A 70,578-nucleotide genomic window follows, 5' to 3' on the forward strand; every position below is an offset into this window, starting at 1 on the left:
GAGTCTGGAACTTATGATACTGATTCCAGTTCCGATATTTGAGACACTATTTTTGGTTTGAGTCTAGCACTTAAGGGGTTACTTATGATTATTAAGAAATCGGTTTGAGTCTATTGTTTATGGTATGTGGGAAGCTACGATTATAGTTCTGAGAATTCGTAAGTTTGGGATCATTACTGCTAGTACTTATTTCTTGATTTCATCCATCGGGATAATAAGGGTTGGGTAGATTTATTTACTCTTGTTTGTACCTTTTGAGCTTACGAGGGTCCAGTAACGCTCTATTTAGTTGATTTCCTTTTGATATTATTTACTTGATTACTTATTTTCAGTATTTGGAGTATTATTCCAAGTTTTCCCCTTCCATGACTTTAGTTTACCATCTCGCATATTATGGTAGTTATAAAATGATTTAGCTCAATCGATCGATGATGCCGACTGAGTACCCCTTATTTTGGTACTCATACTACACTTCTACATCATTTTCTTATACAGATTTGAGTACTAGCTATCGTCTCTAATATTTGTACTAGTGGTGGTCGGAGTTCGGAGATAGGGTGAGCTTTTAGAGTTGGAGCTAACTTTCTCTCCTTCTTCTATTTTGGATGATCTTTTTATTTGAGACTATTGTGCATTTGACACTTATAGTACTCTTATTCTTTCGCTAAAGGCTCCTGTACCGACTTTACTAGATGGTCGAATATTTATACTCTTTTCTCTATTTATCTTCAGTTGTGTTATCCCCCTTATATATTATTGTTTTATAATCTAATTACTTGTATAATTTTGGTGTTTACACTGCTTTCCACCAACTAGCCCATTACTTGTCATTTTGGACTATAGCTTGGCTTACCTACTGGCAGGTTAAAGTAGGTGTCATCATGACTCATGAAATTGGATAGTGACATTATTCATGACCTTGTTGCTGAAGGTATGGTGATAAATAAGGCATATCTAGTGGACACAGTAAATACAAAAATTTCCCCCATCATGAAAGGACTTCAAAAACTGCCCAAAGAATAATGCAAGGAAATATCGTTGGAAAATCTTGTTATTCATTCCAAGATACATAAGGATAACAAAACTTCTAAGAAGAAGTTACGTGGGGAATCCACAATTATGGGTGAATATCTTGTTAAAGATGTCACTCCAAATAGTAAAAAATATGAAGCCTTCTAAATAGAAAAAAGACAGAACAAGATGAAGTTTAGAGGCAATTCTTATAATTGTGGGAAAGTGTTGGCCACAAGGCTCCAGATTGGGTCCCAAAGAAGAATAAAAATAAAATCAGGCATGCATAGTAGAAACAACTTATGAGATTTAAAATCTATGTGATATGCTCAATGAATGAAATTTGGTTGAAATTCTAAGAGAGTGGCGGTTTGATCGGGAGCCATTGGACATATTTGTGTTGTCAAAGAAGCTTTTACTTCTTATACTTATGCATAACTCAAAAAAGAGATTTTCATGGGAAATACCACAACAATCAAGGTTGAAGCAAGTGGAAAGATATTCTTTAAGATGAATTCTGACAAGGTGTTAACTCTAAACAACATTCTTCATATTCCTACTATTAGGAAGAATTTATTTTCTACCACATTTCTTATTCATAATGGGTTTTAAGTGTGTGTTTGTTTTCAAATGAGTTGTAATAAGTAAGAATGGGATGTATGTAGGAAAGGATTACCTAAATAAGTGTCTTTTCAAATTTAATGCAATGGTTGTTGACTGTATGAATACGAATCCAACTTCGTCTTACTTATTGGAGTCAAATGATTTATGGCATGAACATTTTGTATCAGTCAATTACAAAATCTGGCAAAACTGATTATTTCAAAAGATCAGCTAAATTTGAATGCAATAAATTATAATATCAAATATGTCTTTAATTTATATTTGTTAAATATCCTTATATATTTGTTGAAAGGAACTTCAAATTTTTAGACTTACTTCACACTGATATTTGTGACACAAAATTAATACCATCGCGTGGTAGTAAAAAGTATTTCATACCTTTTAGTGATGATTGCACTCGAAATTACTATATTTATTTGTTTAATAGTAAGGATGAAGAAATTAAAGAATTTAGGCAATATAAAAGTTAAAATCAAGTGAAGAATAAGATAAATATGATAGAAAGTGATAAGGGTGAAGAGTATGAATCTATTTTTTAAGAGATATATTTGAAAAATTAAAATTGCCCATTAAACTATTGCCCTTTACACATCTCAATTCAACAAAATTACCAAAAAAAAAGGTGAAAATTAAAGAAAATAATGAATGCCTTATTAATAAGCTTCTATTTACCACAAAACATATAAGAAAAGTTATTTCCTACAGCAAATTGAATACTTAGTTCTTACAGCAAAATGCAATTTATTTCATATAAAAAGGGGAAAGAAAAGAAACCCAACTTGAAATGTTTTAAAGTGTGGAAGTGTTTAGTCAAAATTTAAGTTCTTAAATCGAAAAAGGTCAAAATTGGATCAAAGACTATGGACTGTATTTTTATCAGATATGCAACCAACAATAAAGCATGTTCGTTTTTTATTCACAAATTCAAACATTCCGATATTCATGATAATATAATAATTAAATTAGACAACTCTGAATTCTTTGGACATGTGTATCCATAAAAAATTAGATGTGAGTCATCTAATAAAGAATCAAAATGACCTCTAAAGGAAATAAATGATGACCAAGATCCAAGACGTAGTGAATGTTAAATGACATCCACTTCTTTTGAATCAAATTTTGTGATATTTTTTCTTGAAAATAAGCCTCAAAAAATTAAAGAAGTCATGCCTTATGCAGACCCATTATTTAGAAAGAGTCAGTCAATAGTGAATTTGAATCAATCTTAAACATCCATACTTGAAAATTGGTTGATCTCCCTCCTAAAATTAACCTGTAAGTTTGAAATAGATCTTTCAAAGAAATATAAAAGCTTTGCAACTATTGACAATTATAAAGCAAGACTTGTTATTAAAGGTTATAAACAAAAGGAAGTCTTGGATTATTTGAAACACTCTCACCGGTAGAAAGAAGTGAATTAGGGTTGAAGGTTATAGAAAGGAGGTCATTCATATGATTAGGTAGGAGTGAATTGTCTTATTGCAATTACTAGGAATGCATTTATGTTATTTTCTATTATTTTGTATAGTTCAATTATAGCATTATTTTGTTGTAGTATTCTTCTTCTACTATTTGGTATTTTTGTTACTATCTATTGTCTCTTGTACTTCTATTATGTCATTTTCTAGACTTTTGTCTTGAGCCAAGAGTCTACCTAAAACAACCTCTCTACTTCACCTTTGAATTAGTGGTAAGGTTTGCGTACATGCTACCCTCCCCAGATCCTACTTTGGGGGATTAGACTAGGTATGTTGTTGTTGTTGGATTGATTTTTTTTAGTTATTCTTACTTTAAGTCAAAATTAAGTCAAATTTCACCGGGTGTTGATATTAAAAAATTACATCAAACCTTAAAAGTATTGTCTCTGTTCCATTTAACTTGGTCTTCTTTCTAAATTTATTTGTTTCTTAGTTATCCATTTTCACAAATCAAAAGTGTTTTATTACTTCTTTCCCATATTACCCTCAATATTAAATAATTAAAAAAATAATATTTATTAGATTTAGAGTTTCAAACATCACTAATAGGGCTAATTTTGTAAAAAAAAATACTTCTAATTAATATTTTACTAATAAGTGTGTCAAGTCAAAAGAAGTCAAGTAAAATAAAACGGAGAGAGTAACCATTTGCTTCTTCTTTTTTTTTTTTGATTTATTGTTTTGGTGAATGCCCATAATATTTAGAACCAAAACTACACATTTAATTTATTAAAAAAGTTTTCACATTAAGCTAACGTTTGATTATAGATTCCCAAATATTTTTAACAAATTGAATCTGAGTGAAGTTTGATTTAAAATTTCAACATGTGATTTGACATTGTTTTTGACAAACATATTTTACTTCCTTATTAAAATAATATGAAACATGATTTACACCCAGATGTTTTAGAAACTATAAGAACTACCCATAAATTTGAAATAAACTTAATATTTTTATAATAAACTAGATTACACATTATTTAGAAATCATAACATGATATTTTAATAAAATTGCTAATAATACAATTAGCAGTTATTATAATTTTTCCATTACAATTAGTTATGAATATCCATCCACGAAAAAAATAAATTATGAAAAATCTAGTAACTATATATGCTTTACTATAATCTTCTCATACTATACTAACTATTAGAAAATAAAGTCAGCAAATAAAGTCTTGTTTCCAGCTTTGTCCTAGTCTTTAGCAGAGTAGTTTATTGTGAATTTGTTCTTATTTTTTAGGAGTAATATCAGTAAGTGTTCCAGCTTTTTGATTTAATTTTGTTATGTCTTCAACCTATAAAATCAACAGCCACAGACTATGAATAACAGTCAAGAGAGTTCCATTAAATTTTAGTGTATTGAATTTATCTTTAGTCTTTTGCTTTCTACATATTCTTCTTATTTATGCATCTGTTTACAGTGGCATCAGAACAAGCGTGAGATTCTGGAGTGAAGAAAAAAATACTACAGTAGTAGCTAAACCTTTCTTCTCTATTCTGTAATACTCATGACATTAGATAGTAACTCTGTACAAGTAATGATTCCTCACTTTGATGGTCACTATGACCATTGGAGCATATTGATGGAGAATTTCTTAAGGTCAAAAGAGAATTGGTCAATTGCAGAGAATAGAATTGACACCCCGATGGTAGGCAAAATTTTAATGAATGCTCAAAAGGCAGAGTTGGAAGCAAAAAACTAAAAGGCTTGAAAGTAAAGAATTATATCTTTCAGGCTATCGATCGTCCCATCCAAGAAACTATTCTTTGCAAAGAAACATCTAAAGATATTTGGGACTCCATGAAAAAGAAGTATCAAGGAACTTTTAGAGTGAAGCATACACATCTTCAAGACTTGATAAGGGATTTTGAGACTCTACAGATAAAGGAAGGAGAGTCTTTGACAAGTTACTACGCTAGAAAAATGGAGATCAGCAACAAAATGCGATTCCATGGCAAAAAGATGACTAATGTCATAATTGTTGAGAAACTATTATGCTCTTTGATGGGAAGTATGATTATGTTGTTTTCTCCATTGAGGAATCAAAATATATAGATGATTTATCGTTGGATGAATTACAAAGCTCACCATTGGTGCATGAATAGAAGATAAACTGTAGTTCGACTTCTGAGGAGAAGTCCTTAAAGGCTTCTACTGTTATTCTGTCCAATTCTAGAGGAAGGGGTAGAGGTAGAGGTAAAGGTAGAGAAAAAAGGAGAAGAGATAGAGAAAATAGAGATGGAGGCAGAAATTTTAGAGCCAATAATGATGGAAAAGGCAGAGAGAAGAATTTTGACTAATCAAAGGTCGAATACTATCAATGTCATAAATTTGGTCATTATCAGTCTGATTGCTACATTAGGATATCTAGTGACAAGGAAGAGAAGTCAAATTTTATTGAAAGCAACAAAACTGAGACCTTGTTAATGGCAATAGAAACAAAATAAAAACTTGTGCAAGATGTTTGGTATTTGGACACAGGCTACAGTAATCACATGAGTGGGAGTAAGTCTTGCGTTTCTTCTTTAATGAAGGTTGTTGTTCTAAATTTAGTTTTGGTTTGGTGATTTCTATACTGTAGATGTAATAGACAAAGGTGATATTAAAATTAAATCCAAAACTGGTTTTGAAGAAATAATATCAAAATGTTTTATGTTCCAGCTTTAAAAGCAACTTATTGAGTGTTGGACAATTATAAGAAAAAAGATTTTCTATTTTCATCGGGAAAGATGTTTGTGAGATTTATAGTCCTACTAAAGGAGCTATTTCTGTTGTGAAAATGAATTCAAGGAGGTTACTTCCCTTGATATTAAGAGTATTCAGTTTTGTTTAAAGGCAAAAATAAAAGATCCTTCATGGTTGTGGTATTTTAGATATGGTCACCTGGGTATTGGTGGATTAAAAACTCTTCAACAGAAAAATATGGTGATAGGTCTTCCAAAAATCATCATCCCTTCCCAAGTTTGTGAAAAATGTGTTGTTGGCAAACAACCTCATTCTCAATTTTCAAAAAAAAAAAGTCGTGCAGAGCGAAAGGTATTTTGGAGCTGGTGCATTCAGATGTTTATGGCCCAATTACCTTTATGAATGATTATTCCTAGAAAAGTTTGGTGTATTTGTTATAGGAAAAATCATAAGCTTTTGGAGCATTTAAAAGCTTCAAGGCACATGTAGAAAATAGGACTGAAAGGGTCATAAAGACTCTTCAAACTGATCGTGGGGGCGAGTATTGCTTAAAACTCTTTGAAGATTTTTTTGAATCCAGCAGAATTAGAAGAGACCTCACCACTTCTTATACACCAAAAAAAATGGTATATCGAAGAGGAAGAATAGAACCATTCTTAATGTGGTACGGAGCTTCCTGGCCAAAGGAAAAATGGAAAAGATTTTCTGGCCAAAAGCAGTAAATTGGAGCATTCATGTATTAAATAGAAGTCCAACATTTATTGTTCAAAATTGTCATGACCCGAGGCTACCCCCTAGTCGCAACAACGGTGCTTATGATTATAAATGACCACAAGTTAACCCATGAGCTGGTACTTTCTTTGAGCACTGAATAAAATAACAATGGTACACGTGTTTGGAAGATAGTCTGTTGAATGTAATACAAATCTGAATACTGAAAATAAGGTTCAACTACAAGTCTGATGAAAATACTAAAAATTTAACTGTCTATATAAAACACATGCGAACACTAAAAAGACTAATAAGATGAAAACTATTTAATTGGCTGTCTAATTGTCTAAAAAGCCTATAAAACTGACGAAGGAGTAGATGGGAAAAGCCCCCAACTAACTTCAACTGACTGAATGTACTAAGATACTGAAATAACTAAAATAATCAATCCTATCCTCGATAGATGAGTACTCACCACTACTGTTACTGAGTACGCTAAACTATCTAAGTGCAGTCAGGAAACTGAGCATACGAATTTATGATATAAGACATCATAACGCAAAGAAGAGTATGCAATCAGTACTTTGAATGTACTAGTATATGAGATGAGGACATGGCTTAAATACATGAAGTAATTGTGCATGAATGCATGAACAAAAAATTCAAAGAATGCAAGACTAAGTGTATATCTGTTATGTTACTAAGATAATTTGTAATTTGAAAGTTTGTACACTTAGTCAAGAAAACCTAAACTGAAGATACACTGAATACTATACTGACACTGTGGGAGCTAACTACAACCGACATGCCCTAATCTGAGTTATTGGGATCCTACCCGTAACCCCAGTTGCAAAGGTGTTGGTACCTTGCCAAACATACTAACACTGACTGACGATATGGATCTATAAGGCTGATGTCCTGTAGGATGAGGGTGTCATGCCTAACTGACGGAGGACCCTCCAAAATCTAGGGTGGCATCGTAGGTCTGGAACTTAAAGACTACTACTAGTGCCTCACGCCTAACTGACGAGGGAGACACCGTCTCTATGTTCACTCGATACTAAGGGTTACTCCCAACTAAATGACACTGATACTAGACTGGACTGAATTAAACTTAACTGAACATGATTTTATAACTTATAATGCTCATCATGATTACATCAACTAGGTAAATAATAGAATTCATGGTTTAACTGAATCATGACTGAAATAATCAGAGTTTATGTAAAAACACTTAGGTATCGCATATTCATAACCCATCATCACTGAATAAGATAAAAAGCTAAAAAATATAGTAAAGGATCTTGTTTCAAAACCCATAAGAATATACACTTTATTAAACATGTGGGGATCATGAATTTAAACATGTGAATGTTTTAAATAGGGGAAATCAACATAATTACATGACTGAAGTCATAAAGTTGCGGATTTAACATGTAATTTACTTGAACAAACCATGGGAAACTCAAATTCATAGCATAAGGAATTCAAAATCTTGCGGGGAATCATACATGGGATGAATTGAATTTAAATCACCATGAAAACATGAATTTAAACGCATTTTAAGTAATATAAAATATCATAATAACAAAAAAAATTCATTCTTTAATTGAAAAGAGGGTTTTTAGGCTCCATGGGTGAAAGGAATCCATGAATGAACACTCCACATACCTTAAAACTTTAACTTGAAAGATAAACACCAATCTTGATGCTTTCTTGAAGGTTCTTGAACTTGAAGAACTTGAATTCCTAATTTCTTGAGGATAAAGGAATTGAAATTGTGTTCTTGATGAAAGAAAATAGTTTTTGGGAGGATAATTGGAGAAGAACTGCAAAATTATGCCCTAACTAATACCCAAGTCCTAATATGAACGATTGGGTTAAGGAGAAAAGACCCAATTGCCCTCTGACATTTAAATTTGAAACTGGGCATAACAAGTTGATTGCGACGTGGTTTTATCATGGTAGTGCATTTCCTTCACCATGACTCATTCTGTATGACAACGAAAATAACACCACGACTTGGGCTTATTGCGATAACCCTCTGCTTTTGTGATTAAATATGACCCAAAACCCCGTCTAAAAATCTGAGACTTTTCTGAGACATGCTCTTTATATCCCTGAACATGATTTAACTCAAAAACCAACATCTTGGGGTTGGGAAGACCAAGTTAAAAACCCTTCAAGTTTAGAAGTCTTAAAAATGACTAAGTCCACAACACTTAGTGAAATTTTTAGGCCTTAAGGCCTTATGCATGCAACTAGAAGTGGAACTGAGTTAAGAATAGTATGGGGTATTACAAAGACATGACTCCAGAGCAGGCTTGGAGTGGAAGAAAACCAAATGTTGACCACTTTTGAATTTTTGGTTGCATTTTCTATGTGCATATTCTCGATGAGAAGAAGAAGAAGCTTGATGACAAAAGTAAAAGGTGTATCTTTCTTAGTGTTAGTGAAGTATCAAAGGCATAAAAATTGCTTAATCCACTGATGAAGAAGATTATAATCAATAGAGATATTATTTTTGATGAAAAAAACACTTGGGATTGGAGTATGCAGCAGTCTACTCCAATCATATTTTATATAGGAGTTGAAGAAATAGATGTAATACCCAAAAGTGTAGAGAATTCAACTCCCGAAGTTGTTGAAATTCGACCAACTCTTGCTGAAAGTTTACCAACGGCTGAAACTTTACCAATAGCTTTAAAAGAAATTGATGCAGCAGCTCAGCCTCTTCGTCATGCTTGCAAAAATCCAATGTGGATGATGGACTACTAGGTAATAGGAATTAATGCAAATAATAATGTGGTTAACAATTTTACATTATTTGTTGACTATAACCCGACTATTTTTTAGAGTTCTATTAGAGAAGAAAATAGAAAAAGGTGATGGATGATGAAATTGAAGCTATTGAAATGAATGATACTTGGGAGTGTATTGATCGTCCTAAGAAGCATAAAATTATCGGTGTTAAGTGGGTCTATAAGATGAAACTGAAAGAAAATGGTGAAAGTAACAGGTATAAGGTGCGATTGGTAGCTAAGGGATACAAGCAAGAGTATGGCGTGGATTATACTAAAGTTTTTGCTCCAGTTTCTAGGTATGATACTATTAGAATGCTAATTGCCTTGGAAGCATAAAATTTGTGGTCGATCTTCCAATTGGATGTCAAATCTGCTTTTCTATGTGGATATTTGGAGGAAGAGGCATTTACCGAACAACCCCCTGGTTATATTAAGATTGGAAATGATCTTAAGGTTTATCAATTAAAGAAATCTCCTTATGTACTAAAACAAGCCCCATGGCATTGGTATAGTCGCATTGAGGCTTATTTTCAAAAAAAGGGTTTTCAAAAGTGTCCACATGAACCTACACTTTTGTGAAAATTGGGGAGAATGGGAAAATGCTCATTGCATGTTTGTATGTCGATGATCTCATATTCTCGGGGAATAATAGTGACATATTTTCTGATTTTAAAAGTCTATGAAGGATGAATTCGAGATGTCTGATCTTGTTAAGATGCATTATTTTCTTAGTTTAGAAGTAGTGCAATCTGATGATGGAATATTTGTTTCCCAAAAAAGTATGTGTGAGAAATTTTAAATAGATTTAAGATGCAGAGTTGCAATCCAACCAATATTCCAATTGAGTTTGGCTTGAAACTAAACAAAGCTAGGAGCGAAAAAAAGATCGATAACACTTTTTACAAGCAAAGTGTGTGTAGTTTGATGTACCTAATTGCTACAAGACCAGACATCATGTATGATGTTAGTCTTGTAAGTACATATATGGAGTGCCCAACTGAAATACATCTCTTAGCTGCAAAGAGAATTCTTTATTACTTACAAGGAACTAAGGATTTTGGAATTTTCTACATGAAGAAAGAAAAGGCAGATTTGGTTGGCTTTACTAACAGCAATTATGCAGGAGATAAAGATGGTAGAAAGAGCTCTTCAGTTTATGTCTTTATGCTAGGAACAGGGTTGTATCGTGGTCCTCCAAAAAGTAAACAGTTGTCACATTTTAAGTACAGAAGCTGAATCTGTAGTTGCTACAGCTTGTGCTTGTCAAGCTATTTGGCTTAGGAGAATCCTTAAAGAGTTTCAATTCAAGATGGGGAGAGCTACTATTATATTTTATGACAACAATTCTGCAATCAAGTTATCAAAGAATCTTGTGAACCATGAAAGAAGCAAGCACATGGATGTGAAGTATTATTTTCTGCGAAATCTCAACAATGAAGGAAAAATAGAGCTTCAGTATTGTCGAAGTGACGATTAGTTGGAAGATATTTTTACTAAACCTCTCAGGTTTCTCCCTTTCCAAAAGTTGAAGAGGTTGATGGGTATTGGTACGATGGAAGAGTTCAACTAGCTAACATTAACCTGAAGCTTGAGAGTTTTCAATTTAAGGGAGAGTGTTAGAAAATAAAGTTAGCAAATAAAGTCCTATTTTCAGCTTTGTCCTGGTCTTTAGGAAGTAGTTTATCGTGAATTCGTTTTCTATTTTTTAGAAATAATATTAGTTAGTGTTCCAGTTTTTGGTTTAATTTTATTATGTCTTTCTACCTATAAAATCAGCAGCTACAGACTATGAATAACAGTCAAGAGAGTTCTATTGAATTTTAGTGTGTTGACTCTATCTTTAGTCTTTTGGTTTCTGCATATTCTTCTTCTTTGTGCATCTATTTACACTAACTATTTCTTTAATAAGAATGTGTCTAGTGAGGGGTTGGGTATATTAAATTATTAATTGAAATCATAATTGATGGGCAATTTTTATAAAATATAAAATTTGGGATACATTTAAAATTTCAAAAAATCCTAAAAACTAGATTTTAGCCTAAACTCACCTTTTTCTAGTTTTTGAGATCTTCATTTTTTGCTATAGAAAACTTTGCCAAAACTTAACATTTTTAATGATTAAACATTTTTTGCCAAAAATATCTCAAAAATTACTTACAATATCTATGCTCAAACGAATCCTAAATAGCATAGGGATTATAATCGAAATAACTATCATAACTCAAGGACCATTGTTGCTATTTCCTCAAACAAAAATCATGTGGACTCGTGCTCAACGCATGGTCAAGCAAACAATTTGTTTTGTCAAATAAGTGTTAAATTTTGCTTGTCCTAACTCCTAACACTATTTTGTACGTCATCTTGACAACTTTTTAGTCTTGTTTGTATATAGGCACTTATGTAGCTACTCGACTTCTCCATCCCTTATTTTCTTTTTAGTTTTGTTTCCCTTTTGTCTTTTTTTTTTTAAAAGAATCTTGTTCGATTTTGTATGGATTTGATAAAATTTGAATTCACATATTGAAGATAAAGAACTTTTAATAATTATAATTTTATATGAAGGATTCAGATTTAAAAATTTTAATTAAAAATAAATGAATATTTATCACTTTACCTGCTTCCCCTTTTATCGTCATCTACTCTCCCCGTCTCAAATTGATTTATGTATTTATACTTTTTCCTTTTTAACATTCTTTCTTTATTTTCTCTTCTTTGTGGTAAACAACAAAAATAAGATGGTAACTGCCTATATCATGTATATCCCATAAACACATGAAAAATCCTTTGCAATTAAATTAGGGCCTTTAAATGGCAATCAATTAATGCTAGCATTTAATAATTAATAGAAATAAATTTGAGTTACAAGAGTTTATTAACTATTATCATTAATGTATGTTTCTCCGTTATATGTGGAAATTATAATACCATTTAACTTATTTTCCTTTTTTTCTTTTTCTTTTAGTTTATATCCTTTTTAATCTCATTTTGTCAATTTATCCTTTTTAATCTCATTTTGTCTGAATTGAACTTGCCATTTTCTACCCCTCTCAAGTTCTATTTCAGTGTCCACCTTGTTATTTTTTTTAAGCAACTCTATATTTTTATTTTTTTAATAACATTCTATGATTATTCTTTGTCATCATTCTTTCAATAATTTACTTTTGACAAATTCTAGAAAATTTGTAGTTAGAGTGCTAGATACTGAAGGTAGTGAAAAATAGATTTTGAATCTCGTTGTCAATTGTCAACTCTGATCATAAATTTATTCTTATCCTACTCGGTAAATAAAAGTCTCTAAGATTACATAAATCTTCAAATAGTACTTGGCATTATATATATCAAGTTTTATCAGTAGCTCCTTGTTGATTTTGAGTTGAAAAAACAAAGAGTAAAGAAGCATTTTTTCTTATTCAACAAAGATGGAAATGTCATCTTTTTCACTTAACTTCACATCAAAAAAAAGATCAAATCTCGAGAGTTTCCTTCAATCGGTGACGCCCATTGTCCCTTCAAAACCTCTACCAAGGGTAACTATCATTTCTTCCTTTATTTTTGGTGTAAAAAAATTTTTGTGCTTTAGTTTATTGAAGTCCGCCATCGTCAATTTTTTTTTTGTGAAGTTTTGAAGTCATTTTATTCATAGAGATATATGATTTATCTAAAATTTATAATTTTGCTTGTTTTCTTAAAAAAGAGTATATACAGAGTTGTTACCAATTATGGGTTGAATCTTGAATTCTTTATTATTTTCTTTTCCTTCTCTTGTGTCTGGTGAATTTTTCGATGCTACAGTCTCATGTCAACATCTTGTTTCTTATCAAAACATCAACATTATTTATTTTCTAAATTTGTAAAGTTGACTCAGATTTTTTTCTATTATAATTATAATCTCTTTAAATTTTTCAAGAATTTTCTATAAATGAATCATTGTGTCTTTCATTTATCAAGGAGAAGGATAGATTGAGGTGACATAGTTTGAACATGTGACATTTTTTAACGAAAGAAGAAGGTGTTATTAAATTGTGTTATATTCTTTTCAGTTGATTTATAATAGTGTTGTTATAGAGAATTTGAGTTTTTGTCCCATTTTCTTGTACATCATTATTTTTTAAATTTGGCATAGTTTTAGGATTATTTTTTTTTTAATTTCATCATTGTATTTCTAATTTCTTATATTCTTTTTATTATTATTTTGATTGAGTGTGCTAATTGATATTGTAGAGTAACATGGATGACCAAAGTAGTATGTGGATTTCAAATGGTGATAAATATTTCAAACTTGGAGATTTGTGGAATTGTTATGAAGAGTGGAGTTCATATGGTGTTGGTGCACCTATTCGTTTGAAAGATGATGATGATGATGAAAATGTTATTCAATATTATTCTCCATACTTATCTGCAATTCAGATTTATACAATCAGGTCACTTTCCTCCCCAATAAGGTATGAATGGAAATATACTTACTTATCTTCTCCTATTTTTCTTCGACTAAAGCAAACACAGAGGTTCCTTTCATAAAAAGTCTAAACCAAGCCTTATGTTTTGCGCCTTTATCATATTTTTGGCAACTTACATTTTATCCTTTTATTCTTTGCATTTTATTTCCTTCCATCAGTTTCTTCCTTCACTATATTTTGTATTTCTAATTTGATTTGTTAAAAAATTTTATTGAACTTTATGTAGTCTTATTTATTAGGAAAAATAGTCAGAGAGATTCTTCAGTTATTTCGATTTGTCAACCCTATCTCTGTACTCTATGAAGTTTCATCCAAACACTTGAATCTATTCAAAATTAATGTTTTAGACACCTTTGATCGGTTACTTGACTTATATGGCATTTTATTTTGATAAGCAAGATAAAGTGCATGATTACACGCCTAAAAGTAAGTGAATATAGTAAGTACATTTTAAAAAAATACTAAAATCATAAGGGGGAAATCACATTAAAAAGGAAAAAATAATTAAACAGATTCTCCACAACTGCACCCGTTGCTTTTTCTTTCTCTCTCCCCCTCTTATCATCCCTTCATCTTCTATTGTGACTCCTCCTTGCTCCCCAAACCCACCCACCCACCCACCTTCCTTTTTTCTTAATCTTTTATTTTTATTGCATTTCACCATCATTCAACCATTACAAAAGGAGATTGATAGCAAAGTATCCAAATCTTTTCTATAACAAATATTCAAGATTGAACAAACAAAAATATACAATTTTTTCCTAAGGAGCAAAGAACTGATATTGGAAGACCGGATTCATTATCATTTATTTAAATTCTTTTTTAGGTCTTCAACAACATTCAATAGTATAGAATTTTTTCAAGTTTCGTACCATTTGTTCTGATTTTTTACATACGTCTCAAGTCAATAATTTTTCTCAATTCCCAACATTACTCATTCCTTACAAATTTGTGTCTCCTTCTTTTTTACATTCCTCTTTACCCCACCTCCCCCTCCCCCGTGGACACTGCCTCCCTAATCATTCATTTTTAATTTCGATATTTAAAAAAAAAGAATTTTTTAGATTTCAAAATTTAGAAAAACTCAAGCTCTTAAATGATAGGTAGAGAAGATTCTTGAAAGGTTGATCATTATGGTGGTATAACATGATAATATTTGGATGGTTAGATAATAAGATTGATGATATGTGACTTAGATGGATTTTATATATGCTTTATGATATAGAATCATGATTTAGTAGAGTGTATAAGCTTTTGCAATTTTATCTATAAAAATTAGAGTTTCAGACCTGACATGTCACAAGAACAATGTTTTTAGATTGTTCGTCTCTTGTAGTGAGTATCTTAAAAGTAGAATAGCATTGCCAGCTCTTCGGATCACTGTGACTTAAAGAGGCCATATTTTGAAGTAATAAAAGAGTGTTCTTAATTAACTTTTTATATTTCCTTGTTCATGTATCCCTTTTTTGTCTTCAAACTAGGTTCATGTTGTTTCATCTTCTTACTCTGCACTTATATTATAATCAATTTTTTTGTCTTGTTTCTCAAGATATTTATTCTCCACATATATAGTCATTAATAATGAGTAGATCATGTCTAATTTTTTATCCAGCTCTCTTTTTCTTTACTATAGGTCTTTTTCTTATTTTTTGGGTAGTGGGTTTTATTCATTTGCATATACCCAAAATCTCTCTCTCTTTGGGCTTTCAGCAGGAGAAATATTTTTTTGTCATGTGTCAAGTATTTTACGCATATTATTATTTCTTCCTATCATATCCCATTCAACCAGATTAGTGATTTAGATTAGAAACTCAATTATTCTTGGGTCTCTTTTTCTTTTTGAGGGACAGGGGTAGATTGAGAACCTTACACCTATTTCAACTAACCTTTGGGTTTATTGATGAAGCATCAGGTTCTTTTCTTCCTTCGCATATTATTTTGTATATGGTTAAGCAAATATCTTCAAAGAATCTAGTACATTAATAATTACAGGAGGCATATATGTGCAGTTTGTTATGAAGAGCCCTTTTCACTCCAGAGATTGCTCTGTTTAGATCCTCTTGAAGCACCATGTTATTTGTATGCAACTATCTTTGGATTATTTTATGCCTATTCTTTTCATCTATAAGGATTTTCTTAGTCAAATTTCTAACTTTTAGGTGAGTTGTTGCAAGTTTTTCTTTCTCACCTTCTAATATGTAGTCTCTTAACTCAGTGAGAAATTCTATTTATTTAGATATTCAACTTCGTGCACCCTTGATCTTCTCTTTGATTTTTATGGTCTGAATCAAGGGTATCTCTTGTGGAGTATGGAGATCTTCATAAGCATCTTTGGACTCAAAGATGTGTACATGATTTTCACCTTCAAATTCTTCATCTGGATTAGCTATTAATGTCAAAACATCCTTTGCGTCTGATTCTTTGTTGCTAGTAGGGATGATATTTTTCCTCGATATCATCATCACATGAAGAATTTTCCATGCTAGTTAATGCCTTATTATCGATATTCACCTACAATAAAGTCATATATTCATATTTTTCACCCATCATAATATTTCTTATTGGAGCATGCTGGTCTTATTATTGGCTGGCCTTTTTGTACGCTAGGAACTGAAACCATTCTTAGTCTTTCAGGGTTCTAGGCCTTTTAAAAAATTTGACTCTAATATTACTTGTAAATTTGATTACACCCTAGGCACTTAAAGAAATAGATTATTAAAGAAGTTATGTAAGAAGTAAATTGCAAAATGACAAATCAATTCAATATTTCACATTCAAAATTCATTGCTTAAGAGAGTCAAAAAGCAGAACTTACCTTACGTAGGATGTTTTTCAATATTTTCTATTGGAATCTATCTCGACTTCAAAATAGGTTTACAACTGCCTTTGAAACACCTAAACAAACTGTTTCCTATAATTTTCTACTCCCTCTTAATTTTTACAACTCTAGTCAATGAAGTCCCTTAAAATAAATAAAATAACATCTACTATAATCTAAAGGAAAATAATAAAGATCATGTCTTGAAACCACGAAAAGAAACTAGCTATTACAAACTAAATAAGGGTATAAATAAAACTTGATAGGAATAAACTCTTTGTTACAACAAGAGATTTTTATTTTTTTACTCTTCGTGCAAAACTAGGAACACAATAAGACTGTGTTTGGGTGTGGTCAAACTCCAAAGTTTGGTTAATGTGTTGTTTATATAGGAGTAAGTTTCCACCTTATAGTTATCCAATCCAAGTTGAATGTGATTCAGGCCCTGTTAAGAATTTCAATCCTAATTTGACATGTTCTGTCTTTTGTTAATGCACATTGAGATTCTTTGTCTCCTTGTTTAAAACACTAATTTCATGTGCAAATTACGGTAACCTTTCATGTATAGGTTTTTAGTTACTTGTTCAAATTGTAATTCTCTCATATGACAAGTCTAACAAGAAACCTTGTACACATATAAATAACCTCAATCTTTTATCTTTAAGAAATTCTTTCTCTACTAATAGGAACAAGTACTCAAATAAGTTCCTTTGATAGTGATTCTTGTATATTCATTTTTTCTTAGAGATTCATGAGGACCTAATTCTTGATACTTCAGTCTTCACTTTTCAATATATGAATATTACTTGTACATAATTTATCAACCAAAATTTTAATGTAGCTTCTCAAGATCTTGAATGCACATCTAGAGATCATCTGTTTAAACAAAATCTACTGGTAATAACGCTCATTTAAGTTGCAAGTTAATTCTTACATGTACTCCATTAAGAGAATCCCTCAACGATACAAAGATGAATAGAAAAACTTTAATAGTTTCCCCTCTTTCATTGAATAGCCAATTGTTAATGTTATTTTATTTATACAATTATTTCTGTAAGAGATCAACAAAAAATAAACACGAGAGATTGATAAATAAACAAATAATATTTTTGTCATTTTTTTCTATTAAAAGTATGATTATCACACGAGATCATTTAGTTTCCTCCTAGCAAACTATTAAGTAAATGCTTCTTGCTCTCTTTCTTTTCCTCTTTTCTTTTTCCTCGACACCATTTTAATTTTCACTCCTTTACTATGCTTGGTTGACTTTCTTCTTCTTTTTTTCAACGTTGGAAAGTGTATGACTTGATTTTGCCTGGCCTATTGATAATACTCACCGATACCATCGGAATTGGTAGATGACGATCATTGTTAATAGCTCAACCTATATTGTGGTCGAATTCACAAGGAGCAAAATTAGAATTATAGTCCTATGGGTGTTAAATGGTACTAATAAGCTGCCCAAAATGTGAATAAAATAAAATGTATAAATAAAAAATTGGGGGGGAGGGGAGGGGGCTGGTTTGGCAAGTTTTTGTCAACAACAACTCAAGTCAACAAAGTAAACAACAATTGTGATTTAAATTCAATATGAGGAGAATCTTGGGATCATGTCTACCTAAGGGTAAGTTATGCATGGGTGCATGAAGATTTAATGTATATGCTTGCGATCAATAATATGGTAGGCTAGGTCTAAGATCCTTGAGGCTAGTTTATCAACAAAACCTCAAGAATTTCACTCGTTGACCCTTTCGAATACCTAACAAGTGTGTCAATTTTAACCACCTATTACATTAATTGCGCATTCCTATTTCTAGGAAGATTCCCAAGATATAATCAACTTATTAATTACCCTTATATCTAAGATAGTGAAAATTAGCAAACTACCTCTATTAATTGTCTACTATCGCCTTGTCACCCACATCTCTCCTTCAAGGATGATATGGATTCCAAAAGTTCACTCAAACCCCTCTTTCAAGGATGGTTTGAGCTTTCAAGGGTTTGGAATTTTCATCCACAAATTCATTTTGGGTATTTGAGGATTTCACCCACAAATTCTAACTAATTTAATCAAGCAATGGCAAATCCCATCATCAACAAACTAGCATATACATAAATACATCACAACCCATACATAATTGCACCTTAGTTAAACATAATCTCAAGACAATGAAGTTTAGCTACTCATGAAGAAAAGACAGAAAAATCTAGCATAAGAATTGTTCAAAGCATCCATTCTTCAATTATGCTAAATTTAAAGTCTTCAAATCAAAATATAAAATGTTCCTAAATTAGGATTTAAACTTCAAATTCAAAATGTTGCAAGAGTGTAGGATACCCAAAAGAGAAAGGATTTTAGCTTTTAAAAGGAATTGGGTTCGACTGCATGAATTTATAAAACTGCCCCTGGGTACATTTCTCACTTATCCACGATCCTTGTATCTTGTCCGATATCGTGGCACTTTGACCTGCTTGACTGACTGTAATCGTGGTAACTGAGGCTTGTTCCTACTTTAGGTCTTTCAGTTGCACTTCTATCCCCTTTTTGGTCCTTTTTAGCTCAAATCCACATCTTTCATCTCCTAACCTGTATGCCTACAGAATGTGAAAATTAGTGCATTTAATTACCAATTTGTCTCACTTATACATTCATATCATAGTAGTCTGAACGATTATTGAGCGCAGTTGATTGATAAATTCACCACTCATCAACACCCCCAACTTAAAACATTTTTTATCCTCAAGCAACACTACTTCTTACCATGAGACAATCCATATGTATGGACAAATCATATGACCCAATGATCACCATGAATTTAACTTGATTACTACCACAAATAGCTCTTCAAACATGGGTAAAGCTACTTTTACGATAGCCCTCAATATAAAATATGATTTTCAAGGATACAAAATACTTCAAAGAGCAACCATGCAACAATCACTATTACTCTAGAAGTGACTCACCTTTTGACCTCAGCTACATTATACTCTTTTTGCCTCATTTCTTGAGAGATAATAATATCACCCACCTCAACTTGTTTACACGCTTCCTCACAAGAAGGAAAATTTCACACGCTAAGTTATCAAATATGAAATAAAGGATTTAAGTGCAAAACTCTCTCTCCCAAGGACTCTGTATACTAACAAGTACCATACCATAGGCTTTTCTCTTTTTTCAATCGCCACTACAATGAATACACTTGGTTGGAGATCTCAAAGGGATTTTTGAGCTTGTAATGTAGGTTTCGGGTAGGGTAGGATAACATTTAGGAGCAACATGGCTATTCCCTTCTTGAAGATCTACATCACACTATTCTATCCAACTTTTGATCATAGGCCACTTCTTTTATTTTCACTCTTTTCATATGTGCCTACTTTTATTTCCTTGGCTCATCCATTTTCTTTTTATTTCTTTTTCTTGCAGATTTTGTGCTTTTCTTTCCTTTGTTGGATCCTTTCTTTTTCTTATTCATTCGCTCTCAATGCTTAATCTCTTAGGCACTCACTTATAACTTTGTCAACCAAATTTACCTCTTCCAATCTTCAACACCCCTAACTTAGGTTTTTAGCCTCAAGGTGCATTTTAAAGTTCAAGGAGGATAGGGTTCAAAAGAGGGATAAGACTTTAAAGGCTCACAACTTGTAATGTATTTTCCAAAGACAGGTCCAAAGGCTCAAATTGGGTGACTAGGGATAATATCTATGCAAGCGTAGGCTTTTTAGGCTAAAGTGGACTTCCAATGTTACAAAGATGGCCTAGGATCATCTCACCAACCAAGTACAATCAAAATTAGCCTTGAGAGATAAATGGAGCAAGTTCTAGATAGTACAAGTACACATGAGATTTGGACAAACAAGCACACCACACATGGCATGCAAATTCTCCAAGGAGACTAAATTGTCTATCCCACTAAGGACAAAAATAGAGTATCTATCAATTTTCACAGGCCAAAATTTTTGGAGTCACAAAAAGAAAAAAAGTATTCTTACAAGGTCGCTAACGTCCATGCCCTTGATTTTTTTTTTTGAAATATTTTGGACGGGGTGGGAGGGGATGTTTGCTTTGCATTTGCACCACGCATAATTTGTTAATTATGGCACCAACCCAAGCCCTTGTCTCACATTTTGGCTTTCATACGGGCAAACCATATGTCTACTCAGACTTCACCATAGGCATAAATGGTATTCCAAATCCAAAATGCCACAGGTACTTAGACTTCCATTGTATTTGTGACCTCGATGCCACGGGCACTCAGACTTCCCCTGCATCCATGGCTCAAAAACCACCCAATTACGATGTTGTTTCCCTTAAAAATGTCATCACTTAGTCTATCATAGGGAAAATCTTGTCCAATATTGCCATACACAAAACAAAGATAAAGTAAAAAGTCTAAAAAAAAATGACTAATCTATGCAAATATGGGCACCATCAGAGTGTCGAATTATTACAACCCAAATAAAAAATAAAAATCACCTAAAAGGACATAAAATATCCAGAAATATCAATAATACAGGACCAAATAAATAAATGCACAGACAAGCACCCCCAACTAAAAAGCTTGCAGTGTCCTTACTGCATAATAATAAAGCATAAGAAGGGATAAGGGTGCTCCTTGAAATTGCATCAAGAGTTGCTTTCGCCCTCAAACTCCATATCATCATCTGCATCCTCAGACTCTAATACTTTCTCCAAGCATATTTCTCTTTCTGAAAATATATTTGTTCTAAGAAGATCACCATAATATTGAGTGTGGCACTGGGGGGTCATGAATCAGACTTAGTCGTACTCTTCCATGAGGTAATCCTGAAAAACATAAAGACAACACAACTACATTAATCATCAATATTTTCATATATAAACTATGATATATTGTCCAATAAAACTCATGAGATGGGTATTAGGTGTGGCTTGGATAAGAGTTTGGAGTGCAGAATTTATGACCCAGGCAAAAAAGCAGCTTCAGTTAGCACAATCGAGGGCCATAGAGTCGCGATCGCAGTACCTGAGACCAATTTTAAGCCAAAATTCCAAATGTCTAAGAATTCAAATTTCAGGACAAAACATGTTCTACAACAAGAATTTGTGCTAAAAGCATTGAACATGGTTACTAGATACTTGATTATGCCCTTATAATGTAAAAACCACTAGTGAAGACTCATTTGGGCATTTGATTGAGCACTTGATGTGCACCCTTCATTGTACTTAATTTCACACACAACTTGGGTACTCAAGACTTCCCCACGCGTGTGCACACCATATTCTAGTGGCTAACAACCACACAAGTTAATTTCACCATATATTTAGAAATGAAAATCATAGATTTAAGCCCTCCCTATAACATGCATTCCATGGCCTATTTCCAACAATTAAAGCATGGATTCGAAGCACTTACTGGAGGAATGCAAGGATGCTTTTAGAATGAATAAAATTTGGACAGGAATGGGTCCAATTTGATTAAAAAATTGAGAAGAGAGTGTGATGAAAATAGGAGATTCGGATGGTCATATAACTGATTTGACCACGATCGTGGTCAGGGGTTCATAATCGCAGACACGCGGGTGACCGCGATAGCGACCAAGGTCCCACGATTGTGGTAACTAAGGACATTTCTGTACCTCTGTTTTCCCTTGTTCAGCTAATTACTCAATCTTGGCACACTTTCCCCTGTTCAATCCAACATGCAAAAATTTCATATTTTCCCCTTCACAAACTCATTCAACATACTCCATAGTACCACAAATGCATGGATTAATCAAATGACAAAATAAAAATCTACCCTAAGAGATTAAAAATAAAGGATACGGCCACTTTCATGGCATTTTGGTCCATCTCACAATCTAATACCACAAAATCCATTGAAAGTATGAATTTATCCACTTTCACCAATACATGGAACAAAACACCAAATGGTTTCTTTATGGATCGATCCGCCATCAAGAGCTTCATCGATGTCTGAGTAGAGGTAATCAATCCAAGCCTCCGATATATTGAAAAGGGCATGAGATTAATACTTTCACCAAGATCACATAAAGCTTTTTTAAACTTATGTGTCTTGATGGTGCATGGAATGAAAAAGGCCCCGGGGTTCTCTTTCTTTTCCGTCATTTCACTACTCATGATAGCACTACACCCATGGGTGACTTAAATGGCATCACCTTCAACAAGCTTCTTCTTTGACATAAATTTCTTCATAAGCTTCCCCGGAATTTCTTGCATCGCCTTAAGCAACAAAATATTGATAAAGAGGTTACTAAGCTTGGCTATGAATTTCTAAAGCATATCACTCTCCTCTTTATTCTTAAGCCTTTATAAAAGTGGAAGAGGTATTTGAACGGTGGTCAATGCATCACTTTGTGGCTTGTCATTTTCTACTTTCATCGATTCTTTTTCATCCCCTTCTTCTTGAGATTTCAGGATTTCTTCTCGTGGCTCAACCACAACCCTTTTTCATATTCATTTGCTCAACTTTGAGTTCTTTTGCACCAATATTTTCTCCTCCGACTTCCTTCAAATGTTAACTAAGAGTCTTCCCACTCCTAGTGACTGTTACCAACACTTGAGCTTTATTTTTTGGGTTCACAATAGTGTCACTAAGAAGACACCCCTTTAGTCTTGCATTCAATTGAGTGAAGATTTACCCGATTTGCATTTCTAATTATTTGATATAAGCAGAGTGGGACACAACTGTTTGGTTGAATTGCAAAAAATTGCCTTTTAATTCACAGACCATTTTGTCCGTACCCTCCACTTTCATTAAAATTCTTGCCAAGACATCTTTGGTTTTGTATTTATCAGGATCAATGGAGCTACCTTCTTTTTTCTTTCCTTTCGTTCCGATCTTGGTTCTCACCTTGTCTTTGATAGGTGGGCCAGGAAACCCCCAAATAATTGGCCAAATACTAAATCTCCTCATCAAGATTCTTGACATCTTCATCATCATAGGCCTTGGATGCCACGGAATTCACCGCCTTTGTGGGTGTACCCATAACATGTTTCATCAAAAACTCTAATTGAGTCATCATTTTTGCCATATTCTCTATTTTCTCCTCATCTCTCTTTCTTTATTCCTTGTCAACCAAGGAGTTAGTAGGAGATCCTTTTGGTACCTCAGAATCCAAGGTATGCCACCCCCGATTTTGCTTGGTAACTTCCTCAAGAAAATTTGTAGCCACTTGATAAGTCAACCTCACTAGAGAGCCCCATGCCGCATTGTCTACTACAGTTTTGTTAAGAGGATCAAGATCCTGGTTGAATATTTGAAGAAGCATCTTCTCTGGGACCTCGTGGTTGGGATATTGCATGAGTTTTTCGTTGAATCTTTCCCACACTTCGTACAAGGGTTCTCCATTGAATTACCTAAAGTTGATGATCTCATCATGCAATTAGAGCATTTTAGAGGGTGGGAAATACCGGTTAATAAAGGCCACGATAAGTTCATTCTACGAAGTAATCGAGCCAGCCGAAGGAGAGCGAAGCCATAATACCACCTCCCCTATCAGCTCATCCGAAACTAGAGCTAGAAACGCTTTATTTCGTTTCGTTCCCGTTCTTCATTTCCTTCTTCTCGAATCCAAGGGGGACTTCTCATATACCACCTTGGGACTAGATAGCCATAAATGGAAAGCAGATGAAGCGAGAGAAAACGGGAAAAGGCGCAAACGAATGGACTCTTAGGTTATGTTCGCAATATCAAAGGGTGCTCATACTTCCACGAAGTTCTTCAAATAGAAGTTGGGGTCCTCATAAGCTTGCCCACTAAAAAGCCCTTTCATTTGTAGCATAAGCAATATAATGCTCATGACATTAAAGACACAGTTTCTATGAGTAGGACAGATACGGATGGCACTTGAATGTCCAACTTCATTGAGTTGCTCTTCGTTATCAAGAGGACTATTGAAGGATCTGGAAACACTTGCATTGTCAGTCATAATTTCGTGAACACTATGGGAATCACCTAAAACGGGGAAACAAAAACAATAATCAAAATAAATAAAAAAATAACTACAGGTGTACTCAAAGTAACATTAAACACTGCACAAGTAAAAACTAAATTTCACTTCCCGACAATGACGCTAATTTGATAAGTTCACCTATACCATCAAAATTGGTAGAGAACGATCGTTGCCAATAGCTCAACTTATGTTGAGGTCAAATCCACGAGAAGCGAAATTAGAATTCTAGTCCTATAGGTGTTAAATGGTACTAATAAGCTACACGCAATGTGAATAAAATAAAACACATAAATAAAAATTGGGAGGGGGTGCTGGCAAGTATTTGTCAATAAGAACTCAAGTCAACAAAGTGAACAACAACTATGATTTAAATTCGATATGAGGAGAATCTTGGGACTATGTCTACCTAAGGGCAAGTTATGCATGGGTGCATGAAGATTTATTGTATATGCTAGTTATCAATAGTATGGTAGGCTAGGTCTAAGATCCTTGAGGCTACTTTATCAGCAGAACCTCAAGAATTTCACTCGTTGGCCCTTTCGGGTACCTAACAAGTGTGTCAATTTCAATCACTTATTACCTCAATTGGGTATCCCTATTTCTAGGAGATTCCTAAGATATAGTCAACTTCTTAATCACGCTTATATCTAAGATGGTGAAAATTAGAAAACTACATTCATTAATTATCTCTTATCGTCTTGTCACCTATATCCCTCTTTCAAGGATAATATGGGTTCCAAAAGATCACCCAAACCGCTCTTTCAAGGATGGTTTGAGCTTTCAAGAGTTTGGGGTTTTCACCCACAAACCTATTTTGGGTATTTGAGGTTTTCACCCACAAATTCCAACTAATTTAATCAAGCAGTAGCAAAACCCATCATCAACAAACTAGCATATACACAAATGCATCACAACCCATACACAATTGCACCTTAGTTCAACATAATCCCAAGACAATGAAAGTTTAGCTACTAATGAAGAAAAGAGAGAAAAATTTACCATAAGGATTGTTCAAAGAATTCATTCTTCAATTATGCTAAATTCAAAGTCTCCAAATCAAAATACAAAATGTTGCCCAAATTAGGATTTAAACTTCAAATTTCAAATGTTGCAAGAGTGTAGAATGCCCAAAAGAGAAGGGTTTTAGATTTTCAAAGAAATTGGGTTCAATTGCATGAATTTAAAAAACTACCCCTAGGTATATTTCCCGCTCGCGGCTACCGCAACGGCAAGGACATCGCGATCGTGGCACTTTGACCTGCTTGACTGACCGGGTTGCAGCCCACGCACCGCGATCGCGGTAACTGAGGCTTGTTCCTGCTTCAGGTCTTTCAGTTGTACTTTTGTCTCCTTTTTGGTCCTTTTCAACTCAAATCCACATCTTTCATTCTCCTAACCTCTATGCTACAAAATATGAAAATTAGTGCATTTAATCACCAATTTATCTCACTTATACATTCAAATTATAGTAGTGTGCATGATTGTTGAGTGCAATTGAGTGGTGAATTCACCACTGATCTCCTATCACCATACACCATAGTCCATTCCACTTTTTTGTCTATTTTGTTATCGACTGAAAAAATAAACATTTAATTTACCTCTTTTTAAGTTTTAGATGTATCGTGAACTAACATTTAAATAATTAGTTGACTTTGGCCTAAGGTCTATTTTTCTTTTTGATTACAATTTTAAGTAAAACTTATACATGTAAAATTACCATAGACCGTAAATTCTGTTAATGTACATTTGAAATTTCTGAAAATTATAACTAAAGAAAAATTATTGTTTGACTTTTCAACATGATCCATACTGCCCAATAAGTTTTTGTCAAATCTTTAAAAAAATATATATATAACATACACACAAAATTTATTTACGAACCAAAAAGCAAAATAAAATTATGAATTAAAACTTCATAAACTAAAAATTTTGACTCTCACTCGCTTTTTAAATAAATATGGCGGAAAGAGATGTACAATAAAGATATGCCAACACAATTAGTGACTCGGAAAAAACATGCGAACAAAATTAATGTAGGAAGTGTGTAAAAAGAAAACGGATAATTGAAAATGCGGATTTATGCGGAAAGAAGAATGGATTATTTAGGCTTTTTCTATTTTTGGATCGTTGGTCGAAATTAAATGCATGTGCTCGTTCAAAGTATTAGAAAATAGTGACAGAAAAAATGATTGTGTAAGTTTAAGAACAGTGAAACTTTAGCAGAATCACTATTGAAGAAAAACTTCAAGTCGAACTACTTCACTAGGAAACAAAGTCAAATTTCTTATGAACTAGATATCCTACTATTCTGTGTATTTAATATTATTAAAATTCTTGAGAAAAATAATTCTCAGATTGTAGGAAGAATGCACGTTCTGCATCTTTTTGAAGAACAGAAGAAGAGATTATTGTATCCTCATTTTCTCGGTAATAACCATAGAAGTTACAAAGTGTGGGGTAACTTCTTTGTAGGTTCTTTATTTTTTACTAATCTTATCTCTTGTAAACGTTTCAGGTCAGTACACAACCTAGACAGAAAATCTAATAACTCCCACTTCGCTTGTGATGGCTAGACACAAAAACAATATCATATCAATAATACATGTAATACGTATAGACAAATATTTTATGTGACCTGTGAGCACAAATAGTCGTATTGTTAAGGTTTTATAAGATCTCCATGTAGGAATTCAATTAGATAAAGGAAATAATTCACTACTAACATGATAATCTTATAACTCAGCAATACTCCATACGTTATTTACTACTTCTGTAGCTAGTAATCTGATGCCTCATCCTTTAAAGAGGTGAATTTGAGTTTATATTTAACTTTATATTCACAATTATACTTGATACCTTTACGGTGAGTATGAAGGTCAGCATGCGTATACAAATTAAATTATTGATTTTAATTATCCTCCCTTTTTACTAGAATCTATCCATTCTAAATCAACTTCTTTCCTAGATGTTTACTGCATTGTCAAATCACTGATGACTTTAGTGACATGCTAAAATAGCAACATTGATTAAAACTTCAAAAAATAGTTAAAGCTCAAAGGATATTTCAATAAAAAGATAATATAATTTTTTGGCATCTCACATGATGAAGAAGCAGTGATCTATTCTTTCATTAATCCACCGATCTCTAAGCACATGTGGTATGAATCAAGTGTTATGGTGATAAGAATCGTGTTATTTGAATAAATAAGAAAACAATGTGAAAGCGAAAATACTAGGATTAAAGACAAGAACTAAAAGATATATAAAATTCGAGAATAAAATCTCCAAATTTCAAGATAAATGCTAAGAATCCTAATTAATTTTAGTATTCAAAATTAGCGGATTGAGACTAATTCAAGAACTTAGATTAGAAGTGATCTAGAATCCAATTTTAAAGAAACTAAAGACAACAATTAGTATAAGGCTAATCACCTTCTTTAATTAACTTTAACAGAAACCAAAGATATCAAGTTAAAAATTAATCTTACCTCCTAAAAAATCATTCTTATTAGGTTGCAAATAAATTCATAGTCACCACACTCACCTTGTAAAGAAGAGAAACTTCTCAAATAATATTTATCATAATGTTGTCTAATTGAAAATAACAAAATTCATCCCTATATAGAGAGAGAAAAAACCTATCCCAAATATCATGGGATTCTAATTCTACTTTTATGAAAATAAATAAATTTAGAAAACTTTAAACAAGGAAACTTTAAATTAGAAAACCTTTAAACTAGGAAATATTAAACTAGATAACTTTTAAACTAGAAAACTTTAAATTAGGAAAACAAAAGTTTTCGAATTTAATCAAAATTCATATGGGCCCAATCTTCTTCGTTTGGGCTTGGACTTTTGAATCATAAAATATGTGTATCACTTAGCCCATGCTTCTCCATAATTCTTGGATTCATTCTGGGTCTCTTCTTCCATCATAAGCATTTTCTTGATTCACGTAAAAGCTCATTAATCTTAATGCAAGTGGGTTAGCGTGGATACTATCATTTCCTTCTTTTTGAAAATAATTAGTCCTCGAATTAAAATTCCACAAAATCAAGAAGACGTACAATAGTAAATAACGTCCACTACTTGAAAACAACAATTATAGGGAAAAAAATAAGATAGTGACCATGCGTCTACTTAACCCAATTAATCCTTGCATGTATAAATACACCTTAATAAAACATGCGGAAATCATCATCCCAATAGAAAATGTTCTTTCTTGTATGAACACAACAAAATTCATATATAGATGATGTAGAAAATGATATGGGCCTCTCCAATTTAACTCTATCAACAAAGTACTCCAATGGACTTGTCAAAGACGACGTAAGCTCCATGCAATATGTATCAAATTGAACACTTTTATAATATAGCCAACCATCCTCAATTACACTTTTCAAAAAGTTTTCCACATAAAACCTATTTACATCAACATATGAGTTTTTAAAAAGGTTAGAATAATCTTTCAATCAAAATACAATCTCCATTAAATTTTATGTGGTCGCTCAAACTCACTAACAAGGAATCGTGAATAGGTTCAACAAAGGATATTTAATCACTAGTATCATAATAGTCATGTACTTCCTCATTATTAGTAACAAACACCTTTTTAATCGTACAATCATCAAGACATAAAGAATTATGACTCATCATACAAAGCGAATCATATTTCAATAAATCATCACACAAAAACTTATTTGACACAAGAATAAGAAAGAAAGAATTATCAAACTCATTCCAAACTTCTTCCTATAAACACCACCCCTCTTCTCAACAAGTAGGAATTCATATTCAACTTTGTCATATTCATATTCAACTTTGTCATACTCAATTTTAAAAGGCAACAAATTAATCATATGGTTGAACTTGTAGGTTGTAATTAATGACTTATTATAGAGAAAAATATAATCATCATTCTCAAACATAATAAATTCACCAGCATAAGAATTAAGAGTGTAATTCATCAACTTCAAAAAGACCTTAAGTGTTCTAGAAATTCCAAGAATATGGATAAACCAATCATCATACCGTACTTGATCTTATGTAGTAAAAGAATAATATCATCTCATTTTTCTTGTTCATTGGCGTTGGATCTACATTTACCTTGTTGGACTTTTTATCATGAATCTTATCTTATACAAGTTCAAAATACTTCTTTTTACTTATATCCTTCTCGTGAATAGATACTTTCTCAATGATACATGTAGTTTCAACCACCTTGGTATTAAGTTCATCCAATAAAGCATTTTCAATGCAAACTTTTTCATAAGTACCTACAAGAGAGAGTCAAAACAACTAGAAAAAGAAATTGGAATGTTAGAGTAGGTATAAGAAATAACCTTACTCAAACTCACTTGTAGTTCTCTCTCTTCCTCACGATCATCCCTCTTTTTTTTACTCTCATAATCATATCTCTTCTCTTTTTACTTGATCTCACTTGACATCTCATTCTCTCCGCACAATATAACCTCTTCATTTTTCTTTCTTCAGATGTCAACATGCACTCTCTTACTCATCATATTTTTTTCTCTCTAAAAAATTTTCACTGCTTCTTTCATACTTTTCTGATCTTCATAAACTTGAGATAGAGTTAAGGTACAAGTTTATATTTTCTTTTGTTTAGTTCAAGAGAAACTTTATTCTTTCCCCTATCATAAATTGCATTCCTATTAAATTGTCATGAACGTACAAGAATGATATGACAATCTTGCATTGCAATTACATCATACCATTATCTGAGTATCTTTCAATGGAGAAAGAAATCATGAATTGCTTAGTCGCCTTAAGTTCACCAAAATCATTCAACCATTGTCGCTTATAAAGAACAGTATGTTTGATGCATGTAAGTTCCAACTTCTTCATCATGTATGAACTTATCACATTAGCACCACTTTCAAAATCAATAATCATAGAGAAAATATTATCCTTTACTCCATCACCTTGTATGAAAATACTTCTTCTCAAATCAATTATATTAATCGGGTTAGGTGGATTTTGGGTGACCTTTAATATATTGAGTCGGACGAAAATTCTTTCAAGTGTCTTGACTATGTCGTAGTTTTGAGTTCCAGCATCAGAATCCTTTACTACTTGAGTCATCCCCAAAAAGAAAAAATAATTTCTTAATTTGACTTTTTTTTTCTCTATTGATCTTGCCCCTCTTGCCTGTTTTCGCTTAAATTACAATCTTTGGTTGATTCCTTTAGAATTTATATATTAATCCTACTAGTAGCAATCCTTTTAGAAGTAAGATGTAAAGAGAGAAAAAAACTACCAACTCCAAGACTAATTGGGTTTGTGAGACAAGAAAAAGATAAACTTATGCAAAAAAAACTGGAAAAAAAAAACTAAATTTTTCTTATTCTTGGTATTCCTTCTTGATGTTGAAAAAATAAGAAAGACTCTTAATTTGCAAGTGTTTTACCCTTTTTAAATTTGGATATGTATTTTAATAATAAAAAAATTAGCTTTTTTTGAAATTTCAAGTTTAACCAAAAAAATTAAAATAAAAAGAATTAACTTTTTTTAAACTATCAAGATTATCAAGAACAAAACCTTAATAGAATCGCTCTAATTCGACTTACAAGAATCAGGTTGCTTGAATAAACAAGAAAACAGTGTGGAAGCAAAAATACTAAGATTAAAGACAGGAATTGAAAGATTTGTAAAATTCGAGAATAAAATTTTCAATTTCAAAATAAGTGTTAAGAACCCTAATTGATCTTAGTATTCAAAATTAGCAGATTAAAACTAATTATGATACTAATAGAGTCAATTCAAGAACTTAGATCAAAAGTGATTTAGACCTCTATTTTGATTAAACTAAAGACAAAAACTAATATAAGACTAATCACCTTCTTTACCTCCTGAAGAATCATTCTTATAAGGTTGCAAGATAAAATCATAGTCATCACACACAAAGGTGTAAAGAAGAAAAACCTCTCAAATAATATTATTCATCATATTGTCTAATTGAAAATACAAAATTTCATCCTTATATATAGAGAAAAACTTATCTCAAATAGTATGGGATTCGAATTCTACTTTTACGAAAATAAATAAATCTAGGAAACTTTAAACTAGAAAATATTTAAACTAGGAAACATGAAACTATGTAACTTTTAAATTAGGAAAATAAAAATTCTGAATTTAATCAAAGTTCATATGGGCCCAATCTTCTTTGTTTGAGCTTGGACATTTGAATCATGAAATATGTGTAACACTTAGCCAGTGCTTCTCCATAATTCTTGAACTCTTTTTTGGATTCTTCTTCCATTATAAGCATCTTCTTGATTCACATAAAAGTCCATTAATCTTAATGCAAGTGGGCAAACTTGGATGTTATCATATAGTGTTCTCACCTCGCAATGGTACATATATCTCATTTTTTCACTCATTCAACACCGAATAGATCTTAATCCAGACACCTCTAGATATCTAAGTTTCTCTCTTTAATGATCCTCCAACTCACCTTCTTCGGTAAACTCACATTTGGCTTACAAAACAAGTCATAAAATCGTTGTGGAACTCATCTCTTCTTGTTCCTTAGTGTAAAAGGTGATAGCCCGTGTGAGAGAGTCAATCTGATGATTTGTTCGACACACTTTATCAATTAAAATACATCATTATATGCATAAGAGATATGAGCATACATTCAAAAGTCAGATATTGATGTGAATGTTATAACAATCAAGTCATTTTACAATATAAAAATATGATCATATCCTATGAAAAACTTGAGTCATAACATGTTTCTCAAACAAGTCTCTAGATATTGCTTTTGTAAAAGGATCAACAATCATTTCTCGCGTACGAATTTATTATAAATTTATGTCTCCACTTTTTATTATGTCTTTCATAAAGTTATATTTAATGTCAATGTATTTGATCTTGTTGCGGATACTAAGGATCCTTTGTCTATGAGATAACTGCTTGACTGTCACAATATAAAATCACGAGATCCTAAAAATCTTGCAATATTCAAATGCTCAAAAAATCTTGTCAACCAAGGACTAACAGAATTTCATTGAAGACTTGCTTCAAGTCTTATCCAAGTTTCACTAGGAAATAAAGTCAAATTTCTCACAAACTAGATATCCTATTATTGTCTGTTTATGAATTCTTAAAGCTATTGAGAAAAGAAATTGCATATTGTTAGAAGAAAGCGTGTTTTGTATCTTTTTAAAGAAGAGATGTTACTGTATCCCCCACTTTCATGTTAATAACCGCAAAGATTATTAAGTGTAGGGTAATTTTTCTATAGATTTTTTTCTTTTAACCTTCTAAACTCATCTCTCCTAGATAATAGGGTCGGGTAAATCTAAATGGAGCGACCCAAAACCTAGACGGAAAATCCTACACAAATTAACAATACTGATTGTGTACATAATATGCCTATTTACATATATAAGATTTTCATTATTACTTTATTAGGATACCAACTTGAACAAATTTTTGAAGTAAATGATGATCCCTTTATGTGTTGTGTAGAAACTCATCTTCTGGAAGTCATGATGTCGATTTCGAGATGGAATCTTGGAGTGATGCAAGTGAAAGTAGTGGGAAGCTGTCGAGATCTTTAAGTAACAACTCTGTTTCTGCAGATTCATCTTTTGAGTCGGGGGCTTCAAGAGATCGCCTCGGCTGTCTCTATTTTCAGTATTCTGAGACATGCTCTCCTTTCTGGAGAATTCCCTTTTCAGATAAGGTACCACATTTAATCTGATGCTCTAATTATTCTTGCTGTGGAAGATGTGGAGGGAGGGCATAAATGGGTTGAGAGTGTTGATTCATTTCACTGAAATGTCAATGTCATGTGAGATTGGGTGTTCACCTTGGACATCCCTAATCGAGGAGGGGTACATTTGAGCTACTTGAGTAATGAGGGCGCATGGTTGGTATTAAAAGTATAAAAAAGGAGAAAATTGATCCTTTCCGCAGAGTAAAGGATTCAGATTTGACTCCATTTCCCTTTAAGTTATCTAATTTTCAAGGAGAACAAAACTCAGGACTGCCAAATGGCCAACCCTAAAAGAGACATTGCTCTTTTTATATAAAAAAAAAAGCTGCTAGCTAGGTTAATCATTTCGTCCATATACTTAGATTTGGTGAGAAAGTTATCCAATAATTGTGTTGATGAAAGATAATCATATATAATTTAGACACTTATGTTAAACAGGATTTTGATCAACAGTATTATGTCACAACTTTTTATGAAGCTAATATATGTTTGGGCTGCTATAGATCATTGAATTTGCTCAGAACTTTCCTGGACTCGTGACGCTGAAGAGCACTGACTTGTCTGCTGCAAGTTGGATGGCTGTTGCTTGGTACATATATATTGATCTTCTTAGTCTTCATGTTTTCCCTTTGACAACTCTAGTGAAAGATGACAGAAATGTTCTCTCTCTCTCATGTTTAGTCAGTTTATTTACATATCTAAGTTAATTGCTTTACCTCATTATTAGGTATCCAATCTACCATGTTCCAATGAAAGGAATTACTAAAAATGTTTCAACAAGCTTCCTTACTTACCATACATTGTCATCATCTTTCCAAGGTACGTGTCTTAATCAGTTGAAGCGTTCCTTAATTACCGTTTTTCTCTAAGGTTACCAATCAATATTCACTTGAGCCGAGGGTCCTTTGAAAACAGACTCTCTACCTCCACGATGTAGGAATAAGGTCTGCGTACACTATGTGGGACTTCACTGAATATGTTGTTGTACCAATCAACATTCATTCATCATGCATATATTTGCCTTTTCAGCGACCTGATTGTATAAATATCTTTTACATCATCACTATCACTCTTACTTTAACATTTTTCTATAGTTGCCTTTATGTTGATCACCTTACCTTTATCACTGTTGTAATTATAACTAAAGTTCCCAAAGTATCTTTTGTTATTCCAAATTTGTAAGGAATGAACTAGTGAAATCTTCAGTTCCACCTACTTGACTAAGTGAGTAGCCTTTCGTTTTCAGATGCTGTAGAAGAGAAAATTGATGGAGAAAGGAAGGGCGGGAGCGGAATTCGTCTTAGTCCGTTCGGGTTAGCTGCATACAGGATGCAAAATGATCTATGGCTAAACACTAATACACCAAAGGACTATGAAACACTGATTGATCTTCAGAGTGCTGCCGATTCATGGCTGAAGCAGCTTTCCTACAGTCACCATGACTTTAATTTCTTCACCGCACATTCTAACATGGAGCCTGCAGGTTACTCATTGTGAACTCATTCACAACCTCCACCGCCATCGTTCTTGTTATGTTTTTTAGATAGTTTTCTCCAAGAAACTGAAAAATTGGTGTACCCTCTTTCTTAAGTATTATCTAGTTTTCTAGAGGAAACTGAAACTGATATACCCTCTTTCTTATGTATTATCTAGTTTTCTCGAGGAAACTGAAACTGATATACCCTCTTTCAACTCATTTGATGGCGGAAAATTGTTAGATTGTATAAGACATATTTCCTTTGTGAATTAAGGAATTGGGAGAATTTCAGTCTTATACCAAAACAGCTCTAGAGTTGGTAAACATTTCATGCAGCTCGATAATTTAACAAGAACTAAAACTTTGGGCCTAGGCCTTCAACCAACCAGTTTAAGCTTGGGCATTTGCTCAACACTCTGCACAGTTGCTATCATTGCAATCTCTCAACAAGTTGCCACATGTTTCCTTATGTTGACGTACAAACCGCAATAAATTAAGTCCAAAGTTGTATACACTTCAATCTTCTTTTTCCCTAACCATGGTGTCCGAGTTAGTTTCACGCATCTCAATTAATTCCACAGATGATCTATCAATGCATCAGGTACCTCTGACCACCAAGGCTAGTACAGACAAGAAGAAATCACCTTATATTTTTGTCTATGTTGGAATTTGAACCTAAGACCTCATGATTCTCAATTCACTTCATTGACTACTAGGTCACACCCTTAGATACTCTTCTTTCTTTTTTATAATCTAAAAATCCCCAAATGTCGGTGAAGCACGATTCAAAACATGGATGAAGGTCCTGTACACTCTTATCTTTCTTCACTTAAATACTAGTCTCTTAAGTCTTATCTACAACATGGTATGAAGCCATGATGTGTGTCTAAATAACACATCACGAGAGATGCGCTTATCTCTATACCAAAGCCGTGGTAGTTGTTTATAGTTCAGTCTTATTTCCAAAATAATTCCCACTCAGAAGTATTGGTTGCCAAAAGTCTCCCCACATACATGTAATAGCTCCAGCCCCCCCTCCCCCCTCCCCCCTCTTTCTATTTCCTAATCCCCCTTCCGCTAGCTCTCAAAGGAAAGAGATCTAGGGTGTGATCGATACCGAAGGAAATACTTTCCGACAAATTGTTCTCCATTTTTTTTATGTTCAGTTGGTCAAAATTTTTAGAAAACATTTTCTCTAGAGAAACAAATTCCTTTAAAAAGAGGAAAATAACGTCCCTAGTGGAGGTAGGAAAATTAAGTTCCACAAGTAGCATTCCACATTGATTGAATCCTTAACCTTGTATCACACCTCATTATCACACCTCACTATCACACCACCCTCGTAGTCCCCATCCTCATCACCCCACACCCCCTACCTCACCTCTCGTAGTATTTGTCTAGATTATATACAAATGTTTTTAAAACAATATTTTTTTCGCTTACATACCGAACTCAAGAAAATAAATAAGAAATCCCTTATTTTCCTAGAAAACATTTTCCTTCATACTAAACACACTTCTACCGAGCAAATGTTATATCATCAACAGAGCTTAAGGCTTAAGTCGTACGCATGTTCCAATCCTATAAAAAATAATTCATGTTTTAAACTGAACCTTTAATGCCAAAATCCTTTACTCTGATTATCAATAGTAACTAAAAACTCCGATATTGAGCTACCAAACAAGCATTAAAATTCCACTTCACTTCCATCTCTCATCTACCTTTCATATCTACCAAACTAGCATTACAATCCAAGAAAGTTTAGAAATCAATTGGTATTATCGTCAATCAAAACTAAAACAAAAGGATAAAAAAGTATCGGCATTCCAATTCCAATTCCAACAAAAAGAAACCTTCATGACTTAATCTACACATTTGAGTCCCAACTCACCACTTAAATTCAAATAGAAAATTATAATTGAGAAGGTAGAAGTATCACACAAGTGCGCTCTTGTTGTTTATGAACATATTTAAAGAAGCAGAACTTTCTTGCTTCATCCAAAAGAAATAAGGGAATCCGAACTTGCTTTATGAGAAACCACTACTAGTCAATTCTCCGGTTTGATGCTAAAGTTGAAATCTCTTTGGCTTAAAACTCTATTAGTTTTTCTGTATTTCAAATTTCAATTAAGCAACGGTTCTTTTCCAGATTCTGCGTGGAACACTTGGCAATTTATAGAAAGTAAAGGCATATGTATTTACAGAAAAAATAAGAGAGTTTATTTATGTTATTATACAGACATGAAACTACAGGCACAACGAGTTACCATACCTTCAGGTTAACATGTCGAACCCCTGTTTCATTAATAGTTTATTTTCATGATCAGAAACAACTTAGATTTCATCTATTGCCACTTCAAGCCAAAGATGATACAAACGGTTGTTACCTCATTTCCTTTGTCAAATAATTTTTAGGGGACCAATAACATTACAATACACTAATCTTTATAGAAACAAATTGCCTCTCCGGGCTTTAAATCTCTCATATTGGCTTATGAAATGCACACAAAATACAAATATTAACGACAATGCAAAGCATTAAAGGGCATAAATGATTCGCAAATCAGGGCAGGCTGGAAAAACAAAAAACTTCAGATAGATATCAAGAAATCATGTTAATAAAGTTGAAACCTGTATTATACCTACAACAAGAACATGTGGAAGAGAATTGATGTTATCTTTAACCACACACAACGATATAAATTTTGCTAAAAGCTGTTTGAAGTTTTGGTCTCTCTATGATGTAACATAAACCCGAATTTAATATGGACTCATCCTTGAGATACAGACTCTAGAATGTTAAAAGGAGAGCAAATGTTAAAAGGAGAGCAAAGGTTTTTGCATTTTTCAACTACAACAAAATACCCGGTGTATTCCCACAAAGTGGTTTAGGAAGGGTAAAGTGTACGCAGTACGCACTTCATACCTCAAATGAAGTAGAGAGGCATTTTTCAACCAAGAGAAAATAACAAAGAAGCTAACAACCATATCACCTAGTAGAACTTGACAATTGTTCAATACAACCAACCTACCAAGGTACCACAAACCATGGAAATGCAGAGGGACGGAAAGAAGGTAGATGATAGATAGATGTCACTTACTAAAGTCGATGTCTTATTAAACCAGTTTCCATCATTTTCCATTGAATCCTCAAAAGCGCAAAGAAGTTTGGAAGACCTACCCTCAGCAACTTATATCAGTCATAGTACATTCTATCAAAAACTCAACTTCCAGCATTTCTTTTTTCTTTTTGTAATGTTCTTTTGGATAATGCAAAATTAATTTCATTAACAAAACGCCAAGGAGGTGCTGCAAAAACACATACAGCAAATCACAACTATCCATCTATTTCTCGACTGCAGAGAATCCAAAAGATTAAAGTACTACTCCTGTCCCAGCACCTTCCACTTTTAAACAAGCATTAGACCACTATGACGGCTTAAAGCTCGAAAGTCATTCGCCCCTCATGTCTCAGCCATAAAACTTCACATATGAGACAATTAAACTATGCCGAAACAACTTATACATAGAAGAATGTCCCATAAATTTCAATTTGGTGATAAAACATTTTCACATGCTAGAAGAAGTAGATGTCAAATATAAAAGCTCAACATTAAATCCCTTCTGAGATCTGTCTACTCAAATCACTTTGTCATTACCAATAATACCCTTTTCAGCTATTAGATTTAAAAGTAAAAAAGAATGTACGGGATATATAGTTTTTTTTTTTAACTAAAAATCTGGCCATACATTTATTCATAAAATAACCAAAATCCAACACACACCAAAAAAAAGAAAAAAAAATTATGCCCAAATCTAAAGGCCCAACCCGAAAATAAACAAATAGGAAACAAAGAAGTCTAAATCAGGCAAAAGGAAAAACATAAACTAAATAGGAAAGTGAAAAGTTTCTCTCAATCTTGTCGATTTGGTCCAATTGGCCAATGAGCTTCCGGCGATCTGATGTTCCATTGGTCCGCGATATCTAGTTAGATTCACTTTGCATTGGGATTCTTTTTGGTCTAAAGTTTCTTTCATTAAGGTACCCACAAAATTATGCAAGCAAAAGTTATGGCCTTTCTGGTCTAATCATCATTCCTGAGAGTTGTTGATTATCAGTGAGGCAACGCAGCGTTTAGGATTAAGGTAAACCTCCTCAATCTCACTTCTTATATATCAAAAGATAACTCTTTTTGTCCAACTTTTGGGTAGAGTTTTCAAGACATTTTAACTTCCTAAAGTATCATTTGAACATGCTCATTTACTTGAAAGTAATACATTGGTAAGCTTGTATTATTTGTGGTAATCACGCTATGGAATCGGACAAATAGTCTGACTTCAACATTGATTGTTTCATCATTTGGTATCTCATTCTGTACGCTTACCCAGTGTAGTCCCACAAAGAAGGTTTGGGAAGGACAGAGTATAACCTTACTCCTACCACCGAGGTAGAGATGTTTGTGATAGACCCTTGGCTTAAGGAAAAAATAGTACAAAGCAGTCTAGAAAAAGAAGTTACGGAAACACCAGAAACAACAAATAATAAACAAAAACAACCAATAGTAGCAAGACAATATAATACTTGAAGTATAAGGAATCAACAAACAGTAATACAAATCAAAGAACAAGAAACTTACCAGAGCAATACTATGACTACTAATATTTTGTGAAGAGAATTGAGCAAAGAGACATATAGTTGTTCAACATTGGGCATCCAAAAGGGTTTATAAAAAGTTTTGAGCAAGTCCGGATCGGACACTCAGATATCATAGAAACACACTTCTTGCACTAATAAATTAACCAAATTCACTAGGATTGAGATTTGGGTTTACAAATAGGAAAAGGAGGTAACCGCAGCAGAGCTTCCTCAGTCTCAATTGGGTCTGATCTCAGTATCTACATATAATAAACAAAGCAAAGATTGTTAATTTGGAAGTTAGCAAAGAAACTGATGAATGAAATGGAAATGGAGAACGCTTGTTTACTGGGTCTTGAAGAAGTGGCTTTGTGTCATCTTTGGCGGGCCTGAACGGAGGTTTTGTTACCTTCTTTACTTCGCTCTTGTTGGTATTACTGCTCTTCCTTGATTCCTCGTCTGCCTTCATATTGTTCATCCAAATTCCAAATAAAGAGGTGTAAAGCTGTTTTTAGCTTATTTATAGCATGCGCCTCAATTTATGATTCTGGATTAGAACTGTTTAAAAATAATGTGGTCATATTTATTTATTTATTTGGGTCAAAAAGAAAATGTGGTCATATTAACTACTCCCTCCTCCAATTTTACTTATCCACTTTTTTAGTTTCCCCGACAATACTTCTTCAGTTTATACAATTAATAAATAATTTATCTATTTTCATTCAGTTAATTTTAATATTAAATATAATTTATTATCTAATATATTTTTTAAATCATTAAATTTATTATATTCAAAAAATAATATGATAAAATTATTTTTATTATTTACTACTTCTTAATCTTTATGTCAATATAAAAGTAGACAAGTAAAGATGGAAGGAGAAAATATTATAGAGCCTTATTTACAAACTAGTTTAAACGGACATGCCTAGCTTGCTTTAATTTTTTAAAATTAAAATATAAAAGAATAATTTGTAAAATAGGTGAGTACTACATTTTTATGTGATACTAGTATCTTGACATGTGAAGAAGAAAACCTAAAAGCGGGGCATGCAAAAAAATCCTAAAATTTTGCCTATTTTTCGTTCATTACGGCTACTACTTCCGGTGGGTCTAACCCACTGTAGGAATCGACGAAGCAAGATAACGAAGGGGAGATCAAGTCGAATCTGTTAGTTCCAAAATATGTTGATTTATTGAAGAATAAGACGTACGTGCATAAGACCATTCGGGTTCCTCCAAAACCCATCATAATGATGGATGGGGAACCAAGTGTTACGTGGAAATCCTCAAAAGTAAAGATTTTAATAATACAGGAGAATTTACAGTATGCAACTATTGGTCTCATATGGAAAACGTGATGTTAATGAACTAAGAAAATCAATTCCTACTCAATGTGGAATAAAGGGAGAGTGTACAATAGGGGTACTGGATACAAGACACATATTGATAAAATTGAATCAGCTTGAAGACTACGTTCAATTATTATCAATGGTTGTTTACTACATTAATGCCAAAGACATGTGTTTGGCAAATACGAACTCTCCAATGAGATCCATGTTTTGAACAAGAATTGAAACAATGATAGGCATTGCATGGATCTCAATGCCTGATTTACCGCCAAACTTTCTTACTAAGGAAACTATCTTTTCTATTGTATCTGTAGTAGGAAAGCCATTAGTGGTGGACATAGCTACAAAAAATCACACGAGGCCAAGTGTGCATGAGTGAAGATCAATGAAGAGGATGATAAAACTGGAGAATTAAAGTCCAAGTGGATCCACATTCAATATGATCATAAGCCTAAATACTGTAAAGAGTGTTGTTTACAGGGCCATGATGAAGAATCTTACTAGAATATTCATCCATAGATATATGATAAGTTACAAAGGCAAAGAGATGTAAAAGACAATATTAAAGAAGATAAAAAAAAAGTTGAGGAAGGGCAGCGAAGGGCAGCAGCTGATAGCAACAACATCAGTGGCTACAAAGATGAAACAAATATAGAAGAGACAAGTATGGTCATATATTGGGAGAAGTGGATGACAAGATAGAGGAAATTGAGACATCAAATGCGTTTGATGTTTTGAATCAAAAGAATAATGAGCTTGAGGAAAAATCCAACACTACTCACCAGAAGAAAAGTACAATATACTGGGTGAACAAAAGCTTTGGCAAAGCAGCAGAAACAACATTAGTGAAACAATCCAGCAAGTAGATCAATGAAGAACAAATTCAAAGGGACAACATTAGTATAGAGAATGACCAACAAGGAAAAGAATCAGCCACACAAGTTAAGGACAATCACAAACAGCAGTCACATGGTCAACAACAAAGGAAGAATGAAGAGGATTCCCAAAATCAAGCAAACGAATTAGTGCTATTAAATCATGATAAGGCTGAGAAGTAAGATATGATACTAGAAGAGATTTTACCACTAGCAATGGAAGTAGGAAATTTGATGAAAATTGTGAATAATAAGAATGAAGACGTGGATACTTAACATTTGGTTGATAATATTGATAAAGTTGTAGTTGAAGGAAACCTGTCACCAAAGCAAATTTAGTCATTAAATGCAAAGCATGGAAAACAGCATAAGAGAGGCAGAAAGACAGGTGTAAGCACAATGCAGACAAGGAATCACATGTCAAAATCTTCATCAAAATAAATACTTTAATTTGGAACATCAGGTCGATTAATACACAGAAAGCATTCATAACGTTGATAATAATGCATCGGAGATATCAATTTGGCTTCATTGACCTTATGAAACTATTCTAGGAAAGCCATAACATTGAGGACTATAAAAGAAGATTAAGAATACAGCATGCAGTTGTAAATCCATCAGGTAAAATATGGGCTTTTATGGACTCAATAATGGAGTACAGTATCATTAGGGATGAAGAACAACAACTCACTCTTAAACTAGAAAATCAGCATGCAAGAGCAGTTGTGTTTGTTATATTGGTGTATGCAAAGTGTAATCAAAATGAGAGATTAGTTTTATAGGAATCATTGGGAGAAATAGATGGTATAATACAAGAACCTTGGCTAGTAGGTGGAGATTTTAATGTGATAAGAAATGAGGAGGAGAAATTAGGAGGATTGCCAATCACAGTAGATGAGACGGATAATTTTAATCACTGTATTAGCATGTGTAATCCGGAAGAAAGTGCTTTTAAGGGAAACAAATATACATGGTAGAATGGCAGAATTGATGAAGAATATATTTTCAAGAGGCTGAACAGGGTATTGTTTAATGAAAATTAGCATGAAATTTTTCCTATTATGGAACATTGGAACATTACAACTTCTGGTACAGTTGTAATATTAGACCTCCACGCTTCAATGTTGGTACAGTTTAGTAGGTCAAATGAACAACTGATCAAGCCATTTAGATTTCTCAACTTCTGGCTAGAGGAAGAATCACACATGGAGGTTATTAGGCAGAACTGGAAGACTGATATTGAAGGTAATCCCTTTGTTATGCTTGATCAAAAGCTAAAGAGAACTAAAGCTGCATTGACTGAGTGGAGTAAACAAACTTTTGAAAACATATTCCAAGATATTGTCACACTAGAGGAGGTGATTAAAGTAAGAGAGAGATAGTTTAAAGTGGAGCCTACAATGATCAAATAGAGCTAATTTGTCACAATCACAAGCAGAATTAGTAATACAAGAGAAGAGATGAGGACTTTCGGAGACAAAAAATAGGATTTGAGTTGTTCAAAGGTGGAGAAAGGAACACAAAATTTTTTCATGCACTAGTAAAAGAAAGAAGGTCAAGGTTAAAAATTCAAAGAATTCAAAATGAAGAAGGCGGTTGCTTGGACAATTAGGAGAAAATAGCAGAAGCAACAACAACTTTCTTTCAAAAGCAATTTGAAAAGCGGAAAGATACTGAAGACTAATCATTGCTAGATGTTCAACCCAAGATAGTAAAAGAAACTCAGAATGGAGATTTGAAGAAGGTCCCAACAATTGAGGAAGTACAAATGACAGTTATGGGGTTAAATAGACATAGTGCAAGGGGTCCAGATAGTATGACAGATGCCTTTTATCAGGATGCATGGAGTATAATTTCAAAAGATCTACACTAAATGAGCTTTCAAGGTATATCACATATACTAATTTGCTTTTACTACCAAAAAAATTAGTAGTGAACACCTTATCAGACCTTAGACCTATCTCACTTTGTAATTTTGTGAATAAAATTTTCTATAGAATTATTCATGAAAGGATTAAGTGTATTCTGCCTAACATTGTATCTGAGAAACAAACTGATTTTGTTCAAGGAAGAAGTATTGTTGAGAATATATTGGTGGTTCAGAAAATAGTATCTGAAATTAGAAAAAGGGAAAACCCTCCAAACATGGTGATGGAGTTGGATATGATGAAAGCATATGACAGGGTAGAGTGACTATTTCTAACTAAGGTGTTGAGGAAGATTGATTTTTGTGAAGAAATCATTGATATGGTGTTCAGATTGCTAGTAAATAATTGATATTCTATATTATAAATGGACAGCCTAAAAGTTTCTTTAAATCATTTAAGGGTCTAAAGCTAGGTGATCAATTTTCACCTACTTTGTTCAAAATTGCAGTAGAGGTATTATCAAGAAGTTTGAAAGAACTACTTCTCATGAAAGAATTCAAACTCAAAGTATGCCTTGAGGTAGTCCAAAAATCAATCATCTTGTATTTGCAGATGATCTGATTATACTTTGTAAATTTGAATTGGGTACTTTGCGGGTGGTCACAACAACTTTGGAGAAGTATGAACTGGTTTTTGGTCAAAAAATAAACAAGGAAAAAAGTGCATTGTATCTACATGGGAGTGTTTCCAATGGTGCAGGAGTAATGGCAGAAGTCACAACTAGTATTTTGAGATAGGAATTCCCTTTCAATTATTTGGGATGTCCTGTTTTCTACATAAGGAAGAAGAAGGTGTACTACTAACTGTTGACACCTAATTTTTGCCTTCTATAACTGAATTTAACTCTGAGTTTCTTCGATTTTAAATAGAATTTATAACAATTGTTTTATTTGAATAAAAAGCTTTTATATGAGTAATTTTGTCATTTTAAGTAAAGATTATATATTATCGTATTTAACTATACGAAATTATATAATATTGCTACTTAAATATTTATTTTTTATGAAATATCAGATTCTAATCAAGGGTTATCTCAAAGTAATTTTAAATAATTAAAATCGTGATTTAAATATAATTTATTATCAAGAATAATTTATTTGAATAAATATGCGTTTGATTTTATTAAACCAAGAAGCTCAAGATTAAACAAGGTGTTAATTCATATCAAATTTTGATTCAATTTTGTCAATTTATTAAATTTGGACTTTAACTGAAATAAATTTAACCATAATTACAATGCAATTGGTCGATTGAGTTTTAATTAGGCTAAATTTTAAAGGCAATTGTCTAAATTTTCCCTTTTAGTTATTTAATAAATAGTCAAAATAGACTAACCTATCCATACCCTAATTTAACTGAGGATTATTTTTAACAACCCCAATTCCAGTTGAGTTCCAGTCGATCCAGGCCCAAAGAATAACCCAATTCACCAAACCAACACCCATCAGCCCAAATTAGCTAATACCCGGACCAATCCTCTTCAACAACAACAACAACCAAACATACAACACAACAATAATTTCAACTGGCCCAACAGTCCGACCCGACCCAGCCCAGCACTAAGTCCTCTTTCTCTTTCGTAGCCAAAATCCCACAGCAGCATTACACGTAACAAACACCAAAACATCGACAATTTTAATCCCACCCACAACTCTCAAAGCTCAACCCGACCCGACAACCCGAAACCGGCGGCCCCAACGCCCGGCGCCGGTGATCCAACCCAGTCGAAACCCGTACCCGATATCCCCAACACTAATATCAAAACTTCAACCCGAGTTCAATAATCTTGAACCGACCCAGCACCGCGAACCCGATACAACTAAACAGCTACAACAATGATTTCAACAACCAATTCCCTTGGTCTCGTACGGTCTTATGACGAGTTTGGATTTTTATGGAAGCTTCCACAGATTACCCACATCCTCCTTTTCTATTCGCTCATCGTACGAACAAGGACGGAGACGCGCTGATCTCTATCCATTTCTTTGTCACCTTTTCATAGCCCTTCAATTAGGAATTTGGTTTTCATCCATATCACCCAAAAACAATAATTCATCCCCAATTGTCCTTCTATTAAGGCTCATTATGAGCTGAAAAGAGATCAAGTCTTGAAGGTTGAAGAAAACTCTTGAGCAAAAAGTCATATTTTTAGTCAAAAAATTTTTGTATCGCGAGAAAGTCGACGAGTTCTCGGAGTCGCAGAAGTCTTCTGGTGGTGGTGAGGAGATTCCAACAATGATTCGAGTCCAATTTTGCTGCTCCAAAATAGGTAATGCTTCGTCCTTTTGGCTTTGGTATTTACTTTTTCTTTTCGTCGATCTGTTAGTGTTTTAGTTTATAATGGCGTTGTTATTAGAGGTAGTCTTGTTTGCTGGGAACTAGCTGTTATAGAAGGCCTCGAAGCCATAGGATTTATATGAAATTTCATAACAGTTATGCGATTATTTATCACTGCTCTGAATTTGTACCTTTGTCTCATAATGATAAACTGATTGAAAATGACATCTTATGTGCTTAGGAGCGTAGCAGCGTTTAAGGATAAAAATTGACTTATTATCGATATTCTGTTCTCTCTTGACTCTTCGAAGTCCTTGAAGACTGAAAATTGAGTAGGTTCTTTGCGTTAAGGATTCTCCGAGCACAATTTGAACAGATTAAGAGGAGTTGAAATCTTTTCTTGGGTTTTCCTTTCAAAACAGTAGACTACCTGATCTCCAGTTGTTTACTTTTGTAGTTACTTTAAAAGTTTTCAGCCTTAGCACTTCCTTGGTGTGAATGATTGTTTAAGCATAGGCATAGCATTATTTCACTTCTGTATGCGATTAAAAAGTATAAAATGAATGCGACTCTTTTTTAGTACCTATTTTTGGTCCAAGCTAATATTTGACTTTGGCCTAATGTTCTGCCTGGCATGATTTAAAGCCTTGATTTAAAATTCTCATTACGTGATCGTAGTAATCATTTTCTAAATAGTTGGTGTGTTACTTATAGTCCTCTGTTGCTTTATGGTTTGAGTATATAATTTATTTGGCTATGGATATGAAAGGATGGGGACTGGAAATGCTCAAGAAGAAATCCTGAACAAATGAGTTTAGATTCCCTTGTGCGTTACCAGATCCCAAATTTTCAAATTGCTTATCTCTTATGCATTGAAATTCTGTTAGAAATGTGAGTTTTCTTGATCCTATGACTGTATTGGCATACTTTGTTTTCTTTATACTCCTACTTCATCTCTTGGGAATTTAAAAGCGAGAATTACTTCTTTTTTTGGTTAGAAGCCCAGATCATTTGAAGTTAGGATTCAAAATGGGACCTCTTTGTCATGTTTAGTTCTCACCCCTGAAAATTTCTCGATTTGGAACGATTAGACAAGTATTTATTCCGTGCCATCATTGCAATATATGTGAAAGGTTTTGATAATTGTGTCCCTTATTGGTTATTTGCTTCAATTCGTTTTGTCTTGATGGTGATTGAACTCGTTTAGGGTAGATTAATTGTGAATAGATCATCTTTTCCTATTTTGAAATTTACATATTTTGCCTGGGATCTGTTCATCTTTCCCCTAGTTTGAAATTTACATTGTTTTGCCTAGGATGAAAATTCCAACTTGCATTATCCCTAAAAGTTCCCTTTTTATTATCCTTATTCATTATTTTGTTAAAATAGAAGAGAAAGATTAGTGAAGTATGTCCATTTTAGAGTGGTTTGTGAGTCGAGTAAATCAATTCTAGATAAACAACCCTTCCTGGAATTATAATTGGGCTTACTTTTCTGGAAAATATATTCACGAATTCTCATCCTTTCACCTGCTCTAGTATGCATGCCTTGCTCAAATAATCTGGATTACCATTTTTATCATTAATCTGCTCCATTTGCATTCAACTTTACATGGCATTTTGTTCGGTCCATTGAATCGCTTGTCTTCTTACTCTAATTTACAAGGACGATGATTAATCCTTATTATTTTCTTTGGTGCATGTGAAATGAATTCGGAACATTACGTTTGAGTCTTACACGGGCTCTTCCCATATGCATTTCATGATGTGCCAATGCGGCCTATCCCTTTGAGTCGACTATCTTTGGAGGAAGAAGAAGTTACCATGAGAAGAATAAAGAGTGGATCAAAACTCATTTATGAAGTTGTCAAGAGATTTTAAAAGTTTCATTTTTTTTATTACTTTACTTATCTTAGTCATTTGTTTATTTATTTTATTTATTCATTCATTTGGGCCTTGAAGCCAAAGTTGTAAATTTAATACATATGGAGCAGATTTTGGGCCCACAGGCCTAAAAGTTTCAGGAAATTGCATGTCATAGACCCAAATATGGGTGGCTTTAAATATTTGATCCCAAATAAGAATGTCTTTGAAGAATTGTCTTCCTTACTTTTTAATATACTAAAAATACCATTTTGCCCTCTACATCTCAAATATATTTTTAAACTTTTCATACTCATTTATCTCTTAAATTATATTTTTTTATTATTTTCACTTTTTTATTTTTCCTTTACTTTTATTATTCTACTTTCTATTCACTTTTTTAGTTTTTTCCTTTAAATTTATTATTCTGTGTTTTTATTATTTTCAATTTTTATTTTTTCCTTTAACTTTATTTTCATATTTTAATTTATTTGTCTCAACCTTTTATTTTTTCTCTTTTTCTTTTTTCTCAACCATTATCTATTTCTTCATTTTTTATTCTTTTTTCAATTTAGTTGTCTTTAATCTTTATTTAGAGTTTTTTTTATTTCTCTTTTTTTTCTCCAGATTTTTCTTAGCCATTTATTCTCAGATACAAACATAAACTAGTTAACATGATCGTATTAAGTGTGCCCTTATATTCCCCCGAAAGGAAAGAATGGTGTATAAGGTATGCAATAAGGAATTTCTTTTGCTAAACATGGATGAGCTATTGCAAAAGAAAAAAAATTGCTACAAAATTTACGTTGCTCCATCTCCTAGTAACCCCTGTTCATGGATAATAAATGGAAATAGTACAACTAAGTGAATAGTTTGTTTCCCTCTTCTAAAAGAACCTATTATTTTTCTCTTTTAATTTTTCAACTGTGGTTAGAGAAAATACTAACCCAATAGGCCTGGACCTGAAAATGTAATCAGAGAGTACATGCATCACGTAGAAACATAAACCTGAACAAGAACGTACTACGTATGTATGCCCTTATATTCCCCTCAAAAATAGAATGTTGTATTAAGATATGCAATGAGGAATGAATTTCCACAAAACATGGATCATCTATTGAAGAAAAAAATCTATAAAATACTACATTGCTCGATCTCAGTAATCCTGTTCATACATTACCCTCCATCAAAAGAAAAAGAAGGCAAAGCAGGGGGTCTAATTTTCTATGCCAGGTACTTTGGGAATGCAACATTTCAGAATAGGTGATTGCTGAAAGTAATATCTCAGATTTAGAGTTTGACACTGCTATCATGAGGACACCATAATATTTTGACTTCAAAAATGTTGCATCTACCATTATTATCGATCTATAGTTGGTCCATCCAATGATTGAAGCGCCATAAGCAAAAAATGCATATTGAAATCTGTGTTGAGCAAAAGAATATTAATAACAATTTGCATTTGATGTTTATAATCAGAGTACAACAATTTTCCAAAATAAGTCTTGCCCATGAGGCAAGAGTTGCATATATGTTAATAATCTAATAAGTGCAACAAAAGAATGAACTTTTGCCTCTTGAGCAAAAGTTTTCAACTTCAACAGTATAGCATTTGTATAATAATTTTCTAAACTAAATCTTGCCCATGAGGCAAGAGTTCCATCTATGTTAATAATATAATCAGTACAAATAAAGGATAAACTTTTGCCTCTTGAGCAAAAGTTTTCAATTTCAACAATTTTCTAAACTAAGTCTTGACCATGAGACAAGAGTTGCATATATGTTAATAATCTAATTAGTGCAACTAAAGAATAAACTTTTGCCTCTTGGGCAAAAGTTTTTAATTTCAACAATTTTCTAAACTAAGTCTTGCCCATTAAGCAAGAGTTGCATATATGTTAATAATCTAACCAGTGCAATTAAAGAATAAACGTTTGCTTCTTGGGCAAAAGTTTTCAATTTCAATAGTATAACATTTGTACAATAATTTTCTAAAATAAGTCTTGCCCATGAGACAAGAGTTCCATCTATGCTAATAATAATCAGTGCAAATAAAAGATAAACTTTTGCCTCTTGGGCAAAAGTTTTCAATTTCAACAATTTTCTAAACTAAGTCTTGCCCATGAGGCAAGAATTGCATATACGTTAATAATTTAATCCGTGTAATTAAAGAATAAACTTTTGCCTCTTGGGCAAAAGTTTTCAATTTCAACAATATAGCATTTGTACCTGTTCTCATCGTCCATCTTTATGTTTGTGTATGTGTCTGGATTGTTTTCTTTCATCATGTGAAGATACGATGGCAACCTGTTATAGTTCTCTTCCGCAGTTCCTCTTATCACTGTATAGGCATGCTGTATCGCTCGCCATACTTTGTTGTATGATATGATTATTCTGTATTTCTTTCTCATTTCATCTACCACAAAGTTTGGCGTGATTACATTACTAGAGTCATGCACAAGCTCTAGTATGTAGTCATATATGACCTTTGATGTTGCATTCTTGTGGTTGGACGTTATAAAATCAACCGAGCAACTGTGAGCTTTTTCATATGTAGTAACCTGAAAGAGCAAAGAATCGGGAATCTTCGAGGCATAAAACCACCATACATAGTTGTCGACCAAATATCGCAGTGAATATCTTGTTGTAGTTGATTTGATAACCTTAAATTAGATGTTGTGTGTAATTGCAATGTTTGACATGCACATCATCATGTTTTATTTTTCAATGAAGATCGACTTGACACTTATCTCATTCAAAGAGGAATTCTGTCTCAAGAGAGTAGTCTCAACATCAAGTATCATCTTCTTTTTTTGTCGTACCCTCTTAATCTTTGATGACTGCCCCATTTCTTCATCTATTGCAGCTTCCAATATTGGTTCGATAACCTGTAACTCATTATTTCATTCAATAATTCCAATTGATTGTCCCAAATTGTATTGCTCAATACTCATTTCTTTTCCATCCATTCCAAGCACAACCCTTGTGAAAAATAAAATAACAAAAGATTAGTAATAATTTAATTTAGAATATATATCTTCAACAAGTAAAATCATTAAAAAGTAAGGCATAGTCAACTATTTCCCATAGGGCATAATTGTCAAAGTCTTGCCTCTAGGGCAAGAGTTATAGGTCATCTGCCAAATCATTATAGACTATGGCAGTGTCAACTCTTGCCCATGGGGCATAACTGTCTCAGTCTTGCCTCTGGGGCAAGCGTTATAGGTCATCTGCCAAATCATTACAGACTAAGGAAGTGTCAACTCTTGCTCATGGGGCATAACTTGAAATGTATGGCAGAATCTGAATATGCTAAAATCGCACTTGAAACTACTGAATAACACAGACTATAGGGGTGATTCAGAGAAGGTTGTTTACTTCAGAGATAGGTTGCAAGTGATACAACATAGTTTATCAACTCAATACTCTGATAGTATGACATTGAAAGTGAATGATGTACTGACTATTATTGAGAAGTGGAGCAATATTGAAGAGAGCACGTTACAATAAAAATTCAGGGCTTTGTGTATAAGCTAGGTGATTCAAACCCCATGTATTTTAGTGCAATTATGAAAGAAAAAAAAGTAACAAGAATCTTATTTAGTTTTTAAACTAAGAATTTTATTATTTTAGTATTTGGTTTGCCTTTTAAGTTTTAGGTTAATGCTTTGTTGAATATATTTTTTGCCTCACCGGATACAACCAAATTTTTTTATAAATACGATGGATGTTTAACATTCAGAAGTTTTTTAAAGTGTGAAGGAAAGAACGCGTGCGAGAAATACAAACTATCACAAAACTCATTACAGAAACTAATAACTACATTGAGAGTTTACATGAAGTTTGAAGACTTCAATAGTCAGGGATGGCAGTAAATCGATAACCTTTAGCACCTCTCCAAGAGTAATATGCAATCCGCGTCTCATTGAAATTTGCAAACATAGTTGGAAGTAGCGTAATCAATTAATTAATGAAAAAGCGAATATGAAAACTTGAATTAAGAAAATGTGCAACCAGAAGTGTAGTGTGTTAAACTTAAGACTGTCTAAATAAAACGGAGAAAATATGGCGAAGTAGAATTTATTACCTATTGCAGAAGTTTACAAGATGTAATGGATATCCCAAAAAATCAATTTAGTATGACCATTTTCAGTGCAGATCTACAATCACCTTGATATGATGCTTCTGGCAACTACAAAGAGGACATATACAGTAATAAGTAGCCCTACCATTTGCTATCTCACCTATTTATTCTGCTGCAAATTCAATAGAAGTTACCTTGCTAACATAACTGTAAATCAGGCTATCAAATCAATGGTGCATCCGCAAATTAATTCTGTATTTAATGAACTACGACACTCTTCTCGAGGATATATCGAACAATTATGGACAAAAGAATAATAGCTTACGGATCCAAAGCAGTATCTATTAATATATGTTTTTGACTTATCCGGGAGAAACGTAAGGATTCCCAGTGCAAGAAGCCCATATCCCTAGGAACTCTCTCCTGCCATATGACCAGATAAGATGAAGTAGGACAACAAGAGAAGTAGACATCCCAGAAAGAGCAGAAAAATAGCAAGGACAATTGACTTCTAGGGGATTCTATCTAACAATTCAACAGAAACACGCGATACTGAGACAAAAAAAGTTGCCAGAAACACCGATGATTATTCCAACATATCTAGGTAAGCATGGTTCAACAACAAATGATTAATGAATATAAATATGATGTGTGTTCAACAATGAAGGATTTTTTTTAACACTGAAAAGTTGTATAATAGTAACCTTGTTACCTAAAGTACCAAATCCTACTACCATTAGAGAGTTTAAATCCATTGCCTGTTGCTCTATGTTATACAAGCTAATAGTTAAGGTGTTCTCTCTTAGAATCAACAAGTTAGTGCTTCTTTAATCTCTACAACATAGGCTGGATTCATTCGAGATGGAAAACACAACCTTTTTATCCAAGACCAAACCCTTACAACTACTCAAGCATAATTATAATCGCAATAACAAAGTCCCCACAACCTATTCGACACAATTCCTCATCACTTTCTAACAATTCCTCATCATCTTCTAATGCTAATTATACCACTAGTTTGAAATACTTGAAACTAATTTCTTGTACCACCTTGACCTTATACGTTTGGCCTTCCAAAATATGTTACGATCAATGTTAACTCCCATATTAACGACCTTTCCCTCCAAGACCAACCCCCATAACTACTCAAACACAATTACAACCGCAATAACAAACTCCCCACAACCTGTTCAACGCAATTCCTTAATATTAAATATGTTACTACAACAATAGCATATCCCAACTTTAGCTTACATTCACCTCCCCAAAAATCAAATCAATATGCTAATTATATAACGAGCAAAAATTACCACAGTGCATCAATAAGCTAAAATTACCACAATGGATTTTTATGATGAAATTCATACCTGAAGAAACCTTACGGCTAAAGTTGATTATGTGAATGTTTAAAAGTCGATTCTGAAATTTGAAAGAAAGAGATGAAGAAAAAGATTTAACTGTTTGGGCAACTTAGCCTCGGACTTTAGAGAGCCATCCATGGGTTGATTCTAGAATTTGGAATAAAGAGAGGAAGAAAGAGATTGAGCAACGAATATTTTGGAGGAGGGTATTTTCGTCCAAACAATATGACTTAACAAGTAAAGACTATTTTAAAAAAGCCATTTTATTTGGGGATAAAATTTGAAAGTCACCCCAATTTGGGTCTATTTTTGAGATTCACCCAAAAAGTTTAGGATAGGTTACGAGCCAAGGCCCGATATTTAGATTAGGAAACATACAAGTGGGTCAAAAGCCCAATTAGATTAGGATAGAGTTATTGATTTGGACCCAATGGCCTAAGTATTTTATTTTCTCCCCTTCCCCTTTTACATGCTTTGTTGTTAGTTTGTTTAGACTTAGTTAAAACCTCTATTAAGTCGTCCAAATCTATTTTACACAAGTCTTTTCCTAAAATCAATCACTTTTCAGCAAATCAATCTTTTTGAATTAGTAAAAAGATGTTTTCAAACATTCCGGATAATCGCAAGTTGTTGACGTTTTAGGTGCCTTAAACCTTCCTAAAACGTTAATAGGAACCGCTTACTCAGAATCTTCTAACTTAAATGTTTTTTCTGTTTTGAATCGTTTAAAGTACTTTGTAAAGGTTTCTTAATTCCTTTTCAAAAATTAAGTGGCGACTCTTTTAAAGTCAAAATTTTTGCAAAACACCAACAGATTATGAACAGAATTAGCAATAACTTGCAAGCATGGAAAAGGAAACTACTTTCTTTTGGAGATAGAGTAGTCTTAATTAAACAAGTATTGCAAAACATTCTCATAAATTGTCTCTCAGTTATAAATCCCCCTAAGAATGTTGTAAATACTATTTAGAAAATATTTGTTAAATTCTTTGGAGTAGTACCATAGAGGTTAGGGGGAGACATTGGGTATTATGGTCCACTATGTGTTTACCTGAAGAGGAAGGAGGTTTGGGGTTCAGGTTGCTGCAAGATGTTTCCATAGCCCTCTTTTGTAAACTGAGGTGGAATTTTAGAACTAAGAAGTCTATCTGGAGTGAATATATGCAAAAAAAATATTACAGAAGATATCATCCTAAGGAAGTAATGTGGAAAGTAGGTGGAGGATCTCAAGTATGAAAAAAGATCTTACAAGTAAGAGATCTCATTGATCATTTTATTATATGAAAGATTAGAGGAGGAGATAATCTGGTATGACAATTGGAGTGGAGTAGGAGATTTTTATTCTATTATGCAAGAAAGCAAGGAATGGGATGATACATATCAATGTGTGAAGGATTTGATGAGGAATAAGCACTAGAATGAAGAGTTGATGAAGAAACTATTTACTAAAGAGATAGTGGAACATGTAATACAAAAAGTAAGACCCCCACAACAACCATCACAAAAGGATAAAGCAATATGGAGTATGGAAGCAAGAGGAAATTTCATAGTAAAATCAGCATGGCAATATGTGAGGCATAGAGAAGAGCCTAATGAATTTTATAAGCAATTATGGATTAAAGGGATGCCTTTTAAGATTGTGTTTTTTATGTGGAGAATGTGGAAAGATAAGATCCCAATGGATGATACTATAAGAAGATGGGGAGTACATGGTCCTTCCAAATGCCGATATTGCCAAAATCCAGCACAAGAGACCATGTCTCATGTGCTATTGAGATCCTATTATGCTAACAGGACTTGGTCCTACTTTTCTTCTTTTGCAGGAATTAGCATCCAAGGGCTAAGTTTAAGAAATACAATATGTGCATGGTGGGATGCTTAGGTGGGATGCTTAGGTGAAATAGAGGGAGAAGGTATACTTTAAAGCAATACCAGGAATCATATTATGGGAATTGTAGAAGAGGAGGAATGGTAGGAAACATGAAGGGAAAGTGGTGACAGTGCAAAGGTTGATCTTTAATGTTACAAGGAAACTAAGGATGCTATTGAAAGTTAGAAAGCCAAGATTGGATTTCTAGTTTGAATAACCAGTAATTTTACAACAGCTTAGTCAGTTGAAGCCTAAGATTAAAGTAATAACAATATTATGGGAATATCCAGAGAAAGGTTAGTGTAAATACAACACTGATGGGGCATCAAAAGGGAACCTAGGGAGCAGTTCTTGGGCATGCTGCTTGAGAGACTTACATAGTGAGCCAATACATGTAGAAGGGACAATAATAGAGGATACAGATAACATGGAGGCAAAAGCCATGGCAATACTACATGCAACTATTTATTATAGTTAATCAGGGCAAGAAAAGGTAATCATTTAGACTGACTCATTAGCCATGCAAAAGTTTTTAACTATGGAATGGGAAAGTCCATAGAAGATAGCAGACAAAGTCTTTCAATAGGGTAATTACTGTCAGATAAGCAAGTACAAATACAATAAATTTTTAGAGAAGGCAATCAACTAGCTGACGATTTGGCTAATTTAGCATTAGAAAATGGGATTTCAAATTTACAACCTTCAATTAGTTACCGATTCAAGGAAGAAAGATTCTTAATAGTGATAAGCAACAATGCCCATATTTGAGGTTAGTACTAGCAAAGGGGTAAGGGGACTGGATTGCCTACAACAAGTTAATTCACATACACTATATTTACAACCTAAGAAAGTAAACAAAAGAGAGAAATTGCTACTTATCCTATCTACACAATCCCACAATAATGGACTCTCAGCAGATTGGGGTCACAAGGTCAGATAAACTGCAAGTGACTGAGCTACTTATTATTATCCAAATACAAGTGGGTTCGAGCATCTTAGAATCTCTATCCCAGCCATAGTTTCAGCTCAAGAAGGACAAGGTTGTTAGCTACAAGAGAAAAGGCAGTCAGTAAGCTCAATAGTGGAACCATCTTACTTGGAAGAAGAACAAGCCTCAGTGAACTAGACCCGATGTGTTAGCATAAAAATGCACTATAAGCACCCATACACTGGAGATCTCATCAGTGATATTAGTAAGGAAAACATCAAAGCAGGACCAGAGCACAAGATTAAGCAATAATCAAAACAAGAAAAGAAGATACTTACTCATACAAGCTGGATGAAACTTCAATCCATCGTAACAAAGGCACGGTGTTAACCACCCAAAGCTGAAGAAAAACAAACTGAAGATTCTCAAAGAGGAACATGATGAAAGAGGCGGAGATGAGTTGAGCATAACTCTAAGCTCAAATTTAGAAACCCGACTCACTATATATGTTTTTTTTCATTTAGGGTTGGGTCAAGTATTGGGCCGATTTATTTTTATTTTGTCAGCTGTAGTTTTTTGTTGGACTATTTGGATGGGTTGGTCCATTATTGTTTAGACTTCTTTTGATTCATTAATAAAATTACAAATTAAAAAAAAATAAATAATTTTTTATCTATGATAAATAAACTCAATATAATAGAAGAAAATATGAACCTAGAAACCATAAAGTGTGGTGGCTCGAGAAAATTTTAAACTAAGTACAACTTTGGCCCATAAAGAAATTATGGTACAAAGGAAAATAAATAAAGTCGAATGTTTATGTATACATGTTATTTGTACGTTATTGCTGCTAAGGTAAAGACTTGAAAAGTATTATTATACTATATATGTGATAAGTATATAGTTGTGGGGGCCACCTTTTTTTTTACAATTTCCCTATTTAGTAGCAAACAAAAGGGGCAAATATTCCCTTTTGTTCACTGGAACTCCTGGCAGCTATAAGGGAAATAAAGAAACAAAAAAGTAAAAGGATCGTGCAAGCCCAAGGTTTCAACTCGTTCTTTTCCAAAAAATACGAAAAAGAGAAATTGATTTTCTTGCTTGGGTTCTAAGGCATGAAGAAGTAGTACTGTCCATACTCTTTCTATTTGTCCTCTTCTCTTCTTTCAACATCAAGGGATCAATTTCATATTTAGACTTGGGATTGAATTTTAAAGGGTAAATTCTCTATCCTTTTCTCGAACTTATTTATGAATTTGTATGTAAAGCTAAACCTTCTCTCGCTCCTAAAGAACCACCCTACATTATGTGTTCCTTCTTATCAATGTCAAGGTAGTTCTTATGAAATACAAAGTCAGAACCTTATATTGTCGTACTCATTATTCTCTCTTTCTACCCTCGAGCTTTTACGTGTCTATCTTGCCCTCCTTGCATCAAGTCTTCATATTATTTTATGTTTTTATAAATCCCTTTACTTAAAAGTTCTTAAGCCTTATGTTATATATATATACATCATAAGTTAGGAACAAAAGTAAGTAGTAATGACATAGTTTCACTTGTATATGTTAGCTAAATGATCATCATCGTAACTCATATGTCATAGGCCTTCAAGGAATTATTTGATAAACATTAATGATAGGAGGGTCTATAGGTTTGGCTTGGCATATCGCTCGACGTGATTCTGTGCACAGGATCAAGACCAGACCACTATAGCGAGCCCAAACATTAGGCATACCCGCATTTGCAGCATTATTTGTATTTGAAGTCAGCTGGCGCATCATGTACTGGTTTTTCCTGACTCGAGCCAACATATGGCATACATGGCCTACGGGTAGAGTCTCATAGTGAGCCCCTCGGAGGGGCGTACCTTGATATAAAATGTGATTATAGATACACATGTGAAATCATATCAATGGATATGTGAGCAACATATACTTTATACTTGCCTCAGATAGCCTTTGGAAGGCCATCATATGATCATTTGTACGACTTATATGATAAGTGCATCACCTAGGTAAAGTATAGGTCCTATATTATGATGAACGTTTTTCTAAATATTATATATGATGCTAATAAGGTTGGTGCATAAGTTATTAGTTCATATTGTATATGTGTTTTGGTTAGCTCATCCGTTTTCCATTTATCATTTGACTCATATGAGCTTCTGTATTTGTCCAGCTGTTATTCTGTCTTCTTTCACACCAGCACGTGTTGTTTATGTACTGACGTCTCGGGCCCATCATATTTTATTAATGCAGGCTCAGATCCTCAGGATAGCAGACATCCACGTTAGACTCTTTTGCTGGTTTCAGCTAGTATTTTAGTGAGCTCCAACTCTCTCTGGAGCCAGTCTATGCCTTGTATTTTTTTTTATATGTATAAGTCTCTGGTTGGGCATGTCGGGCCTAATGCCAACTAGTCACTTGTAGTATAGTGTGTTAAACTGACTAGAGGCTTCATGGACATCACGCAGTATTGTATGTATAGTCTTGCTAATATAACCCCCCTCGTGTATGTATATATCTTATGTTGGGTATCGTGCTCACTATTGTCTCATAATCTTATGTGTGTCACTTAGTGCTAGTAAAGTAAGTGTATACGGCACTTATCCGTCGTCATCCTTTTGGGACGTGACATAAAGTTGCATTGAAATTCGATAACAAAAGTTACAACTTACAAACATTGAAAGATGTGTAATAGAAAAGAAAATATAAAACCTAAAAATTAAAGAGAGAAGTATCAATTACCTTCCTGAACTTGTCAAGTTTTATTCATGGTACATCTAAAATTTGAGTCGTCTAGTACCCCCTCCCCTCGAACTTGTTATTTCAGTATGTCATATGACCCTTTTTGGCCCACGGACCACAACATGTAAAACACACGTGTACACGTGGAAAAAATGCTTATGTGTCTATCCACATGGCTAAATACTATCCACTTCCCATATATTTATCCTATATAAAAAATAGCCCACTTCTACCCTTAATTATCCGATTTCTCCCCCCAAAAATTATATTTTTCAGTTTTTCTCTACTCTAAAATAGTGAAAGGTTGACTTTCGCCGATCAAGTAAGCTATTATCTAAAAAAATTATATATTTTTTTGTGTTAAGAATATAAAATTCTTTTTTTCGGTTAGTGTTTCATACTAGTTTCTGATTAGTGTTCCAATTAGGATTTTGAGGAGACTCCCATACACAAATGCATTTCTTATTATAATTAATGGAGTAAGAAATCACAATTTAAGTTAGGGGTGTATAAAAATCGAATCGATAAAAATGTTATTGATTTATCGTTGTTGGGTTAACAATTTTTTTTAATGATTTTACAAAAAAATTATTGTGTTATTGTTTCGATTTTGATTTTTTTATTGGGTTATGGGTTATTGGTGTAAATCGATAAACCAATAAGATTATACTAAATTATTATTTTACACCCCATATATATATATAAAGTAGGATTTTGGTTGCAATTAAGATTCGGTTTCTTTTCATGCTAGTTACTATTTTTTCTATTTAATGAGTATTTTCTTACCGATTAAATCGAAAATCAAATCGTTAGGAACTAAAAATTGATAACCAATATAACTACAAATATATCATTTTCTTATAGAGAACCCAACAATATCCAAGAAATATTAGAAGTATAACTTCAAATATATAACTTTAATCAACAAAGAAATATAACTATATCCGTCATAATACACCATCTTATCAAACTAATGCACCATTACATACGTCAATATCAATTTTCAATTCAACGACAAAAAACGTAAATGAACTTCATCACATTACATATCAAATTAATGCACAAAATTATCTTTGACATAGCCTTTCTACTCTTTTTATTGCTTGTTGATCTTCTTTAATAAACCCAAGATCACAATTTTGGCTTGACGTGGAAATTCTGGATCATACCAATCAAAAAAGTTGTAATTAATTCAAAATAGAGATTGTAATTCATAGAAAAGAAAGTTATAAAATTTACTTGTTACAAAATATAAAAAAGAAGAAGACAGAATATAAAATTACATACACCATAATGCATACAAACGGGGAATCTATGTTCGGTATTGTCATCCGGCCATGAAGTTCTCACAATTGGAAGAGACCCACATGCACAAACAAGTCTCCGATTTTAATTCATGGAGTTAGAAATAAGTAGATAAAGTAGAAGCAATAGAACAGTTTTTTTTAGATTGAAAGTGATGGAGGATGAGGGATAATAAATAGGAAGAGGGATAATTGAAGTTTCTGAAAAAATTTAAGAAAATGTTTCTTTTTTCTTTTTTTTTTTTACCGTTGAAAATGTTGATTTGGCAAAAAAATAACTCCATCATGTGCGTAATGGAGTTTGAAATCAAGCATTTTGCCACACCGGCAAAAAAGGGACACGTGATGTAGTAAAACAACAAGTTTGGAGGGGGAGGAGGGGTATACTTAGGACGACTCAAAGTTCAAGTGCCATGAATAAAATGTGACAAGTTCAGGGGTACTTGATACTTCTCTCAAAAATTAAACCCAAAAACTTATGTTGGAGAGTCAATCATATAAGCTACTTACAAACATAAAAAAGAAATTTGAAACCTAAAAACAACAAAATTACTCAATAACAAAGCTTATTGTTCATGATCAATAAATCCACCAAAATAGAAAAGGAAATCTTAAACCTAAAAATCACAAAATTACGTTGAAGATTCAATAATGAATATTACTTTCAAACACAAAAAGTAAGCGTAAAAAAAGATCAAAATTAGCACTAATGGATCAGAATAAAAAAATTACACCAAAAATACTATTTCTATTCAAATGTTTTTTTTGTATAATAGGAGTTTTCGTTTTCGATTTATTTTCTCACGTTTTTGCTAGATAGATAGAGATTAGGGTAATTTCCATATATTTTAGATGTATTTAATTGTTATTCATATATATATATATATATATATATATATAGGAGTCCTTAATTGATTAAATAATAAATTGAGGAAAAAATGATGGAAAATATGATTTTATCTATTGCAACAACTTTTATGAAGGACAAAAAGTTCAAGTCAGTTTTCTTTTGTGAAAGGAGTTAAACTTGCAGCAACCAAAAAGAGAACCATCATTCCCGTAAAATATAGTTGAAAAGAAAAGAGATAAACATATAATTTTTTCTCTACTTCATTTGGTGGTAATATGCTTGTCAAATACCCATAAAAACTATCGAATATATATAAAAGGGGTAAAACTTTTGACAACCAAAAAGAATATATAAAAGGGATAAATCTTGCGGCAATCAAAAAGAAAACCACCAATTTGTAAAATATGGTTAAAAGGAAAAGAGATAAACCTATAATTTTTTGGCTCCTCATTCGACAATAACATATTTGTTTATCCAACTTTTCAAGCAAAAATTTTCAACTGAAAGATTATCATAAGGAAAAAACTCACCGTCAATTATTAATTGTGTATAATTAAAATATAATAAAATATTTTTAATTTTTAAAAATAAATTAGTTAATTAAAATATCTATTTTTAATATAGAGTTCAATTAAATAAAAATGAAAGAAGTACCACTTCCCTCAAAGTTAAAGCAATGATAGTATGTTTTCGGTTAGAAAGTGTATGCCTAAGAAAAGAATTGACCTGTAAATATTTTTTCTCCTCTAATTAACTCTCTTCTTTTTTCATCAAGAATTTGACTGATCAACCGATTTCAATCCAACAAATTCCACTAAATTAGATAACAATGATGAATCAATCATAATCTCTCTTCAAATCATGCAATAATCAATAACAGTAAATTTAACATAGGAAACAATTTTTTTTTTTTTTAAAAAAGCGAATAAAAATTACCAAGGGGAGGGAGATCTATTGGGGTTGGCTAGTGAAATAGAAAACAATTTGTTGATTTTGCTTGCTATAATCCAATTGCCGTTGGTAGAGAAAGCAACTGTAGGAGTTCGAAACCCTAGGTCATGATCATCCTTGTCTTCATGAGGCTTCAAAACACTATTTCCCCCTTAAATATTAAAAAAAATAAAAAACGATGTGACATCATAATGCAAGAAACAACTTACATAAGATTTCCCACCAAACACTTTTGCTTTTTTAATAAACTTTAGCAATGCTCAAATTTACTTGGCCATTATGTACCTGACAAAATTAAAGAACATCATATACATGTAGTTCTAAAAAAATTGGTCATAACTGGTATATCTAAATTTTCTCAAGGAAAGAGGTACCCTACCAATACATGCACTTGACAAAATCAAAGAACGTCATATGTCGGTCTAAAATTGTAATTGATTGTGTATATATATATATATATAGATTAACCGCACATGCCTCACACGTGTAACGTTTAATTATTTAAAATTAAATAATTTTATCTATTGCGGAGATTTTTAATAAAGTGTAAAAGTTTAAATTACTTTTTAAAGATTCTTCACACTTTAATATAATAATGTAAAAATAAACATATATTTTAGTGTAAGCACATAGGTTCAGGTGTCCTAGGAAGTCTATGAAGCAGTGTCTAGTAGGACCTTACTTGTCGATGTGTTGCGCGCCACATTTATAACTAAGGGGCTGCATGGACATTTAGGAATTTGGCCTTCATTTATAATCTAGATCGTGCAGTAGAGTGAGTTAAGTCATAGGAAATTACTTCTGACTCCTATTCTGATTATTTGTGATACAGACCATGTCTACTACAGAAAAGGATAAAACAACCCAGCAAACCGCTACTAGCACTACTCAAGAGGCTACCACTATTGGGTCATCTCCTGTATTGGTGGATTTGAATAGGACTCAAGAAAGTTTGTTGGGTTCTATGCCTCCAGGTTCTCAAATGGCAGGGATGGAATGACCTAAAGGGGTTTCTACACCTCCAGTAGTACCAACTGTAGTTCCTATCCTACAACCAGGAGCCTCAGACCCAGATCTTAAGGAAGCAATACAGTTCCTTACACAGTTGGTCACCGCTCAAGCCCAAAGATAGAATGTGGACGTACCTATTGCTACTCAGGAAGGGGTAGCCAAATCTAGAATCAAGGATTTCCTTCGTATGAATCCACTAGAATTCACAGGTTGTAAGATTGCAGAGGACCCTCAATAATTCATTGATGAGGCTTATAGAATTTGCAAGGTGATGCGGGTCACTGATATAGATGCAGTTGAATTGGTTGCCCATCAACTAAAAGATGTTGCTGTTGATTGGTATGAGACGTGGGTTACCTCGAGAGGTCAAGAAGCTCCTTCAGTAGTCTGGGCAGAATTCGCAGAAGCCTTCATAGATCATTTCATGCAATTTGAGCTTAGAGAGGTGAAGGTGGATGAATTTCTATCTTTAAAGCAGGGTAATCTTGGTGTTAAGGAGTATTGTTTGCGGTTTACACAGTTGTCCAAATATACTCCAGAAGTGTTTAACACACAAGCAAAATGGATTCATCGCTTGTGAATGGCTTTGAGGGTCCCTTGAAGGACCTTCTTTCTGTTGCTTCTATGAATAAAGATTTGGATATAGCAAGGATCATAGAACATGCTCAGCAGTTGAAGGAAGACCAATGTAACCGCGAGGTAGACAATGAGAGGGAGAAGAGTAAGAGAGATAGAACGGCCAACCACTATTAGAGGAGTGGTGGAGCTTCCACTAGTAGAGGGGTACCTAGGAAAACCCAGTCAGCTGTGCGCTCTACATCTAATGCTTCAGGTTAGTTTTTGAGGAACAGGTTTGAGTAGAGCCAGATTTTTAGAGCACCAAACTTACGACTTCAGAGGGGTGCTAGTCGAGGGTTACCACCTCAACCTACATGTAGGTAGTGTGGCTTACCACATGGAGGAGAGTGTCGGCATGGTTCAAATACGTGTTACTGGTGTAGTATAAAGGGCCATATGATACGTGATTGTCCACAGCTCAGAGGTAAAGGTAGAGGTAACCGATTAAAGTATACAGGGTCTGCATCAACTTTATCTTCATCAATGCCTTCTTCTTCTCGGGATCCTTAGGCATCAGCAGGCGGAAGACCTGGTTTGGGCATAGGCCCGAACTGTATGTATGCACTAGTTGGTAGAAAGGATTCAGTGGCATCTCCAGATGTGGTCACAGGTACCTTAGCTGTCTTTACACATGATGTACATGCCTTGATATACCCAGGATCCACCTTGTCATATATTACCCCGTTTGTTGCTAAGAAGTTTGAAATAGAGTCGGAGTTGTTATGCAAACCATTGAAGGTATCAACTCTAGTAAGAGATTCTATTATAGCTACGCGGGTCTATTGTGATTGTGTTGTGACAGTATGTGGTCGTGCTACATTGGCTAATCTGATTGAACTTGAAATAGTCAATTTTGATGTTATTATGGGCATGGATTGGTTATCCTCCTATTATGCTACAGTTGATTGTCGAGCCAAGTTGGCTTATTTTCACTTCCTAGGAGTGCCAGTCTTAGAGTGGATGGGTGATTCTATGATGCCTAGAGAAAGCTTTGTTTCCTTTTTTTAAGGCGCAAAAGCTTGTTGCAAAGAGGTGTTTGTATCACTTAGTCCAAGTGGAAGACATTAAGGCTAAAAAATAGGCACCAACTTTGGGATCTGTACCGGTGGTAAATGAGTACTCAAATGTGTTTCCTGATGAACTTGCTGGATTACCTCTTGTTAGAGAGATTGATTTTGGTATTGATGTGGATCCCGGTACGTAATCGATATCAATTCCACCTTATAGAATGACGCCTGCTGAACTGAAAGAGCTAAAAGAACAGTTAAAGGACTTACTTAACAAAGGTTTTATTTGGCCCAGTATATCACCTTGGGGTGCACCAGTGCTTTTTGTACACAAGAAAGACGGCATGTTGTGAATGTATATAGATTACAAGAAGCTGAACAAAGTAACAATAAAGAATAAGTATCCTCTCCCCTAAATAGATGACTTATTCAATTAATTTCAGGGGGTTAGATGCTTTTCAAAGATTGATTTAAGGTCTGGTTATCACCAGTTAAGAATTCGTGAAGCAGATATTCCCAAAATAGCTTTTCGGACAAGATATGGGCACTTTGAGTTTTTTGTCATGTCATTTGGATTAACGAATGCTCCAGCAGCCTTTATGGACATGATGAATAGGATTTTCAAACCCTTTCTTAATATGTATTTGATTGTATTTATAGATGAAATTTTAATGTATTCGCATAAAGAAGTTGAGTATGCAGGTCATTTAAGGTCAGTATTACAAACACTAAGAGAGTACCAGTTATATACTAAGTTCCCTATGTATGAGTTTTAGTTGACCTCGGTAGCCTTTCTTGGTCATGTGGTATCTGGAGAAGGCGTCAGAGTAGATTTTCAGAAGATAGAAGCTGTGAATAATTGGCCTCAACCAACCACTCCTACTGAGATATATAGTTTCTTGGGGCTATCCGGTTACTATAGGAGATTTATGGAGGGTTTTTCTTCTAGTTGTGCCCCATTGACCAAATTGATGCAGAAAATAGTTAAGTATAAGTGATCAAATGCTTGTGAAAGAAGTTTCCAGAAGCTGAAACATAGATTGACTACTGCGCCAGTACTAGCCTTACTAGAGGGCACAGAATGATATGTGGTGTACTGTGACGCTTCAGGTGTTGGTTTGGGTTGTGTCCTAATGCAGCATGGAAGAGTTATAGTGTATGCTTCTCAACAATTAAAGAATCATGAACAGAATTATCCCACTCATGAATTAGAGCTTGTAGCAGTGGCATTTACACTAAAAATTTGGCATCATTATTTATATGGATTGCATGTTGATATATTTACAGATCAAAAGAGTCTTCAATATCTATTTAAGAAGAAAGAGCTGAATCTGAGACAGAAGAGGTGGCTAGAGTTATTGATAGACTATGATGTCAATATTCTCTATCATTCGGGAAAAGGTAATATTGTAGATGATGCTCTTATTCGACTATCCATGGGTAGCCTAGCATATTTTCCACCTGTTCAGCGGAAAGTAGTAAGAGATATTCACAAATTGGATAACCTTGGCGTTCGCTTTGTGGATTCTTAAGATGGTGGCATTGCGGTTCTCAATACAGCTAAGTTGTCACTTGTGGCATTGGCTAAACAGAGGTAGTATAATGACCGCTTATTGCTCCAGTACAAAGAGGGAATTCAACAACATCAAATCGAGGCAGTATAATAACCGCTTATTGCTCCAGTACAAAGAGGGAATTCAACAATATCAAATCGTGGCATTTGAACTAGCAGATGATGGCACTTTGAGGTATTGAGGTAGATTATGTGTACCTAATATAGATGGGTTACGACAACAGATTATGGTTGAGGCTTATTGCCCTCATTATTCTATTCATCCTGGCTCTAAAAATGTATCATGATCTTAAAGAGATCTACTGGTGGAATGAAATGAAGAAAGATATAGCAAAATATGTGCTACAATGCTCTAATTATCAGCAAGTAAAAGTGGAACATTAAGGACCCGGTGGCCTAGCTCAAACCTTTAGTATTCCTGTGTGGAAGTGGGATGCTATTAATATAGACTTCATTGTAGGCTTACCTTTATCTTATCGAAGACATGAATCTATTTGGGTAATAGTTGGTCGGTTGACAAAATCAGTCCAAGCTTTATGTAAAAGAGATTGTCTACCTACATGGGACCCCAATGTCCATTATTTCACATAGAGGTTCCCCATTTAAAGCTCAGTTTTGGAGATCATTTCATAAGTGCTTGGGTACGCAGGTGAACCTCAGTACTTCATTTCATCCTCAAATAGACGGCCAAGCTGAGTGCACCATTTAGACACTCGAAGATATGTTGAGAGCATGCTTGCTGGATTTTTAAGGTAATTAGGATGATCACTTGCCTTTAATAGAATTTGCTTATAATAACAGTTATCACTCCAGTATTGGCATGGCTCCATTTGAAGCTCTCTATGGGAGATGATGTAGATCACTTATTGGTTGGTTCGAAGTAGGTAAAACATAGGTATTGGGCTCGGATCTAGTCCATTAAGCTGTCAAAAAGGTTAAACTGATACGAGAGTGATTGAAGACTGCCCAGAGTAGGCAAAAATTGTATATAGATGTGCGACGTAGAGACTTGGAATTTCAAATTAATGATTTTGTATTTTTGAAGGTATATCCTATGAAAGGCGTTATGCAATTTGGTAAGAAGGGTAAGTTAAGTCCCAGGTATATTGGGCCCTATAAGGTTATTCGTTAAATTGGCCAGGTGGCCTATGAGCTAGAATTACCTCTAGAATTAGCTGCAGTGTATCCTGTATTTCATGTGTCTATGCTACGTAAATGTTTAGGAGAGCTGTCTTGCATCATCCCTGTAAAGGGTATTGAACTTGCTGGAGACTTATCATTCAAGGAAGTTCCCGTAGCCATATTAGATCGACAAGTCAGGAAGTTAAGATCTAGAGACATAGCTTCAGTGAAGGTATTATGGAGGAACTAGAATGTAGAAGAAGTCACATAGGAAATAGAAGGGGATATGAAAACTAAATATCCTTATTTATTTCAAAAACTATCAAAAGGTTCTTAAACTACTTGTCCCTTTATGTGATCATTAGTTTCTATTATATTTTGTTCTGTTGATATCTGATTCTTACCTGACATGTTTAGGTACATGATTTGTGCCTAGGAACCTTGAGATTTACATAGAAACACCATGCAGATGTAGAGTATAAGGTAAGTTACATGGTTGGTTATGACTTTTTAATTGTGTGTAAGGCCAAGACGAGCCTTGTGTACTATTGTTTTTAAGTTTAAGGTCAGGTGGAGCCTCGTGCGTTATTTTTTGAGTATTATATGTGTTGTGACACTCTGTGAAGTGTATTTGGATATATTCTGGCTAGAGACAGGTACCCGATAGGCCTATTTACAAAGGAAGCTCTAGCAAATTTTTTTTTTTTGGAAATTTAGGGAGTTAGACAAATTTAAGGCCTCATGATGGGTCAAGTGAGATAGGAGTTGAATAAATAATCTTAAGAATGTCTTGGATAGTTATGGGATAGTAAGGTGCAAGCATCATTTGAGGATGAATGATTATAAGTGGGGGAGATTGTGGTGCCTCGAGAAAATTTTAAACTAAGTACAACTTTGGCCCATAAAGAAATTACGGTACAAAGGAAAATAGGGGTAGGAAGTTGACCCTTTTAACCTTGGACACATCATTTAATTTTAGTAAATTTTTTTCAAACTGAACCCCTGGCGCTATCGCGCTGTGTCACTATAATTTGACAATTGAGAAACTGAGGGATGGTGTGACGTGGAGCCATTGCATTACCCTTTCTTTTGCGACCTGAAACTTTGGTACAATGCGGAGGAAATCATGCTGAGGCACTGAAAAAAGGATAATTGCCATTTTAGCTTGTGGTGCGGCATGCCACTGACCAATATGGCAGTGTTTTAAGATGGGAACTTAAAATAGGCGTAACTTCTAACCAAGTTATCGGATTTGGGCGAATCTTATATCAATGAAAAGCTTATTGAATTTTCCACACGACAAAAAGTGAAAATAGTAAAAATTCCTCATGGAATAATAATCATTAAATTTAGATACTAATACTAGACATTCTTGAGATTTAATTAGCAAGGAAAAAGTATTGGGTATTACAATATCTCCCCCTTGAGAACATTCATTCTAAAAAAAAGACTGACTGAGAAGGGAGAAAAGACAACTGTCGTACATACTGAACATGAATAACTGGAACATGATCTCATGACTGACATGACTGACAAGCTGAACATATAATACCGAACATACATATCTAATGTATGTGTAACTGATTCATGAATGCAAGACTGAGTGTTCTGAAGAACTAAGTTTCTCACAATGAGAATGTATGTCTGATGCATTATTACATAACTAAACTGATACATGAGTCCATGACTGAATATGCAATGGTACTTGATACCAAGTTTATAATAGGAACATGAGCAGGAAATTGCATGCCAAGTTTGTGATGAACACTAAACATAAAATCGAGTAAGCTTAAGGAGAACTGTTACCTTGATCTTGATCTAAGTTGGCGAAGAAGAGGTGAGGATACTTGGTACGCATGTCTGCCTCTACTTCCCAAGTAGCTCCCTCGATGAACTAATTTCGCCAAAGAACCTTAAATAGAGGGACTTCTTTGTTCCTCCATCTACAAGTCTGATAGTCTAAGATTTCAACTGGAACCTCTTCATAAGAGAGAGTGTTCTGAACATCAATGCTCTGAATAGGGACTACAACTGATGGGTCACCTATGTACTTCTTGAGCAAAGAGACATGAAAGATTGGATGAACTGAGTCTAGATCTAAAGGCAATTCAAGCTCGTAGCCTACCTTGCCAAAGCGACTGAGAATCTTGAAGGGACCAACATATCAGGGACTGAGCTTTCCCCTCTTGTCGAATCTCTTCACTCCCTTCATGGGAGAGATCTTTATATAGACATGATCACCAATCTCAAACTTGAGATCTTTTCTATGAACATCTGCATAAAAATTCTGTCAGCTCTGAGTATCCCGGAGTCTTTCTCTAATCAACTAGACTTAGGCGTCGAATACCAAGTCAGGACCTATGACTGAGGCCTCACTAACTTTGAACCAACTAATTAGAGATCTACATCTCCTACCGTAGAGATATTTGAATGGATCTATCTGAATACTGGAATGATAGTTATTGTTGTATGCCAACTCAATCAAAGGTAAATGGTTATCCTAACTTTCCTTGAAATCGATTGCACACGCCCTTAGCATTGCTATCTTCTAATATCTGAATGGTGCTTTCCGTTTGACCATCTATATGAGGATGAAAGGTTGTACTAAGATGAACTTGGGTACCAAGACCCTTTTGGAATGCTTTCCAGAAATGAGAGGTGAACTGGGTAACTTTATCTAAGATAATGGACAATGGAACACCATGCAATCTGACTAACTCCTTGATGTAGAGTTTGGCGTAATCCTCGGCTGAATAAGAGGTATTTACTAGAAGAAAATGAGCCGATTTGGTCATTCTATCTATAATGACCCAACCTGAATCATGCTGATGATGAGTTCAAGGAAAACCTGTCACGAAGTCCATGTTTACAACTTCCCACTTCCAATTAGGAATACTAAACTCCTGTATGGACCCACTAGGATTCTGATACTCTATCTTAACCTGCTGACATGTAGATCACTTAGCCACAAACTCTATAACATCTCTCTTCATCCCACTCCACCAATAGACTTCCTATAAGTTTCGGTACATCTTTGTATCCCTTGGATGAATAGAGTAGCGCGCACCATGTGCTTCTATAAGAATTCACTGCCTTAAGTCATCTACACCTGGAACACAGAGACGAACCTGAAAACAAAGGACACCATCTCCCCCTTGGGAGAAAACCTCTACTTTCTGATCCTTGACTGACTCTTTCAACTTGACAAGGCTGGGATCTCTATCTTGCTTTTCTTTTACCTTGGAAACTAAAGATGATTCTGAACTACTCTGAATACATATATCACCCTCTTTTGTATCGACTAAGAAAATGCCTAGTCTGGCAAGCTGATGGACTTCCTAAGCTAACTTCTTTTTACTGTCCTCAACATGAACAACACTACCCATGGATAGTCTACTGAGAGCGTAGGCCACTACATTGGCTTTGCTCGGATGATAAAGGACACTCATGTCATAAT

General features: G+C 33.7%; 2 protein-coding genes and 1 long non-coding RNA gene across 3 annotated transcripts; 2 read left to right on the top strand and 1 right to left on the bottom strand.

Annotated features, from left to right (window-relative positions):
* The first annotated feature begins 13,544 nt into the window (after positions 1-13,544).
* LOC107877440 lies at positions 13,545-35,053 on the top strand. Its single transcript, XM_016724092.2, has 5 exons — positions 13,545-13,759; positions 33,039-33,255; positions 33,792-33,877; positions 34,016-34,107; positions 34,535-35,053. The coding sequence occupies exons 1-5, from the start codon at positions 13,545-13,547 to the stop codon at positions 34,783-34,785; spliced, it is 861 nt and encodes a 286-aa protein (XP_016579578.2). The 3' UTR covers positions 34,786-35,053.
* Positions 35,054-39,398: 4,345 nt separating this feature from the next.
* Positions 39,399-39,969, bottom strand: LOC107855576. Its single transcript, XM_016700595.2, has 2 exons — positions 39,751-39,969; positions 39,399-39,661 (listed from the first exon to the last, which is right to left on the bottom strand). Exons 1-2 carry the CDS (start codon positions 39,877-39,879, stop codon positions 39,575-39,577), a joined length of 216 nt encoding a protein of 71 aa, XP_016556081.1. The 5' UTR covers positions 39,880-39,969; the 3' UTR covers positions 39,399-39,574.
* A 4,589-nt stretch (positions 39,970-44,558) lies between these two features.
* On the top strand, positions 44,559-47,929 carry LOC107877433. Its single transcript, XR_001676360.2, has 2 exons — positions 44,559-45,825; positions 46,170-47,929. It is a non-coding gene; the product is annotated as an uncharacterized LOC107877433 (long non-coding RNA).
* Positions 47,930-70,578: the final 22,649 nt, after the last annotated feature.

This window comes from Capsicum annuum, chromosome 1, assembly GCF_002878395.1.
Source record: "Capsicum annuum cultivar UCD-10X-F1 chromosome 1, UCD10Xv1.1, whole genome shotgun sequence".
Lineage (NCBI taxonomy): Eukaryota > Viridiplantae > Streptophyta > Magnoliopsida > Solanales > Solanaceae > Capsicum > Capsicum annuum.

What these genes read in the sequence shown, in the direction of transcription:
- LOC107855576 (XM_016700595.2), bottom strand. Translation starts at nt 39,879, where the DNA reads ATGAACAATATGAAGGCAGACGAGGAATCAAGGAAGAGCAGTAATACC. An exon ending in AGCCACTTCTTCAAGACCCA is followed by an intron (nt 39,662 to 39,750) that starts GTAAACAAGCGT and finishes TATTATATGTAG; the next exon opens with ATACTGAGATCAGACCCAAT.
- LOC107877440 (XM_016724092.2), top strand. Translation starts at nt 13,545, where the DNA reads ATGGATGACCAAAGTAGTATGTGGATTTCAAATGGTGATAAATATTTC. An exon ending in GAATTCCCTTTTCAGATAAG is followed by an intron (nt 33,256 to 33,791) that starts GTACCACATTTA and finishes GGGCTGCTATAG; the next exon opens with ATCATTGAATTTGCTCAGAA. An exon ending in AGTTGGATGGCTGTTGCTTG is followed by an intron (nt 33,878 to 34,015) that starts GTACATATATAT and finishes CCTCATTATTAG; the next exon opens with GTATCCAATCTACCATGTTC.